A 70,622-nucleotide genomic window follows, 5' to 3' on the forward strand; every position below is an offset into this window, starting at 1 on the left:
ACCAATGCTTAATGAACCTCTATGCTGACAAGACATAAATATCAATAAGCAGCTCTCTAGTTAAGAAGGTTAACCAGTGAAGTACACAGAGAAAACATTAAAGAGGTGATCATCTGGCAATTGCTGTATAGATGGAGCAGCTGCCCTCAAGGATGACTAAATCTATGCAAAGGACCATTGCGGGGGGGGGGGGGGGGGGGGGAAAGAAGGGAAAAAAGAGGCAATTAGCTACATGCTATAAGCTGAAAAATTCTAGCTGAGTAAACAAAGTAATTGCTTTTCTGGCACTTGTACACTTTTCCACAAGTACTTGAGTTAAACTACTCAGTAGGGCTCTGACCATGCTGACTATTTGGAAATGAAAAGGTAAAACAGCAAGTTTCTCCAGTGTTGTTCATCTTGACTCTTCCTGGTAATGCTTACCCTTCCTTTTGTCTTTTATGAATCTTTGCATTGCCTTCATGGGTTTTATAATCTTAAGATCTTCCCCCCCCTTTTTTTTTTTTAGGGCAAAGCTTTTGGTTTCTTGTAAAGTTAAAGGAATGCAATAAAGGGAACATTACCATTTAATGAAAGTAAAACACAGCAGATTAAACTTTGCTTTATAGTTAATGGAGCAATTTAACAGCATCTACATTCAACAGCGGACTGAACATAAATTTCAAGTTCAATTCAGACTTTAAGCAGATGTAAATGGTGTTTATAGTTAATCTATGAAGCCCAAGGCAGCGAGAGTTTTCTGAACAACTACAGGAGTCCAAAAAGAGTTTAACTTCTCATGGCTCAGATATACCCACTGGACCCACCTCGGGACAGGGTACACATGATACCCCTTTTGCAGTCAGCTCTGCCCATTGTGAAGGATCAAGAAAAAAGCCAGTACAATTGAGGGTGATGCTACAGAGTGCTATTGGCAGAAATCAAATCTGTGTGAGATCCCCTAACCTGGGCATCCTTTCTTCATTTTACAACTGGAATCACCTCCTCAGGCAGACACCAAATGTCCTGTGCCTGCAGCAACCACTGCCCAGCCACACCAGGGGCAGGGGTCTCCATCCTTGCAAGCCGCCTTCCCTTGTCCAGACAGCCCTAGTTGCAGTCTCACCACACCTCAGCATGCTCTGCCCTCCTCCTCTGCCCAAGCACCATCTTCCCTCCAGAATCAGGCTCTGACCTGATATCCCAGCCATGAAGCCTCTTTCTGTAGAAGTCAGAGGACCCCATCTAGTCCACAGCTGGCCAGACAGGTGCTGCTTATGTAGGGAGGAAAGGCTGATGTCTCCCAGCAGCCAAAAGCCTCTGATTTTTCCAGTGCCCAAGGCCTGAAGTGTGTGAATTAAGCATCTTAATTAATTAATTAATTAATTAAAACGAGCAAGCAAGCACCGAGTGGTCACATTATAAGAAATTATCCAAGGCAAGAGGAAAACTAGTAAAGCTGGAAATAGAAATGGAATCTTCCCTTTCCGCAGAAGAAACATAAAGAAGTTCAGAGACAGTGGGCATTTAAGGAAGTTGCTGCCTTTTGTATGTTCAGTAACAAATGACTATTCTAGTGACAAAAAGTCCCTGCTATTTTGATGTATTGTAGTGCTAGCTGTGCAAAATCACCACACGTATGAGGCAGGACAAGGGGCCTGTACAGCAGAAGCAGCACAATTAGCAGGAAATTGTCTGTTGCCTGGTCCAGCTTTTACCATACATATTGTCAGATACTAATCAGATAAATCCCTCTAATTTCAGGCATGCTCTCTAGCATAAAACTCATTACACAGACCAAATTCCCCTCTCTCCTGTATATATCCTATCCAATTTCATGGACACTGATAAACACAGTCACTCACAGTTCTCACACATGACATTCTTCATCAGTGGATGTAAAAGCAAATATCAGACCAGCCGAGGTCAGCTCAGTAACCCTGTTTTGCAGCTTCAGAAAGCGAGGAATGGGAGACGTCCTTCCTGGCAGGTTGAAACAGAAGCAGGGCTTTGGTGCCAAGGGTTGCTCTTCAGGGATCCTTAACCTCTGCTTGCAGCATGGGATGACCACAAGGTCAAATTCCAGTGGCACAGCTGCACTGTGTGTGTTCTACATGATGCATCTCAAGGCACTCAGAGTGGCATTCCTGATCATGCAGTGGAAATCTGTAGTGTGCTTGGAGAAGCTTGTCTGGTTTTCCCTCTAGTTACTGCCAGTATCCACACAAAGTTGTACTGATTTACCTATACTTGCATTTCTTAACATGCAATTGCCAGTTTTCCATACACAATTAAAGTGATAACCTTAAAAAATGAGTAAAAAACCATTTTCATGGATACTTTTAAGCTATGACTTGAGGTTTTTTTAAGCATCCTGACAACTTCATGTTGACAAAAGCTCCAAAAGTCAAGTACCAAACACAAGATGTAAGATTTCTGACATCCCTATTACTGTACACATTTACTGCTGGTGATGAAATTCTATAGGTGTAATTGTAGAAACACTTCTCCAAGTGTTTCAAAAACACACTGAAGGATACAGTATGCAACAAACAAGATGCCACAGAAGCCTTGATTTCCATTGTTAACAGTTAATTGGATCCCAGCTGCTGTTTGCCCAACTACAGCTTGTACCAAACATGAACAACATAATTGCAATCAGTAGCACAACCTGAATATTGAATTAAACACATCCTCCACATCAACTGTGGTTATACACAAATAAGGAGCACTCCATCTCACATAGCAGCACTCTAAAAATACGTTTGCTTTCAGTTAGGATTATGGATGGCTGAGCAGTTTCTTCATAACTCACACCTCAACTTCAAAGTCTTTGTCCACTACAGTATCACAGAATTGTTTCTGCTGGAAAAGACCTTTAAGGTCATAGAGGCCAGCCTTTGTCCTAGTCCTATCAACCATTTGCTCCCAGGTATGGTCTTCTCAACCTTATAGAGATATCCTATTGTTATTGCTGCTTGGTGTAGAAGGGAAGGAAAAAAAAAAAAGAGACTTTATGTAACTCTGTGCTTGGTTTTTCAGAAATGAAATAAAAGAATAGGTCTTGTTTGCACTGAAGGATGAGATTTCCCTCTGGACTTGCTGCCCTCTAGATATCTTTCAGTATAAAACTGCTGTGCTTTTAAAATGGATTTTGCAATAATCTGTTTTAGCTGAGGATGCCACGGGAAGGGGATAAATGAGTATAAAGGCAGGGAAGAGGCAGCGTTTGAATAGTTTCTCAAGACATTTTTTACAAAGATGAGGTGTGTTCATATGATGCCAGTTGTTCAAAGGAAGAGGGTCAGATCTATGGGGGAGACAAATCAGTGCTAAAGCAGAACCGGGTGGTTGCTCTTTTGAGACAGCATGCTCCATTTGTTCCACAGAAGCAGCAGTGGAATTATCAGCACACAATTCCCACATACTGCTCCACCAATGGATGCTAGTGCTGATGTGAGAAAAATGATGCAAACAGGCATATGTATTCCCCAAAACTGCATTGTAAAGTATCTCCTGGATAATATAGCTCTGCAAAGCTTTTCTCAGTGATGGCAACTTCTGAGTTGGTAGTGTCACTTCAGACATTCAGATTTGTTTGGTTTTCTCTGCAGCACAGAATAAAAATATTTCAGAGACTTTGACAGAACCCTGTTTGTTAAATCCTCCACTTCCAGCCCTGTGGTAGTTCTGATCCTTCTGTCAGGGACCTCAACAGAAAATTTTTTATTAGAGGGATGTGCCAAGTGTACAGGCACATACTGCAATAGGAGTTTAAGACAAGAAATGTCATACAAAACAAGAGCAGTGTTGGCGACTCATTACAACACAAATAGCATGAGGATTAGGTAAGCAAGGCAGCCTATAAATAAAAGGTAACCATAACTGAATTCTTCAGTTTGTTCAAGGCCAATTGGGAAAAATATGTTGATCAGGCTACCCAGAGAAGAGAGACCTCTAAAGGTCCCTCCAAATGAGATGAGACAAACAAGTTGTTTCAATTATTTCTTTATTTTGTCCCTTAATCAGGGTGTTTACTTCAGGACAGTCTTGGGGGGAGAAATAAATAAAAGGAACCACTTTATTGTTTAACAAAGAACATAAGACCAGGCTTTTGTAGCCCCAGGTCTTTACACAGGTATTCCACCAAGCTTTCAAGTAATTCGACTCATACACAAACGTTTGTGCAGACTTCCTTCCCAAGCCAAATCCTGAAAAAAAAAAGTACTTTTTGTTCTCAGTCTAGACATAAATAGTTCCAAAATTGATCCCCCCAAAAAACAGCCATTGCAGCAAGTGCTTCTTGCATTTCAGTGTCTGCAGAATCAGACCTGTGAGCTGACAGCTTGACAAAACTATAAACCGGCATGTAGAAAGCACCATTCATCAAGAGAAACCAAGGGAAAAAACAGTTATTAACTCTCAAGGTCAATGTAAGGTGATCAATATTATTAATTGCATGTGGATAAGTTGAGACAGCAGTTCAGCACTTTAGCAATTATCTAAGATTCAATACAAGTACTAAATACTAACAGTATTCAATCATGGATGGTTCTTGACACTGGAAACAAATCTCCAAATAGCACAAAATTCCCTGGTGACATTCCAGCCTTACCACGTTACCAACAGCCTGTTGCCAAGAGATTACAGCATGACTTTATCTGTGTTGGAATGGGACTTGGCAAATACATATGAAAACATGCATGTGGGGAAGAACAGACTGAAAGGACATACTTGCTTATACAGCCCGTGGTACCACAGACACTTCTCCTTTGGGTCCTATCAATTAGTGACGAAAAAAAAAAAAAAACAGTGCTGAGTTTCTTAACTTTATCACATATTCAATCCCAAACCCAGGCTTTGTTTGTCTGTTCATGTCAGTTCTAAGTCCTGCTGAGTTTCCTAACTTTATCACATATCCAATCCCAAATCAGATTTCATTTATGTCTTCATGTCAGCTCTAAATCCTGTAATGCTTTTCTATTCAGATGGCAAGAAAACATAAATTTCTGATCTTTAAATGCATGAACAATTAAAATCCTACAATTTCATCATAACTTAACTATTAATCCTATCCTATTGTCATGCCGTCAGCTGTTTTCAGACTCCAGTTTATCCGATTCAACCAGCTCCATTCCTGGACACCGACTTCCATGACTAATGCTTTGTTATGGACACTCTCTCTCTCCACGGCTTTGGGGAATGGAAAGGATGCTGAACCCATGCCTCATTATTTGGTTAACAGTGGCCAGCCAGGATAATTTGTATTACATTTTGCAAGTCCTCAAAAATATAAAACTTAAGTCCTTGGTGTGAATGGCCAGACCTTGGCCAGTCTCACCAAAACTGCTAGGAAAAAAGAATAAGCACTACATGGTTGTTAGCCATGCTACATGTTGCTTGACTGAAAACTCCTAATTTGCTATAGTGATAAACAGAAATTAGCAACCTGAACAGAATAAAAGTCTTGCTCTTGCTTTGGACCAGAATCTCAGGTGGATATTAGTATTTATAAATTCAAAGACTGCCAGTGATTCAGAGCTAAATTTCAGGCATTCATCCAAACTGAACTCAAAGCTTAAACTTTTCAACATGAGCCTTCCTCTCCACCAAGCATTTGTGTAATTAATACATCTCTTTTTTTAAAACCCTTTAAAAAAACCCCAAAAAGCACATAAAACTGTATCAAATGAGCTGGAAAAGTACAGAGGAAAGGAGCCGTTCAGTAAGAGCCCAGAAGCCATAGCTCTGACCTACAGAAGTGAAGGACAAGCAGTGTCTTTTATGTAGGAGAGTTTATTTTCCTGTCATGATCCAAACTAATAGTGAAGGTGGATTCACTTGTCAGATGTATTATTCCAAGGGAGGGATGATGTTTTCTGGTGACAATTAACCATCCTCAATGTGCATGGGACCATGATTTTCCTCCAATTCCACTGCCAACATCAACTGTTCTTCCCACCAGCCTAACCTGAGAGAAATCTCTCCTTCCAGCAAATAATGCCTGCTAAGGCACTGACTGCCCTGAGGTAGGATAACTGATTGATGTTGTTGTCTAAGCTTTGTGCTGGTGTATGAAAACTGTGACAGCATCTGAAGGAGCAAAGGGATGGTAAAAACCATCTCACAGTAAAAGTGGCTGAGAAGGCAGAAGTGCTTTATTTCTCATCTATTTTAATCCAATTCTTCCTATGGAAATTTGCAAGTAAGATATTTAGGTGCTTGTTTAAGGATAGATGTACAGAGGGTTGAGCTGAGGGAAGCATGGATGTAGAGAGAGAAAAGAGAAATGACTGATACAGATTCATTAGAAGTATCACATTTTCAGCTATGTTGCACAACCTGGTTGTGTTATCTCCCACTTCAGGATGCCCTGTTGCCTTCTTTCTGTGTGCTTACCTTCAGCAGCTTCTCTAGACTGGGACATCTTCCCAAGTGTGCCCCCAGGGAATACCAGGAAATATTCATCCAGCACAACTTCTACTCTACTCCAAGCTCCAAGTCATGACAAAAGTTACTCAGGGAATACAGCTGTGCCCACCACCATATGCAGCTGATCACTGGGTGCCAGGGGACTTCCCAAAAGCTCATGGTATCTGACAGGAGCATTCTTCAACTGGACATGAGCTCAGTAACTGTGCAGCCCCAGATGAGAGGAGTTCACATATGTATGGGCTCATGATGCAAACACATCCTATCAACCTAGCAGATCTCCAGACCATGAAGTAGTGCTGGCATTACAGTATATTTGCACAGAGTAAATCTTGATAATAGCTTCCATAGAGAGCACTTGTGACTGCGACAGGTAGAACGCATAGAAGGAAACATGGACTGCCTAGGACTGCCAGAGAAAGCCTTGTCTTTGTCATGTAGAGCCGACACCCAAGAATCTCAACTTCGCTCTGGCTTTTGCCAGAGAGCTCCTGCACAAACATCCCCCCCTCGCCCCGTGCTGGACTCCAGCAGCCTAGCTCTGTTTCCAACATTGTATTTGTCATGATCCTTTTTTTCATTACAACTTGTAAGGTCATCTAGTATCTTTATAAACAAGATACCATGGGTATACAGACAGCAAGTTGTCAGTGCCATGTTGTTCCCCTCAGATGTGCATACAAATACATACGATCTTCTGCATGGACCTAAGCACAGAACAGTGACTATGAAGAATCTGCTAGCTGCCGGGAACTGCTTGGTTCTTTCATCCCAACAGTTCTGTGCACTCTATTTGTTAAATGAATGTGTATTTTTTTTATTTATATGTAAATCAAGAATAAATAAGTGGGCTCCATTTAAAGTTTCAGTCATTCTCACCATCTATACACAGATAGAAAGCTAAACTGATCAAAGTAACTGCAGAATTTTGGACAGTCAGGGAGGCAAAATAATATTGTTTAATAATAGTTGACTATCATCTTCTCACAGAGCCATCAGTCCACTCTGGTGAGAGTTTGATTCTCACTGGTGTAAGTAAATTTAATCCCGCTGGCATTAACTCAGTCTACAACCATTAAAGATTTACCTATTACTTTTCCACATCCTCCTGTCTCCAGGGTAATCAGTGTATTGTGGATTTATACAGTCCCCATGGCACTTTTCAGACTTTCATTGTGAAGACTGAAAGTGTTCAGGGAAAACAGCAAGAAAGTATTCTCATTCCTTGGATTTTTGGGGGACTGAAAAGGTGTAAAGTTTTATCTGGAGAAAGGAAAAGAGTAAGCTTTATATCTTTTGCTTAGCTGAAGTCCAACTATAAGCCATAGAATCACAGAATCTTAAGGGCTGGAAGGGACCTCAAAAGCTCACCCAGTCCAATCCCCCTGCCAGAGCAGGATCACCAAGAGTAGGTCACACAGGAACGTGTCCAGGTGGGTTTGGAATTTTTCCAGAGAAGGAGACTCCATATCCCATCTGCGCAGCCCCTTCAAGTGCTCCCTCACCCTCGCACAGAAGAAATTTTTCCTTGTGTTTCTTTGGAACCATCTCTTATGTTCCAGCTTGTACCCATTGCTCCTTATCCTGTCATTGGCCATCACTGAGAACAGCCTGGCTCCAGCATCCTGACACCAACCCTTTATGTATTTATAAACATCAATTAGGTCACCCCTCAGTCTCCTTCAAGCTAAAGAGCCCCAGCTCCCTCATCCTTTCATCAGACGGGGGATGCTCCACTTCCCTTATCATCTTGGTAGCCCCGTGCTGAACTCTTTCCAGCAGCTCCCTGTCCTTCTGGAACTGAGGAGCCCAGAACTGGACACAATATTCCAGATGTGGTCTCACGAGGGCAGAATAGAGGGAGAGGAGAAACTCTCCTGACCTACTGCCCACAGCCCTTCTCATACACCCCAGGATGCCATTGGCCTTCTTGGCCACGAGGGCACATTGCTGGCTCATGCTCATCCTGCTTTTGCACCACAGCAAAGTGCTTTTTTGCCACTGCATACAGCCCATTTTCCCAAGATGGACACAAAGACAGCACAAGCAAACCTAACATCTCTGGTCACTTGTCACTGGCACTGCAGAAACAGGTTCAAGGACAAACTTTACCCAGTGGGTTAATCACTACTAGTTAATTGATTGAAAAAGTTAGCTTAAGTCATTGGTGTAACAGGAACTGGAACATGAGCCCTGGAGGAAGCATTTCCAGCAAACTCAGTAACAAAGCCTGAAGAGTCTCATGATCACTGCTCTGGCGTCACGACCATGGCCTCCATACAGACTGCTGTAAGGAGTCAAGATCTCCTCCCGAACAGTTTGCCCAGCAGAAGAGAACAAAAGTTGCTCTTTGAATTTCATCAGAAAGTATACAAGCCCTTATTACCATGGTAATAAAAGTAATACATATTTGTTGAGCTCCAGTTGCGCACATCAACAATAGCAGCAGTATGTTTGGAAAAACAGTAAATCACTTTCATAACAGTTACACCAAATTTTGGATGCTTTCAGCTACACATCAATGTGATAAAGAAAATGGGTACTTTGGATTCAAACCTTGTATCATTCAACTGTCTGTCTATAAAGGAATGGTAGAGACATTTAAAATAGGAGTGCAAGTAAGGACTCTTAATCTCATGAGCCAAATTAAAGTTAAGTGAGCGAATTCATCATCTGTGGTCAATTAACAGGAGGAGAAAATCAACTCTGAGAAACTAATTATAGTTCTATACCTACAGGATGTGATCTCAAAGTCAACTAAGTCCCCATAAACCAGTCTCCAGGACTCACTGGGAACGTTCTGCATGCCACAGTAGAATACACTTGTTTTCAGAAGATCTAAATGGAAGCATACAGACCATGATAGTCCTTTGCTTGGATATGGAAACCCCAGACACAATTTTCAAAGCATCCAAGCACCTGAAGTTCCACAAACTCAGATGTTCTGGAAAACAACCGATAACCAACCAAACAAAATAATACACCTCTTCTGAGAAAAAAAATAGTTTTCATTTTCTTTCAACTGTGAGTTCCCCAAGCAGAAAGCTATATAGCAATTTCTCCTGGATACAAGATCTGAAGTTTCACTTTCCCATTGCAGGTTTTTTGGGAGGTAAAACATGAAAAATAACTTGTCCACAAACTCAAAGATTCTGCCTTAACTCATAAAGGTTAGGGGGTGAATGGTGTTTCATTAAAAAAAAATAATCTGATTGGAAAACTTACCTGTGCTGTCCTGGTAGCTGCAGCCCAGCCAAACAGTCACAACTTGGGCATCTTAGAAGAGTTCACAATATGTTACCATTAATTAATACAAAGCTTTTCCCCAAGACTGTGCCTATTGTCTCTATTTTCTCCTCTTTAGTTCTGCTACCAAGAAGGAAAATTTTCTTTGTCTTAATGATGAGTAAAGTACTTTTGAAAGTTGCTCTAGGCAATCATCACCAACATCTTAAATGTATTTTCCTGACCAAAGCAGTTTTGGGTATGGAAAGAAATAGCAGAGCCATCTGCTATTCTGCTGGTGTAGAAGTAATTATATCACTGCATGTTGATCTGAGACTCAGACATGGAAACTACTTCTAAAGACACATTTGATGACCTCATTGATGTACAAGGGGTTCAAGTCTTTTTGTAGGGTCTTTGTTCTCTTGAGCTTTGACAGTTACAACTGTTTTCATAAATGGAAAGGAAGGACCCAAACCTACTGACCCCAAAGTGTTAGCAATTCAACTCTACTGTGGATCTTGCATGTGGAAAATCCACAAGCCTGCAGATCATCAAACTGTCATGTCAAGCAACTGAATTACTGGGTGATGACATGACCCACGGTGTCGACGGTGTTAGAGAGGAAAGACTTTTCTTGCAAAAAAGAGCACTAAGAAAGCTGAGCAGTGGGACCCTCAGGACTGTTAGGAAGCTGAGTTAATCAGCCAGGCTGCTCCGCTCCATGCTGCCATGGCTGAACTGATTTTGCATCTAGATTATGTAATATAAAAGTGTCCTGGACACCTCTGCACCATCCTTTCCTCCCTTCTGTGACTGCACAGAAATATTTAAAGGAAAACATCAAATACAATCTTTCTAAAATCTACAGTCTAGTTTATCACCCATAAACACAGCCTTTCTCCAGGCATTTTGTGGCTGAGATTGTTCTCTACCATATAACCAGGGAAGCACTACAAGTGTTGTATACTGAAACTTACTGATATGAAAATAATTGCATAGAACAAAGTAAAGAGAAAATCTTTTTTATTTTTTCCAGTTTGTATCATTTAATGCTACTATAAATCAGTATTTCCTAATCAGCAGAGCACACTGCGATGTTGAGATATACAGATCTCAAAAGTGAAGCGTAGCATTCTATGCCTTCTAATTAGCTGTGCTGGCATAATTGACTCTGGCTGGGTACCAAACATCAGCACAGCTGTGAGCTGACAATGCTATGAGGAGGACAGAGCAGGTATAGTGGAAGACAAGCAACAGCAGCATCACACACCTGGAAAGGGAGGCAAGGAAGGAGAGATCCTAGGAAAGTGGGAAGAATATATGGAAGCAGAGATCAGAAGAAATGAAGGACTGACAGACAAAATAAAGAATAAAAGAGACAGGCAAACAAGGAGGTAGTAGTTCTGTTATCTGTCTCAAAGAATGAAGAACCACTGATTGAAGTAGATGAAAACTGCTAATTTCCACTAACAAAGGGTCTGGGGAAGAAATATCTGTTAAAAATGGTGTTTTGTGAGTTAGATTTGCTTTGTTCTTTAAAAACTATTTGACAGAATCTGAGATGTTTATTTTCAGTTAACAGGGCAGTTTGTCAGCCTTTGCTGGCAGCATGGAAGCAGGTGGGTACCTTTGAAGCAGAATGTAGAAATAAAGAACACGAGGAGGCCACAGATAATCCTAATTTGCAAAAAACTAAGATAAAAAATACTTGTTAAGGATAAAGGCATGAATTCTTATGATATTTTCTTCTCATCCAGAGTATTCATTATACAGGATTGTTATTAAAAGATGCACCTAATTATTCATGTGTGGCACTGATGGGAGGGAAGAATTAATATGTTCCCTCTTCTTTCGTCTTCTGAAGTTAGATCCTTTGCCATGTTCATTTTCCATTTCCGTAGTACCAAATTCCTCCTGTTACATGGCTAATTCAAGATTTTTTGTTGTTGTTAGTCCTAAACATACCTTTAGTGAGTGATGCTGACGGTAGTAAAGACGATTTGGCCAGCCAGCCTCTGGCTTTGCCTAACAAGTTGGAGGGCTTTAATTTTTTTTGTTAATATTTTTTTCTTTCTCCCATGTACGTATCCACCACCAAGCTGCTATCTTGATATTGCCTGGAGTAAGACCTTCCCACCACAGCTGCTCTGATGCTGCTCAACTCCTAGTTTCTGCCCTCCTGCAGTTCCCCAGGACAGCCTTTACATCCTCTGTAGGATGTAAAATTTAAAAGCAGCGTGTCAGCTTTCTCAATATTCATCTTTTCAGACTTGTAAACCTAACAGACACACTGAAAAAACACGTGGCTAAACTCCCTCCAAGGACGGAAATAAATAACTTGTCCCCTTTCTTTGTTTCTTACTTCTCAGGGCAGCTGCAAAAAGGGCTTGGTGTCACAACATCACAGAGCAGGAACAAGTCAGGAGACTGCTGCAGCATGGAGATGCCAAGTATGGTCAGGCTTTTTGTCTGTGCAGCCTGGCACAGTCACATCAGCCAAGAGATATGCAATAAGCTCCCCTCTCTTTGATTCACAGTATCCTACATAGGCCAAAGGTCCTTGTAGGTTTATCTCAGTTATGGTGGTTGCTGTTTCTTTGTCCGTGACAAGACTGACCTAGTTGGAGTTACAACAGATTATTGATTAGGTATGATTTTTCTTTGAAGAAACTTTGCACTTCAGATCTTATCATAACATTATCTTTCCTTTTTCTTTTTGTTTGGGGGGTTTTCCTACTTTACATTCTGTTTTCAAACATGTCTGGGTAAAGAGACTGTGTGTATCCTCAAATTATCTCAATCCTGTTTTTAACTTTGTTACTCTCCACTCCTCCAATGAAATAGCTATTTTTAATTAGGAAAGGCATATTTTTGCTGCAGATCAGCGATTTCATACTAAGCTCATTCATAACTTTTCAATGTACCATATGGAGCTGATGATTTGCTGCTTTTTAAATTATCGATTTGTTCCAGCTCTTCTTCTGACACATCTTGATTACCAGAAAAGAGCAAGTCCCAGTAGGTATTGCTCTGATATTCTCTGTGGTGAAGAGTGGTGCAAAGAAATAATTTAGATTCTCACCAATGTCTTTATCTTATTTAATTTCTTCCTTTAACCTTCAGTGATCCAGTTTCTGAACTATCAATTAATTATTCCTACTCTTTTGACTGACAAACCTGAAGCATTCTTATCTTATACCTTTAGCTGTTTGCAGTCCACCATATTTCCTTTTAATTTCCTTTTCATCTAGTTTTCGTACGAATTAATAAACCAATGTATTGGAAAGCTAAATTTGGAAAGATTCCCGTTCGACTCAAAAAAGCTTTCGAGCCCTACAATGAAGTTGTATTGGTTTCCTCCTTGGTTGCCTAATATTATTTTTGTTAGCAACATACACACCCTCCAGATGCTGTTGTTCTTAAGTAGATTTCATGGCGATTTTTCTTTCTGTACTCTTCTCAAGAGGTTTTTTTTAACTGAGCCTCTCAACATGACCAAACCTCAGACATTCTGAAGTCCAAATTTCAGTCAGTTTCTGTACTTTATTTCCCACTAAGCTACTGAACCATATTACAACATGTCCATTATCAGCTTCAGACGTGATCTTGTCTTGAATCCCTTCTTGCGTATTGCTTGAGAATAAGAACAGAAATTTGGGATATCAGGATTTAGACATTTAAAAAAGGGAGAAATTCAATCTGAAATTCCATGCCTGTTCTAGGCTGGAAAATCAGGGCACCTTCCACGTTTTAACCTGCCTAAGGCAGAAACTAGGCAGGTAGGTGTCAAACCTTGAGTGTGTAATCGCCCCCTGTAATGAGGTGCTGGAAGCTGCTTTTTTGCAATGTCACAGTGATTGTAGTACTTGCTCCTGCACACAGAATGGCTGCATGTGAGGGAGAGCAAGCCAGCACTGCCCATCGCCAAGGAAGCAGCCAGGCACCAGGCACTGGAAGAGAAGAGGAAGAGAAGAGGAAGAGAAGAGGACACACTCTCCCACTTGTTGGAGCAGGGATCCTGGCTCAGAAAGAACTGCAAAGCTTCTGGGGTGAAAGGAAGCCTGACCCTTTATCTTAGTCATGTGAGGCCTCAGAGGAGAGAGGTCTCCCAGGTTTGAGTCATTGTGCTGATTCTTGGCACTTTATTTTATCCAAGAGTTCAGTGCAAAATAGTCCCTAAGGCAATATATGTAACTTACTTTCTGGTGCCTGCTGAGAATCCCCTTTAATACTTAAAAAGAGCTTATCTTTCTTTGACAGATATATGAAGGACCACAATGATCAAGTCAAAGTCATGGCCTGAGGCCTAAACCACCTCACTCACTCCCAAGCCCTGGGCTTGAACAACATCCAGCCCCAGCCCTAGAACTCAACAGCAGCAAAGCAAGCTGAACTGTACCTCAAGTTCACATCAAATAGGCTTGCTTCAGGCTACTTTATTTCTGTTAAGCTCCCTCATAAATTGTTAGGAGCTTCTTCAGGATTTTATTCCTGTTTACTGCTGCTGACATACCTAATTACCACTGAACAGCAGTTCCTCAACCCCTTCCCTACCCAGCTCCTTCCTGATGTCCTGACACAGTCCTTACCCACACTGTAAAAGTCCCCACAAAGTGTCAACTGAGCTTTAAAATCATTTGTTGTTTGCAAGTAGTTTAAAAAAACCCAATAATTTAAAAAACTAAATTAAAAAATCAGCCTACCTCTGGCCATTGAAATGCTGTTAATGGTTTAGGAAGATAAGAGACAAAACGCAGCACAACAGACAGCCCTCAAAACCCTTATCCTGCTGGCCTCCCTGGTGAGTCCACACCAGGTGTGCCTCGGCCCTCCTCCCGTGGGTGGCTCTGTCCTCACCAACCACCACCAGCCACACTCACGCAAGCTGGGCGCAGACCACTCAAGGAGGCTTTGCAGCAGAATGGTAGCTGCACTGAGTGAGGCCTTGTAAACAGCCCAATACCTGCAGGAGGCTTGCTTCCTGCCTCCCTGCCTGCACATAGAAACATCTAATTTTGGTAATATCCATTCAGACAAAAAACTTGAGGAACTGGAGCTGCTGATTTATATCATATATAAAATCCTGGTCACTGCCTGGTTAGACATACAGAAACACTCAGAGATGTAAGCCCTCCTGCAACTGGGGAAAAGGCCTTCGCTAAACTCTTCCATTAAATACTCTGCAATACCCAGCCTGGTGACTTCATGCTGCCACACACATTGCCGGGGCACCTGCTGACCTGGTCCAGCTCTTGTTCTTTTCCGGCCAGATTCAAAGCCCCTACACTCAAACAGAGGATGCTAATAAAACAACAACTCAACAAAAAACATCACCACAACCATGTGACCTCTTACTCTGCTGACACACCCTGGACTGAAGGAAACCCCAGTTCCCCTTTTCTACCTCCAATCTTCCCAACCTGGACCAGATGCAGAACCACTTGCTGACTGTGGCCCGCCAGTGAAGGAAGGAGGTGGGTGCCTCATGCCCTGAGACGCAGGGCAAGGATGCCCCAGAGCAAGGCATCCATCGGGGTCTCATGGCTCCTCTGCTTCACACCCACAGTGCACCAAAGGTGAAATGGCATCATACCGCATGTTCAGCCCCGCTCAAGCCCTCGCCGTGGAGTAACAAAGCCACCCTTGCGCTTACCTTTCCCAGACATGTGTATTTGGGGGCAGGCCGCCTTCAGAGGATGGCAGAGGGAAGCTGGTAGGCAGTGGGTCCCCAAGGAGCCCCCATGAGCAGGTTCGGCTTCTCCCCACCCCTTGAAGCAAACCGGGCACCCGGCAAACGCCTGGCTTTGGCTAGGTGCTTCTCAGGCAGTTGCTGCAATGAGGGCAATGAGCTGTGAAGCTGCTCCCTGCCTCAGCGTTACCATCTCGCCAGCCACGTCGTCCCTGGGAAAAACATCACCTTCAAGCACTGGCATCATCTCCAGCGAGGGCGTAGGGTTGTCTGTCTGGGAATGGCGTTACATACCAGACCGGGATATGCTCCGAGTTCAACACTGACACCTTCTTCTCAAAAGAAAACGAGGACCCCGAAGAATAACGTGCAAGAGATGGAAACAGGGAGGACCGCATTGAAAGATGCTTCTGGGTCAGGGCTGTGCTACTTACCCGGTTCAACAGCACCATCTCCTGGGTGGCCTCGGCCAAATCTGCCGGCAGCCCACTCTCCCCAGAGTAAGTCCCCATGGAAACCCTCTGCCACCATCCTCTCGAGCTACCTAACATTTTTAGTTTATTTGCTTTTAGTCAATTTTCTTTTGGGCACTATCAGTCTTCTTGCACCTGTTTCCTTTCACACATTATTGCTTGTCTCTCATGAAGCAACACAGACGAATAAACACATAAAATACTGAAGAATCCTAGATTCTGTATATTTTTAAGATCAGCAGTACAAGAGATTCTTGAATAGCAGCCCTAAAACTAATCTCTTCTGAGCTGTGAAGGTTTGAATGTGTACCAAATATTCACAGAGCACATTCTCTTTATAGTAATCAAAAAAGCTCTGCTTCTCAGAGAATACCGAAGTTTTCCTTAAGGAAAAAACACACACCAAAATAAAAGCCCAACAAACAGAAAAGCCCCAACATTCTTGAAGACCTGTTTAGATTTTAGGCAAAATAAATGGTGAGTAAAACCACAAACACTAGGTTTCATAATATTGACATTCAATGGGGAAACCTTGTTTTACAACTAGTATTTCAAAGCTATTAATTGTATTGTGCACTTCAAAGCTCTAACATGCTTGTTAAGATTCCCTTGCACGAGTTTTTTCACTCTCTGGATCACAGGTTTATGACAAAAGGTTCCAATACTTTAGTCTCTCTAGCTCTGTTATTGTACAAGCAGCAAACCATTTCAGTTTATATTAGTCTGCAAAGTGAAGATTGGAGTGCTTTACTTTATGGTTTTGAGGCTAAATTGTACCAAAAAAGTGCTTCAGGCTTTGAAAAATGTGCTGCAAGTAAAAACAGTATACTTCAATGTCTTTTTTCTAATTCAACACTCCTCCAAAGCTCATCCTGGTTTGTATCAGAATTACTGTGACCACCAGAACCAGGAAAGCCATTATGTCCCTCTACTTGGCACTGGTGAGGCCAGACCTCAAATACTGAGTTCAGTTTTAGGTTCTTCACTACAAAAGGGCCATTGAGATGCTGGAGTGTGTCCAGAGACAGGCAACGAAACCAGTGTGAAGGATCTGGATAAAAAGTCTTATGAGAAGCAGCTGAGGAAACCGAGGTTGTTTAGCCCAGAGAAAAAGAGGTTGAGGGGAGACGTGATCATTCTCTACAGCTACCTGAAAGGAGGTAGGTGTCTCTCATCTCCCAAGTAACAAGTTATAGCACAAGAGAAAATGACGTCGAGTTGCACCACCAGAGGTTTAGATTGAAAGAACTTTTTCACTGAGAGGGCTGTTAAACACTGGCATAGGCTGCCCAGGGAGGTGGTGGAATCACCATCCCAGGAGGTATTTAAAATAGATGTAGGTGAGGTGCTGAGATATATGGTTTAGTGATGGGCTTGGCAGTGGTTGGACTTGATGATCTTAAAGGTCTTTTCCAACCAAAATGATTCTATGATTAAATTCACTGTTGAATGACAAGCAAAATTTTACTAAAGCTCATTTTTGAAAGTTACCAAATGAGTCCCCTGTGCAAGCTTTACATTAGAAGCAACGACATAACTACAAAACCACAGACCTATATGTCAGCACCTCATTGCATGCACAGGAGCAGTCTCATGGCCTTTTATGTAGAACTGGTGCAAAAATTAAAAAGTCATTGTCGCTTTGTTGTTTGTTAAATTTACCTCTTTAATTGGCAAAACTGTTTCAAAATTAGTATGGAACTTGGCCCCTGCATTCATGTTGGGTCCTTACAAACCATCACTACCTGCACAACATATCTAAGATAAACAAGGTACTGGAAATTACAGCATGTAATTGTATTTAAACAGCTAGACAAAAATTTCCAGTGACTCCTTCCATGTTTAAGGAAGTCTAATTTAGTTATTTACTCTGATTCAAAAGGTTTTAAAACATTAAAATAATTTGAGAATAAAAGTCACTCTTAAAAGGTTTTATTTCTTCTTGAGAAGGAAGAGCAGGCTGGCAGCCTGCTGCCCTACAAGCACTTCTGCTGACTAAGAAGTGATCATTGAAACTGTGAAGATATGAATACCTGTTGATTAGATAGAGCACTGAATGTTCCCCTCAGCCACACCCTACGAGTACCACAAATTTTATACAGTACAGTGCCTGGCCTAGTGCTTTATTTCCAGAGAAACAAGGCTCGTGCAAGAAGCTGGATGATAAATTTGTAAATCAGAATCCTCCCTCGCTCCAAAACCAGTCAGGATATACAAGATTAAAATTTTGATACTTTTAATACATGAATATAGAGAAGCTTTTCAAGAAGCAGCATTAGGAAAAGAAGAGAGAGGAGAAGAGAGAAGTGAAAAAGCTGCTACCCACGACCTGGAAACTACTCTGTTTTTTATCTCTGCAAGACAGGAGACATCCTATGCAAACAATATTGAGGCTCCTGTTTTCACTTCAGCTTAAATCTGTTAAAGCCTGGATGTAAACTGTGAGGTCTGGCATATGCCTTTCAAAAAAACAACGTGGAAAATAAAACGTTAATACACTTAGCTACTTCAGTCCTATTTTCTGTGTAACTAAATTCTGCTTTCCCTAAGACACATGTAAGGATAGGCCTCAAGTAGTTATATCAAGTAGCATCCCCATGAAAATGTCAAAACCAAACAATGAACAACAGCCTCTTCCAGAGCAGTGTCTTTGTCACAGCCTTTTCTGACAAAATGCAAGCTTGGCCCCGCGCAATTAAGGATCCAAAAACCTTTCAACTCTCTTTTCCTTTCCATATCTTCTTTCCACCTTTGCTTACAGAGACTAACAGGTCATGCATATCTTATAGGTAATGGAGGCTTTCTTACACAATTCTGTAACTCAGATGGAGGAAAACCTCATGTAAGAAGATCTGGTTTCTGCAGAAGGGACATATAAACCAGTTTAGAGAGGGATTTATTGCTGAGGCTGCCAGGTCTGCTTTTTAATGTTGCCCTTCTTAGATGCAGGCACTAACAGGGCCTCGGTGTGATTCATAGTGCCAGCTTAGGAGAGATTTTCCTTCATATCATTTTTCGATTTCATGTTTCCACACTTGATTCTTTTCTACAGACTGTTAGCATTAACAGACTTCCAGAAAAGTCATGCCAGTTATTTCTAGCTCTCTTTTTGAAGAGAATCACGGAACTCAGAACATGAAAATAAGTCTCGACATCATCAGACCCAAATAAAGGCACTTCAAGTCTTTCAGGGCATTTAAACGATATAAACTTCACACACACATGTCCACCACCATTGAAGTGATAAACAATGGAGAATATTGACCATATTTAAACATTTGCTAGCAAAATTGAGGCAAGGAATTAGGGCTGGGAAACACACCACATAACCCATTAAGATGTCCCTAGTCAAAACTAGCTGCACAGAAACAAATGTTTGTAACCTGCTTCCTTCTGCTCCCCACCAGAACCAGTTCAAGAGCTAAGAACCCTACCTTCTCTTTGGTGAAGGTTTAGGATAGAAAATCAGTTTTGGAATACTAACAATCTCATTTTCTTAACTCAGGCTCACTTTGCTTTATATGTAAGAGCGGTGTTAGTAGATGCAAAAGATTAGCTAATCTGATGATTAGGTTGGTCCATTCAGCCTTTTACCACACAACAAACCTTGATCTGCAGAAGCCCTGGAGGTGGCAATGGTCACCTACCTTACTCTAACCTCAGAAGAGCAAAACCAAGACCGGGAAGCTTTGCTTATTCACCAAAGATGGCAAGGGCAGCTCCCCACCCTTGCTCTTTGCTGCCCTTCTCAGCAACTTCAGGCAGCCTTCCCAAGCCCTATTCTGAGCACTATTACCTCTTCAATCTCCACTTCCTGGCAGAATATTCAAGGAAGAATAGGCAACAGTGCCAGTGTTTTTTCCCCCATCAATTCCCCTCCCCTCCTGTGACAAGCTGCTCCTCCTGGGAGGGGAAAAAGTCCCTTTTTCCTTAGAAGAACCCTTTGTAGCCTCCTGACCAGGATCTTCCCAGCTGCCACCAGTCCCCCAGCATTAGCTCAGCACACCCACTGATTATCATCCCAGATTCACAGTATTATCAGTTGCTTTCTGTCATTGCCAAAGAGCATGAGAAAAGCAGATGTAAATCTCCCATCAGTGAGAAGCATGACTCTCACAAGGACAACAAAAATCAACCCATTTGCAGTGACATCCCTTTTGGACTGGAAGCACATGATCCCTTTTGCCTTCAGTCTGAGGGTCACCAAAAGCTGATGAGCAGAGTGCTGAATCCTGCCCATCTAAAATCATCAACCCAACTGAGAACTAGTTTCCCTGGGGAAATTCCTTTCAGTCAACTCCCAAAACAAGTCTCTTTGTGAGCATCTCAAGTTTTACAACTTCAGTATACAGGGATCTTATTTTTATTGTAGTTGGATTAACCTGAACATTTACATAGATGTAATACATAAAACACCTGCACACATACAGAATCTGGAAAGATAGGGCTGGTATGGGAATGCAGGCAGATGTCACATTTTATATTCTTCCTCTTGTAGCTTTGACACATTATGGTACCGTTGATGCTTTTGCCTGCTCAATCAACACCACACTCCAATCAGGCATAATGAACAGTACTATACATGTTCTGCAAAATTTTAACCAAATCATTAAAAACTAAAATGTTGAAAGGAAACGGATTTAGAGAAAGCAGAAAAACTTTCAGTTGTGGTAAAAGCAAGACCTCATGTTGGGAGAAAAAAAAAATCCTGCTTAGAGGAGCAGACCTGACAATTCTCAAGTTACCTTTATGTTAGACTACTAGCAGATAGTACTGAAAAATATTTCTCTTTCACAGAAAAATAATGAACAGCACTCTATGAAACAGCAGATGTGCAGGGTTGTTTTTTAATAATTTCTTTATTAGCCAGACTGAGAGTTAACTGTTGAAGCAGAAAACAGTTTAATTTTTGGTTAACTTATTGTTTCCCGTGTAGATCCATTTCAGTAGGGCTTTTGACATGATGTGGTGGTTTAGCCCCATGTCCTCCAAGTCATAAAATCACTTCCCCTCCTAAACTGGACAGGAGAGAGAAATATAAAAACGGCTTGTGAGTTGAGATAGGACAGAGAGATCACTTGTCAATTAGCATCACAAACAAAAACAGACTCAGGGAGAAAAAGGTTTGATTTGTTAAAAGAAACAATAAGAGCAGAGAGATGAGAAATAAAACTGTCTTAAAAACCCCTTCCCCCAACCCTCCTCTTCCCAGGACTCTCCTTATTTCCCCCTCAGCAGCACAGGGGATGGGGGTTGGGGTCAGTTCATTACAGATGGACTTCGCTGCTGTTGCTTCTCACAGGGAGGCCTCCTCACACTTCCCACTGCTGCACTGTGGGGTCCCTCCAACGGGAGACAGTCCCTCACAAAATTCTCCAGCGTGGCTCCTTCTCATGGACTGCAGCTCTTCACATCCTGCCCCCGCCTGGGTCACCCACAGGAAAAGTCTTTCAGGTACAGATTGCTCTAGCCTGGGGCCCTCACAGGATCACAAGTCCTGACAGCAAATCTGCTCTGATGTGGGCAGCTCCCCCACAGACTGCCAGGTCCTGCCACGAACTTGCTCCAGGACAAACTTCTTAGGGAGTCACAGCCTCCTTCAGGCATCCACCCACTGCAGCGTGGGCTCCTCAACGGGCTGCCAGTGGTCTCTGCTCCCCGGTGGCCTCTATGGGCTGCAGGGGGACAACCTGCTTCACTGTGGTCCTCGCCACATATCACAGGCGAGCCTTTTCAGTACCTAAGCACCCTCCTCTCCCTCCTTCTCCACTGATCTTGGTGTCTGTGGAGATGTTTTCACATTCTCCCTCGCTGTTGTTGCTGCAGTTCAGCAACTGCACAACAACTTCTTGTCCTTCTCAAACATGTTATTCACAGAGGTGTTACCTCCATCACTAACTGGCCAGGCCTGGGTCAGGTGCAGGGTCCAGCTTAGAATTGACTGGCCCTAACCCTGTGAGCTACCCTGTGCCTCTGGCTGTAACTTATTCATACTTGGTATTCATTCAGTCACAGCTAGTGGTACCAGGCAGCTGCCACAAACAAGTCAATACACAGAGAATGCACACACTGTATTTAAACCCAGTGACACCACCGTACAGCTACACAGTAAGCTTACTGTAACCAGTCTGGCAACTTGTGTGTAGAAGGTACCAGTATAGTTTCTGTACTGAAAAGCTTGCTCAAGTGGACAGGAAATATTTAGAACTGGAACTTGCATCAAATCTCATGTCTACAAGTTCCAGTCCTAACTTCCTCTTCCACTGACCATACATAAGTTTTCCTTTCTCTAAACCACATTTTCTATCCTATGCAAGGCAAACTACTTTAGGTTTCAACTCAAAAGTAGTTGTCAGTGTCATCAGACGTTTAAAATAAAGAGGAACTATCGCAGACAATAAAGACGACATCCAGTTTATTTCCAATCATTTGCCTAATTCACATGCACACTGGTTTATATTAAGAAAAGCACACTACATTTGGAAACAGCTTGGTTAGCTTTTAGCTCGGTGAGGCCACATTGGTTAATGTAATTTGCTTTCACTGAGGGAAACAGTTAAGTATTGAAGCCTTCAGAGACATTCCACAACAGACGTATTTATGTATTCAGTAGCTTCTCTGTAGCACTCATCCGCATGAAACATTTCATCTGTTAATACCATATGCACTCTTCGGAGCACGATCAGGAGAAAATACTTGGAAATACAACAAACATAGAAAGGTAACTTGGTAGCTAGCAAATAATACAGGATCACAGCAGGAATTGAAGTATTCTCCCATACTACTCCAAGATAGAATAATAGAGCCTTAAACAATTCCCACATTTTAGCAATGACACAGAACTGCAATACACAAAGTACATAAGCGGAGGGAAGAGGTAGAAAAGGTTTTATAAAATCTTTAGGCACAATTCTTAGCAATCTTTTAAAAGCCATCAGAAAGTTACAAAGTAATAGTTACCATTATACATGTATTTGTACAAGTCTGTTTATTTTTACCCTTTGGAATAAAAGCATATTTCATGCACTGATATTATCTTGTCACCTATATTGTTTGAAGACTTTTTCTCCTATATCATAGGTGATTACAGGCTCTCTGGAAGTCTTATCGGGAGGCAAAACTGATGGGCTATCACTTAACACTTTCTCAAGAGAAGCAAAGGAATGCAAACACTGTTTGCCTAGGTTCACCTAACAAAGAACAGAGAAACACACTCAAAACCCATAAAAATACTATTAGTTCATTTGGTTTACTCTCACCTCAATCAGGAAAAGAATGCTTTTAAAGTGACCTTTTTTTAAATACAAATTTCGACAAATGTATGCTTTACAGTGCAGTGGTTATACTCAAATTTTTACAATATCCATAAATCAAAACACCAAGATTACTCCATTTACCACGAGCTAACAGACATTCATAGATAAATCCTAGTGTCAGTTCAAAAAGATGCCTTCTTTGAGCTAAAGTACGTAAGGCTTCACTGGTAACAAGTTCTAATTAAATATTTGCCTTATTCCTGTCACAGCATCTTCTTTTGCTCATTTTACTTTTTGTCTTGGTCTTTTTCTGCATCCAGAAGTGCTGAACGGATTCCCAACTTCTTCAGCTCTTCTACCAGATCTCCATTCTGATGCATCTGGAGGAGTATATCACAGCCACCAACAAATTCACCATTGAGGTACACCTGTGGGATGGTAGGCCAGTTGGAGTAGTTTTTTATTCCTGCATAAGAAAAAAAAAAAAGTGTTAAGGTTTTCCCTCCTCTCCAAATAGGATGGTGTTTTAATGAGAATATAATGCTTCCACCTGACAGTATTGCTGAATTTCTTTCCCACTGAGGCAAAAAATTATCTATGTAACAGCAGCGCTATCAGAAAAAACCAAGGTTAAAGTTAAGTTTGGTTCTTACTCCAATGCAAAGATATGGTTTAAAAGATACGGAGTCAGCTCCTACATTGGCCTCAAACAGGAGGTAGGAAAATGCAGTGTCTCTTTTCCTTCTCAGAAAACAAGCAAATATGATTTTTCAATTAAAGAAATGGGAAGTATGGAGAAATATTGAGAACTGTTTACATTCAGCTATTCTTTTTATTTCCCAAGGAGACTTTAAAATGTTCTTACAGAATTCATACAGTTACACTTACTAGTGCAACTTTAATTCCAACATCCACCCCTCCAGGAGCCTTATGAATTTCAAATTGCTTTATCTTTCATTGCCAGACTTTACAGCCCATGGGAGGGGCACAAAGGCTTCAGTCTCTTTAAAACTACTCATCAAACAAAGCTAAGCTCAAGTCGCAATTTTGAAGTACAGAATTCAAGTTTAAAACTATGCTTCACAGAAGACAAATGTAAAGCCACTCAAGAATATTAACTGATCTGATGGTATAAATTGAATCCCAACTTGCGCTTAAAGACATCACACAAAAGAACCATTCTAATTTCACACTTTTTAAATGACCCTTCACATGAAGCCATTATTTCTGTAGCAGAAGGAAGTGAAAATCCTACATCTGCATGGTCATATTGCAAGTCTGACAGCACTTGCTGAGATGCTAAGTTTTTAATTCAACATTTTTATACATTTTCCATGTGCAACGCTGGAAATTTTTCTACCATAGGCGTGAGAGCCCACATAGCCAATTTAAACCTACAGGCAGAGGTGCCTTTTAGATCATCAGAGCCCACTTGCCTCAGAAGTCAACCTTCTAAATGAGCATGTGCCAGTTTTAGCATAGGCTGTCAAAGTACTAACAGCAAATACTAGATCTGTATAGACGAAAGCACCAAGGAATTTGCTTTCCCCTTGGAAAACATTTTAACCTCTAAACACTGCAAAAGTAAACCACAAAATATTTGCGGTAAAAAAAACATATAAGCAAATTAGGCTTACTTTATTGGAAATGAAAGACTTCATTTTTAATAAATACACATAAGTGCGTGATCCCATTGCAAATTTACAATTTTAATGCATAAAAGAAGAAATAGAGCTAATTATTCTCCTTAGCCAAGTACCAGAGTGCTTACAAAGTATCTACTGAAGTAACACTAATCTAGAAAAACATTTTGTTGTGACAAAGTATTCCTAGTCATGAAGTACAGCATCAGCTAAGTCGGTTTTACTTCAGAATTTGTGTATGGATAACCAATGCTTGCAAAAATTTTTTAAAAAAGCAAGTTAAGCATATAAATCAAGGCCAATGGGAACTCATAACCATCTAACCTCATCTCCTGCATCACCATCTGTAACTTTTTCCTCAGCTTTTCATCATTTTCATTCATTGTTTGGCGACAGTTTGCAGAAATCAGTGGTTTTGATGTGAACTTGTGTTTGGTGGTACTTTTCTTACGCACCCCTTGGCCTTTGAGCACTCAAGAGTGGTCTGTCTTAAAAATATTTAGCCCACAATAGTTGCAATAAAAAACTGAGACCCAATGCTAAGGCACACTTAAGGATGAGCCCCACTTAAAGGATCTGCTGCAGACACGACATACAGTTTGGTTTTGTTAAGATACTGTAATGCTAAACATGAGCTAAGAACCAAGGGCTTAGCGTAATAACCCTACCGTCAATTAGCATTCCATGGTAATGTTTATAATTGTTCTCTCATTTAAATATTTTCTTCAAGGACCCAGTTACACAGCTGTACAAGCACTGATAGTACTTTCAAGGTTCTAACCAACTTCGGATAAAAATATGAACACAATCGAGCTCAGCTGCTCTCCATGCTGCCCGTCATGTATCGGACAAGCTGCTTTAACTGCCTGCGTGCACGAGGCTCAACAGCGTTATAAACTGGACATCTCCTGCAGAAGCTAAACAACTCCTAGCTTGGTAGAGCAGTTACTGATACTGTTTCAGAAGTGTTACAGCAAGTTAGCCTCGTCTGTGCTGGGACACGCTTTTGTGCCAAATCCTTTGGCAGTACAGACACCTCAAGAGATCTCCTTCCCCTCCCTGGAGGTTAATGTTTCCCACTGCCCTTCAGAAGCTGCAGCTTCTGCTCTGAACTACTGTTTACTTTGTAAAACCACACTCCACCGATCAGCTTTAGAGTTTGACAGCTGAGCAAGCACATTTTAAGGCAACTGGGAAATTAGAATGGGTGCAAAGTGCTATGGAAAGGGTTACCTCACTGCCACCTCACTTCACCAACTCCACTTCCCAATTCTCAGCCCCCATCTCGCCAGCATTAACACTAACCAATGATCGGCCATATCAAAGAACTGACTTGAGCAATTACTCTCAACCCTACCACACTTCCTCCAGAAAAGCAACATGTTCTCATGAAGATCATTAGTACTGGTGCAAGCATGATTGGGGAAGGCTAGCACAAGGTCTGGAGGAAGGGTCAAGACCACCCTCTTGGCAGCACCCCATGCATAGGTAACATAAATCAACAATGCAAATAATCTGAAGGTGAACTAACACAATAGTTCAAACCAGTTTAAACCAGCACTTTCACGGTATATATTCCCAGGATTCTCTGTCACCTTAGTGACTCCAAACCAGGCTAATGCTTTACATCAGCTTATAATGGGATCACTTCTGGGAAAGTCAACTTATACCACTTGAATTGCCATGCAGTCCAAGAGAGTGCTAAGGTCTCTTAAACCAGCTTCAGTAAGGAAGGATTTGTGTCAGGGAAGCATATCTTCAGCTCAATCTCACATAAATCGCATTAGCTACCCATAACCATTCAGTTCCACAGATCTGAGCATACTTTTAGGCAGAGAAGCATATATCTGCAAACATTTCAGTTATGTTCAGCTGAACACAAAGCTGGCAACCAGCTCATACAATCTCCTTGCAGATCAATCTTCAGTTGAACAGATGTATTAGGTATTTTCACAGCTAAAGGCTCGGCATCCCCTCGCTAACCCCACATCCATGCAGGGCAGACTCTGTTCACAGAGAGGCCTTAGGAAAATGTCACATGCTGCATATACAGCTTTTCAGCACCTGAGGCCAGATCCTGGGGGACATTAAGAGGGCCTTAAGACAGCCACTGCTGAATCACACTTGGCAACCTGCAGAGCTACAGCTTCCAGCAGCCCTGCCCTGCCCTGCCCTCCCCTCTCTCTGTCAAAGACAGTCATCCACAGACTGCAGCCACATACTGGCTTTTTAGGGTGCAGTAGGTAGTACAGCTGAAGCCATATGACAGCCAGTTGGCCCTGAAAGCGGCTGTGTCATCCCCCCGTGCTTCAAGGCTCCATCCCTGGTGCTGGCTCTGGCACTCACCTCACAGCACAACAAGCCAGTTAATTCATCTGGCATGCCTAGTGATCCAGTTAATAAATTGAGCTGCTCTCCGTGCAGCTGGACCAGTGCCAAAGCAGGTGCATGGACGGGAACAGAACAACTTCTTTAAGCACCAAAAGAACCATGAGGCTATTGTGCAAGCGTTCTCTCTGATAGCTGAGCAGTCCAGATCAAACTGCTCATGTCAATTTAAAGCTCAGGTGTCCAGGAGAGCAATAGCCTACTCAGATAACCTATTACAAGACAAGAGTTCACATGGAGGAAACGTTCTCTGTGCTGAAAAGGTAGGTGGTCCTGTTACATAGGAAGAAAATACTATATATTGACAGGATCACATTCCCAAAGATTATAACTGGCAAACGCATCGCACATTCAAGGGCTCACAAAAGCCCTGTCAACCAAAAGTGAAATACTGATGGTATGATGTCAAGGTTTTGTTCCCTCCTTGTTAGTTTTTGAGCATAAGGTTAATAAACTTAGATTTGTAAACAGTTTAGAAAACAACTGTGATTTGATCAGTTACCAAAGGCAGTAGACTTATTTGAACAAAACCAACATTCATTACCAAAAAAATATCGTCACACATAAATTCCAGTATTTAAAGCTTTTATACCACACCAACTATTACACCTGGGAAATGAAAAGCAATCAAGGATTGCAAAAATCAGCCTTTCAGGTAAAAGCTAATGAAAAACTAAATTAGCCAGGTAACAACAAAAACACAGGAGGAGGATACACAAGCACTATCACCCGATTCATGCTAGCATGTGGCATATTTTAGTGTATTCTGGACAAGAACTATTGATGCCATTCACCTGCAAAGCTAATTACTACATACTCTTATCCTTTTTTAAAAGCAATTGTCTCAATCACGTAAAAACTCAAGTCAGCTGTGCAGCTCACACAGAGAACGCTAAATGCAAAGCGTTACGAGAACAGGAGTACTAGCTTTGTACTATTGACAAAACCCCTTACATAGAAGAGCTCCTACCACTTAAGCAGTAATGGTGAAACTATTACTAAATACTTCTTGTGCAAGTGACTAGCAGAGTTTTGTACTTTATCAAAAGAACCCTGGCAGGCAGTGCCAGCAGCGAGTCGAGTGGTACACGTCCAAGCTATTCATATCCCATCGTTCTGTTCACAAGGATCAAAAAAAAAAAAAAACCAACCAAAACTGTCTAGACGACTAAGAGCTTCAGGGGTCTTTTACTGCAGCTTTGTATCTCTTAATAGATAGGCAAGGCACCATGGCAGAAAAAGCCCCGTCTACAAGAGTTAGCCCGTGTGCATAACAGTCTTCCCGAGAGAACCAGGACACTCTCGGACACAGTAAGTCACAGAAACGAAACAGGGACATGCAGGCGAAGTGACCTCAATCGAGAGTCTCAGTGACACGCTCCAAACTCCACAGGACACCGAACCCTGTGACTGAGGCCTGTTTTATAAACAGGAACGAAAACTCCCAACAAAACGAGGACAGCCCAGTTACGCGTGCGAGAGGCGAGCCGGGGCTGTCACACGGCCCTCGACGTGGTGCTCCCACAGCCCCCGAGAGAGCGGGGGCGGGACCAGCCACACGCCGGAGCCTCCCGTGGGCCGTCCCGTCGGCCGTCCCGGCACTCGGAGCTCCCGGCGCTGCCCCGCAGCACCAGCGTTCCACACAGGGAAGCCCGGCACATGCTCGGGCTATACATGAGGCCCGAAGGCTGAGATGCCCGAAGGTGACCTCCGGCCCGGCCCGGCTCTGGCCCCGGCCCCAGCCCCAGCCCGCCGCTGACCTTGGCGGAGGTCCGGGTCCTGCAGCACGTCGTGAGCGCGGTAGTCCTCCACGCCGTGCAGGCGCAGGATCTGCACGACGGCGTTGCTAAAGCCGCAGAGAGGCTGCGCCGGGCTGCCCTTCATGAACACCACCACCGGATGCGCTCGCACCAGCCGCTCCACCGCCTCCCGCGACCCCGACTCGCCACCGGCCTCGGCGCCGCCGCTGTCCTCCGCGCCACCGGCGGCCCCGCGGCTCAGCGTCCGCCCGGCCCGGCCCAGCACCAGCCCGGCCCGGCCCCGCGCGGCGCACAGCCGCCAGCCCGCGCGCGCCGCCCTGCTCATGCTGCCGCCGCCGCCGCTCCGTGCCACCGCTGCCCCGCCGCCACCACCGGCCCGGCACGGCGCCGCCCGCTCGCTGGCCAATGGCAGGGAAGGTCGCGGGGGAGCCTCTCTCTCCTATAGGCGTGCCAGCCCGCCAATGAGAGCCCGCAGCCAGTAGATAAAGAGACGGAACCGCTCGTCCCACCCAGCGCTGCTGAGGCCATCTCGCTGCGCCGCTGCCCTGGGAGGCGGAGCCGGCCAGCAACGTCAGCGGGCCGATCCCCGCCCGAGCCGCGACGCGATTGGTCAGGCGTCCTCGGGTCACGTCACTGGCGTGCGGCTCTTTCCGCTTCCGGGCGGTGGCGTTGGGGCCTAGGCTGTCTGGGCTCGGCGCGGTTCGGTCCTGCCCGCCCCGCCCCATCGCTCCCCGGCCAGCGCCGGACCAAGGACGCGCCGCTTCGGCTGCCCTGCGAAATACCGCGGCTGCGGGCCCCCGGGGCGGGCTTTGGGATGGATCCCGCCGGCCGCTCTCGGGCGCGGGCTGCGGCAGAGCCGCGTGGGGCTGGAGGCCGAGCCGGCAGGCAAGGTAGTGTTTAAAGGTCGAGTGAAACGGAGCTGAGAAGGGACGGGCGGCTCTGGGGCATCGGCTGCCGGTGCAGAGTGGAACTGCGGCGGGGAAGCGTGTTGGCATGTGCGAGCTGCAGCAGTGGAAGCCGTGCTCCGAAGAATCACGCCTGTCGTCACGGTAGGGCCGGCGGTGGAGGCGTTGCGTGGGCAGCGGCCAGAGTGCTGGATGGGTCTGTCGTCTCTGTAGCTTTGGCTGTGTCTAATGACTGATTTGACAGCACTCACTTGCTCGGTTTTGGTTGGTTTTTAACGAGATGAAGCAGGCGGTTTGTGTCACAAAGGAGCTAGCACTTCTTGTCATGCTTTGCTTTAGTGACAGGAGAGGAGAGCCGAGTAGCCGACAGCTTTGTGCAGCTCGTCAGTGGGCTAGCTGCTGGGGGTGGCAACCAGATGAAGAAAGGGAGGCAAGACTGCGCTCACTGGCCGAGTATGCCGAAGGGTTGGTTCACTTGGTCCTGGAAGACTGCCGAACGGCCCAGCGTCAACCAGCAAAGCGCTGTTTGGAACTTGCCCTGCAACCAACTTGGCATGAGCTCCTGGGCAGATGCTGCATTCTTCTCAAGACCTTGGAGCAGAGGATGGAGGTCTACAGCAGCCAGGTCCAGCCTGTAAGTAGAAGAAAATGTTGAAAAGTTTTTCTGTGTACTAAACCCCAGTCTCTCACAAATAAAGAGTCAGGTTGCACCTCTAGCATCTGCACGATTGGTATGTTAATGTACATTTTTGTATTACTTGCCTTTGTGAGGAAAAGAATCTTTTTCCCATCCAGGCCTGCTCATGTGAGACTTTTAGAAACAAGTCCAGCCAATCTTCAGCATTCAGAAGACTGTTTGCTAGTTCTGGATTTTTGTAGGAACTAGCTGGTGCTTTTGGGATGACTCATAGTTTTCATGTCCTATGAAGCCACCTCCAGGCATCACTTCTTTTGCCTTTTACCTAAATGTAATTAGAACACATTCTAAAGGGAATGTGTCACACTGCATGCAGTTTATCAGCCCGTGTGAACAGCTTATGAATAATAAAGTGTTGCTTTGGTGTATAAAGGTATGTATATTTATGAAGAAGTACTTTCCATTATGAATCTAAAGGTAAACTTCACAGACTATTGTTGAAGAGTGTTGTGCATTTTGTGTCAGTATGTTTTGTTTTCAGCAGAACATGAAAACTCTGGCACAGTCATGTTGATCCGGACACAGAAAAGTTGATGATATCTGTGGTTTATGTGTTCTGATAAACAGAATGGTGAAAGGTCACGCAATATGAAAATAATAGTATTTTGTTCATGCTAGATTTCAGTAAATTCTGCAAGGCAAAAATAGGTTTTTCTATTTGTTGAACTGGTATGATATCCAGAGACAGGCTTAACAAGTGTTGAGTGTAACAGCTACGAGTGGTCTGGTTTGTCATTTTAATGTAGCACTTTAGGATCCTGAGGAGCCAGGGGGCAATTAAATGAAAAATGAGTAAAAAGAAAGATCTTTCATTTCTTCAGGGCAACTGAAGAAAAATGTTGGGCTATTAACAGATTTCCATAGTATTTGCCTTCCTGCATTGCATTCTAGCTATTTCTCCAAGGAGGTGGTTCATTAGAAATTAAAAGTGACATAAGGACATCCAGCTGAAGTGTGATAAACTCTTGTGAGAACGCACAGCTTCTGGAATAACATAACCACAGTTGTATGCTATCCTCTGTAGTACAAGAGGTGCCCTTGGTTGTTAGCACTGTAGGCACACCAGGCTTGCAGAGGCAGCAGCTGCGGGAGGAAGCTGAGGCATGCCTCTAAGACTCACAGCAGCAACACAGAATCATATCTGGAAAAGAGCTTCAGCTAGAAGAGAGCTTTAGGCTCATAGAGTGCAGCCTTTGTCCCAGCCCTATCACCCACCAGCCCATTTCCCTCAGCGCAACATCCACCTGGCTCTGAAACCCCTCCAGGGACGGTGACTCCAGCACCTCCCTGGGGCAGCCTGTTCCAGGGCCTGACAACCCTTTCGGGAAAGAAATTCCTCCTCACATCCAGCCTGAACCTCCCTTGGTGCAACTTGAGGATGTTTTCTCTTGTTCTGTTATTTATCACTAAGGAGAGCAGACTGACCCCCACCTTGCTGCAGCTTCCTTTCAGGTAGTTGTAGAGAGTGAGCAGGTCTCCTCTGAGCACAACATTTGTCTGACAGTTTTCATCTGTTGCCACAGAGACAATTACTTACCCATGTCATTATTAATCTGCCAACAGTAAGAGTAATTTTGCAGTCTGATATTGTTTAGCGAGTACAGTAACACCTGTTGAACACTTAAAAACTGCCATAAACGTTTGAAAGCTTCTCTGAAGTCGGTATCCTGGGTTAAATAAAAGTACCTAAATTTATAGGCACTCACTATGGGTTTGTGAGATTGGTCTATGAGATAACATTCATCTTAACAGAATGCTTTTAAATAAAATAATCAGCATGGTCAGGCGCTTGGGAATTGCCACCTTATTAAATGCTTTTCCCAACTTAGAGCAATTAGCCGATGCATGTTCTAGAAAGAATCGTAGAATGAAAGACATCATTATTTGTTACCTGGTTCCGTCTTCTGTCAGTCCAAGTTAAACTTCTTTTATTTTCCAGGTAATGATTCAAATCATCTGTTCGAAGGAATTATTAATGGGATTCCCATCAGACTCCTGACATTTTGCTGATGTTCCTGTTAGAAGACCCATTACCTTATTTTGAAAATGGTAATAAAAGCACCAGTATTCAAACTGCAGGGCTTAAATGCTCACAGTTAGTCACACATTAGGTTACTTTGAGGCATTCTGATGGTGAACCCAATTAGTAGTTATGAATTAGTGGTTTGAAATTGTTGCACAGTGCACAAGAAGAGAGATGAGCTAAGAATGATGCTATCAGCAGAAAATGTTTAGTTTGTTTTTAAAAAGGAGAGGGATAAGTTAGCTGGTAAGAAAGATAGGAAGAAAAGTCTTATTTCAGCTTATCAGAACACCTCTTTGTGTCCAAGTCAGATGTCTCTATGTCTTTCAGCCTTGTGATAGTGCCTGTAAATGAAGTCCCTTATTGTGCCTTAACGATTGCACTCTACTTAACGTTTTATTGTCTCTTGAAGCTTTTCAGTGGCTTGTGGAAACGGATTTGATTGGCAACTTTGATAGCTGCTGTTACTGACAGATTGCTGTGTCCTGCTGCACAGTTCTAAAACATGAGAATCCATCCCCTAATTCAACAGGAGATACTAGAATGACTGTAACAGAGAAATGCTCTCCAGGTGCCAAGGATCCGACATGGGAGGCTGCCAGTTCTGCAGGGCCTTTCAGAAGCGCAGCTGCGTCCAAAGCAACACGGACACACCAGCTGCGGAAGCTGAGAGCTCCAGCTAAATGCACAGTGTGTGGCCGCTTTGTGGTCCTTCATGGAGCTGAGTGTGAGAAGGTGAGCCTGAAAGCACTTGAAATTGCTACTTGGGATTGATGCAGAGTTGGGAGGTTTGGATGCTTGCATTATGTTTCCGTATAAGAAGTACAGACATTGTGGCTTACAGAATGCTCCTGGACTCAAAGCAAAAGCATCCCGGACTAAGAAGTCTTTCCTTTTGCTAACACAGGGGGTGACAGATGGCAGAGGCATCTCTTATGGTGTCACATTATATCAAACCACGTTCTTTTTGTCCTCTGCAGTCTTCACTTGTGTGCCATAAGAAATGTTTAGCAGCTTTAGCTATTCAGTGTGTGCACAAGAAACTTGGTGGAAGGCTTCGTTTGTTTGGAGTGGAACTTGCCCAAGCCGCTCAAAATGTTCCTGATGGCATTCCTTTCATCATCAGAGCGTGCGCATCAAAAACTGAAAGCAGAGTGCTGGATGTGGAGGTGTGTATGCTCAAGTGTATGAAACTTCAATATGAAGTGTTTGAAAACAAAAACACCTCTGCAGGTGTTAATTCTGTGCTGCTGATCTCTGTGGATTGCGCTTCCCTCTCCAATTAAGAGAGTCGTTTGGGTCTGTTAACTCCAGGCCATCCGTCGCGTATGCGGAGCCAAATCGAGAGTTGAAAAGCTTTGTTGGCATTTTGAAAAGGGAAGGGATTTGGTCGAGCTCTCAGAAGGCTCTGCACATGACATCAGCGGTGTTCTCAAGGCCTATCTCCACCAGGTATGTGCTTGCGGGGTCAGATGGAAAACCAAAGCAGTGTAGTGTACTTCTTTGGTACAAAACAGGAAAAAAAACCCCTGTTTTCAGCAGCCCTGCAGCAGAAGCTTTTGTAGCTCATCCGTTGATGTGGTTTTTAGGTCAACTTACTGATTTTAAAGGCAGGAGCAGTGCTAGAGACATGCAGTAAGGACATTTTAAAGACAGGGGTTTGCAGGCCGAATGCTGCCTGGGGGCTGGTGGCAGCGGTTCACCGTAGGGGCCAGTTGTGCAGCTTCAGCAGCTCTCTTTGCCACACAGCCTGGTTTTTGCAAAACTCTGATTGGCGCTGTTCAGCCCCTTTGCTGCCTCTTTATCGGTGAAGCCACCACGGTCTGTGATCCCATCCCTTTCATAAAACATGCCCTTGCTGGGGCAAAGCTCTTTGCACAGGTGCTCTAGGATGGGGGTCTGTAGCAATGACCCGCATCGGAGGCCAGCGTGTTCCCTCACGATCCCAGAGTTAGGCAGAGAGGAACCTGCTGAGGTTCAGCGAGGGTGAGTGCAGAGTCCTGCCCTGGGGAGGAACAACCACCTGCCCCAGCACAGGCTGGGCGTGAGCTGCCCGAGAGCAGCTCTGAGGAGAGGGACAGAGGATTTCTGGTGGGCAGCAAACTAAGCATGGTACAGCAGCGTGGCCTCATGGGCAAGGAGGGCAGTGACATCCCCGGGGCATGAAGAGAATGTGGGCAGCAAGTTGAGGGAGATTCTCTTTCAGTTGGGGTGGGAGTCGGGGGCGGGTCTGGGGGTGTTGGGGGCTGGTGGAGGCAGAGCTGGACTGTTTGAAGCCCGTGGTGGCTCCTGCAACAGGCTGCGAGGGGCGAGTTGGAGCCAACTGAAAGGCGCCAGCGTTCAGGCAGCCACCGGCTTTGGGCTGGAGCTCGGGAGCAGTTCGGGGTCCAGGTGGCACTGGGAAGGCACTGAGTGGTGCCTGAAACTGCCTAGTGTCTGAAATTATGTTTCCGTGTTTGATTTTTCAGAATTTCTGAGGCCATCAGTTACACCATGGAATTGTTGCCCAGGGCTGGACAGAAACAGACATTACAATTGATATAATAATAAACATATCTTTAAATAACCGTCAGTTTCATAGGCACGGGGTAAGTTTATGCTGTAGCCTCTTGACACCTCAGGACCATTTGTCTTTTGTAATCCGATACAAGACTTTGTTCTGGCATTCCTTTTGATTTAAATGTTGCTGTTTTGGTCCACATCCACAGACCAGCTGTGGTAGTTTGAGCCTGGCTGGATGCCAGGTGCCCACCACACCGCTTTATCCCCCACCTCCTCAGCAAGCCAGGGAAGGGGAGAAAATAAGACGGGAGTCTCGTGGGTTGAGATAAAAGCAGTTTAATAAAGAAGCAGCAAAGCCGTGCGCGGGAAGCAAAGCAGAAGCAGATAAAGCTGTTCCTCTCTACTTCCCATCAGCAGCGATGTCCGGCCACCTCCCGAGAAGCAGGGCTGCGGTACGCGTAGCGGTTGCTTTGGGAAGGCCAGAAATGAATCTCGCCTCCCCTTCCTGCTCCTCTGCCCCAGTTTATATTCCTGAGCTGACGTCATATGGTATGGAATATCTCCTTGGTCAGCCTGGGTCAGCTGTCCTGGCCATAGTCCCTCCCAAGATCATGCCCACTCACAGCTATTGGTGAAGGTGGGGGAAGGAATGCTGGAGGGACAGCCCTGATGCTGTGCGAGCGGTAGTCATAACATTGATATCAACAGTAAGCACAGCACTGCAGGAGCTGCTGTGGAAAGTCACTACTGTCCCAGACCCACTACACCAGCTCACATGAATGAGCACACAAACACCTCCCTGGGAGCTCAGCTAAGAGTTGTTCAGCCTTGCTGCCTCAAATAAAGTAGAGATTGTGGTTTGCAGCTTCTCTATAGCAGCAGTGGTTTTGTTTGCAGTGTTCTTAATTTTACTTTAATTCACTAGGTGTTAACTGTGCAGTTGTCGTGGTTTAGGCCCATCAGGGAACAAAGACCACGATTAGCCCCGAGTACCCAAGTGGCTGAGAATTGCTCAAGGGCAGGGAGGGCTTAATTGCCGCATAAGGTTCAGGACAAAGCAGACCAGGCCACTCGGTTTGGGGAAGAAAACAGAAAAAAAAACAATTTAATGCAACACCAAAACGTACTCCCAAAACCCCAAAACATAACCAAAATGAAACAACACAGAGCAATACATCAATGAAGAGTCCAACCAGCCTTTTTAAGAACACCTTCTTGCCACCCCTCCCCTCTTCCCGGGCTCAGAGCCCTGATCCCGGGGTTTTTACCTTGTCCCCCCCTGAACGGTTCGGGGGGGCAGGCAGTGGGGGTTTCAGTTAGTCTGTTCCCGATAGCTTCTGCCGTTTGTCCCTCCTCAGGACGGGTGAACTCCACACCAGTCCTCCCTGCGAGTCCGTGGGGTAACTCACACGCATGGCAGCCCTGCACGGGCTTCTCCGATGCCCACTGACTCCAAAGGCTGCAGCTCCTCTCTGCCTCTCGTGTGGGGCTGCTCTGCGGCATGCAGGCTCTCCAGCACGGCCTGGGCCATGGCCCCTCCCCACACAGTCCCTCTCCCGTCCGGGCTCACTCACACAGAGCTGCTGGTAACTCTCGGTCCTGCCATGGATCTCCAGAGGCTGCAGGGGCACAGCTGCATTCTCGCCACGGCTTGCAGAGAGGTCTCTGGTCTGTTGCTTCTCCTTCCTTCCTCCTTCTCTGGCTGAAGGGTCCGCGTGGTCGCCTCCATCTCGTGTCACTCTTACACCTCCTGCCTCGCATTCCAAATTCCCGTCCCCTAAATAGTGCTGGCAGAGGCGCCAGATTGGCCCAGCCGGGCCGGAGGTGGGTGTGAACCCAGGAGCCGGGGGAGAGTCCGCAAACTCTTTACCGGGTCTGCACTGCAACCCGCTCCCCCGTTACTAAGCCAAAAGCTGCTCCTTGCTAAACCAGAACAGCAGTCGTGAAGGAGGGTTTGCCCACCCTCCACCTGGGCAAAAGCTACTAGAAAGTGCTCCACCATGTTATGCCAATGCACTGACAGTCATGTGTGGGAAAGAAGGCGAGGGGCAAATGGTGCACGAAGTGCTTGCCCAACTGACAATATGAAGGAAGTCTCTCTTCCTCCCTGTTTATGGTCCTATGTTCCAGCTGGGGAGAAATGGTCCCAGGAGTTCCATCAATTCAAAAAAGATATATATTACTCCCTATCTGTATATAGGCCGGTGTCTGAGCTACTGTCTTCTGTGATCAAGGGAGGAGTTACACAGGGTACACACACCAGCGTATCCTGTGGGTCTACCTACGCAGCCACGGATAGGACACGAGAAAGTGTGACAGAAAGCTCACTTTGTCCCTATAGGAACAGGTAGGTGAGTTACAAGCAAAAGCAGAAATAAAAGGGGATTCATCATGGAAGAATGCTGCTCGGGAGCCACTCATGCAACAGCACTTGTAATGACTGCTTAGGGTCCAGAGGATTGGGTTTCAGCTGGATTTGGTTCAGTATCGGGGTTACAGCTCTATTAGGAAAGGCACCAGCGAGAGGAGCGTATGTAAGAGCAGAACCAGCAGAGGGGCGCTCTTTCTTTTTTCTCTTCCCCCACCAGACCGGACAGAGCATCGGAGCTTTCCTACGAGCGACTGCCAGGGGTGCCCTGGACTCGTGGCGGTGACTATCGTACCTTTTCCCTCTTTGTGTCCCTCTCATTCTTTTCTTTGCTTCTCCCACTTTCTATTGTTGATTGTTGTGGGTAAAATAAAGTAGTTCAGCACTCAACTCCCCAACCAACTTGTCAGGAGCTTACAGTAAACAATTTGTTTTGCAACCAGAGACATTTTTGAGAAGGGATTCTCGCAGGGCCTAATTCTGTTCTGTCATTCTATCCTCTTTGGGACATAGCTCCACTGCAACACAGGTGGTACAGACTAAAAGCACGGAAACTAAAGCATGTTATGCAGGGGGAGTTGAAAAGAATTACTTAAACTATAGACAAGGGTGCGAAGTGTTGGAATAGACAAATCTCTCAGTTTATTTTATATATAAAGGGCACGGGGCCTCAGAGCAGACTCACCGTTGGCATTTCTGCCGGACATAAAGGCACAACCATTCGCCATCTCCTTTGTGCCTCGGGCCACGTTTCCAGCTGCCGGGCTCGGGGTGAGCGCCTGCGGTTGGGTCTGGGCGAGAGGGTGAAGTGCTGCGGGGCTGAAGCCCCGGCCTTCTGTTCCCAAAGAACGGAACCCGGGCTGCTTAGATTTCTGTTCTGCGTATCCATTGTAGTTCACCGATTCTAATTTTGAATGGTTTTATTATTTCCTTAGTCATCTTTGCCTTTAAATTTGTCTGTTGCCTTGTATCCATTTGCTGTCTTTGCTCTATTTGTTTTCCTTTTCCCTTGCCTTTCCTTGTTTTTTTTCTTTCTAGATCCATTTTAGTTTCTGATCCCATTTCGTAACCTTTTCCCTTTATTTGCCTAATATCCACTGATTTTATTTGTTCCTTCTGTGCCTGCTTTTGTTCCATTTGCCACTCCTAATTTTTTTCATTATTTATATTGAAGCTGCTAAATGAGCGTTACCAAGTGAACAAATGTTTAAAACTACAGACTTTCATGGCAACCATATGGTCAGTCTGTAGAAGAATCAAGGTGAAAAACAAATGCATCTACTGAGCCTCAGATACTTCTCCCAACTAACTCTTTCTTCCCTAATCTAAGAAGTCGTAAGTAGTGATGGACCACGAGGCATTTTTGCAGAGACAGCCACCAGCAAGGGGAAGAGAAAGATAACCGAGCGATGATAACAAAAGGAGTGCCTGTGCCGAAGCGAGCAGAATCCAGGAGTTCATCCAGCAGATAACTGAGGAAGACCATCAGAAGGACCCCCTAGAGGAAGCAAGTGACCACCGCAGCGACTGCAAAAATGTGAAATAGACACAATTCCTGTGAAGTGATGAACTGTAAAGATGTTTAAATAGGCACGTTTATAGCAAATAACCCCTTGAAAACTGTCGAACGTTCACGTTTTGACATATAAAAGAAGCATAGTTCAGTCTTTCCACACGCACGTTTGGCGGAAGGATCCTCCGAGCATCCGGCTCCACATTAAAGAATACCTGCTTCATAACAGCTCTGTTGTTACCGAGTCTTTATTTGGTATTGGCATTTGGGAATATACTTGGTTCCATACAACAGGAATTTGAATCCCTTTTACAATAAGCTGGCTGCTAAGTTCAGAACATTCTGGCAGCTCTAGTATCAGCCGGTGAGTTCTGCAGTACACAGAACTGTCTTTGGTATGTTAACGTTAGTTGTAATTTGGCTTTTGACTACTCGTGTTCCATTCACTGGATTATAGTTGTCCTGCAGTATCGATTGTCAAGATTGATGTGGATATCAGTCAGAGTCTAAGCCCAGCCGCCCCCGGCCCCTCTGACACCCCATGACAAGCTGGAACACAGGGGGACTTATTTTCTACCAAAATTGCCTTGCCTTCTAACAATTACTGTGGGTAATGTAACTGAAGATGCACTGCCCCACCACCTCCAGGGCTTTGACAGAGTGCCCGCCTTACGGCCCGTTAGTGCAGCTCCGCAGCCGCGCGCTGCAGCGTCGACCCTGACAATTTACCCGGTGCCTTCGCTCCGTGGCGAAAAGCCGGTACCGCAGCCCCTGTCGATGGCCGATAGCCGGTAGCGCCATCCCGTGGCGAAGAGCCGGTACCGCAGCCCCTGTCGATGGCCGATAGCCGGTAGCGCCATCCCGTGGCGAAGAGCCGGTACCGCAGCCCCTGTCGATGGCCGATAGCCGGTAGCGCCATCCCGTGGCGAAGAGCCGGAACGGCCGCGCCCGGTAATAGCTGGTGCTCGGTACCGCCGCCATGTGGACAAACTGCGGTCCTGCGACCCGAGACACGCGCATGCGCAGTGACGCCTGTGACGGCGCTGCTGCTGCGCATGCGCAGCCGCGCCTGTAACACCAGCAGCGGGGATCTTTTCAGCTATATTTCGTAAATTATTAGGGTTGCAGCTCTATTGGCAATGGTGTTGGGTTTAATTGTATACGCACTAGCAGACAGAGCGTAAATTTAGGGTTAAAAGGAGCGAATTTGAGTACAATTTAGAGAGATAGCTCAGTCCTCCGAACCACCATTGTATGGTCCGGAAGTCCTCCAGAGCGTGTAAGCGACTGTCAGTCCTCCGGAAATCATACTCTACGGGCCGAAAGTCCCCCAAAGACCGGAAGCGACTGTCAGTCCTCCGGAAGTTGCGGAAGTCCTCCAGATCCCGGAAGCGACTATCAGTCCTCCGGGATTCACAGTCTATAGGCCGGAAGCGACTATCAGTTTTCCAGCAGATGCACTCCATGCGCCGGAAGTCCTCCGTGGGACCACTAGTGCTCGTCAGCCCCCCAGAACACGCGCTACAAGGACAGTTCCTACCAAAGTAGGAAAAAAGGAGCAAAAAAATCTAAAAAAAAAAAAAAAAAGAAAAAGGAAACCAATCCCAACCCGAGCTCCCCCTCAGCCCCTGCCACTGCCCGAACAGGTCCGTGCTGCAGGGCAGAGTCTATTGCTGCTTTGGCTGGGCAGTTTAGAATTCTGTTAGAATGCCATTGTTCATTTTGCTGCTGTTCTTCTGTTTTATGTTTTCCCATGAACTTCTCTGTCTTGTTGATTTGCAATTTTTATGCTAACCCTTTTTTTTACTATCTGTTTTTAAATGTTTGTAACAGCTCGGTGCTATCTCCAGTGGAGATTTTTATGTCTCCATTTCATTTGTTTCTTGCCCCTATTGTAGTTTCTGTGGTGCAAATTGGTGTCTCACAGTCTCCATTCAATTTTCAACATCCTCACTGAGGTTTGGGGGAACTGATGGGGCTTTGTGGCCCAAATCAGGCTTGCAGCACAGTATTCTCAGAAAAAGCCACAAGGCACCATGAAAGGCAGAGAGATCCTACCAGGCTCTACAGAGCCCAGAAAGAACATCATGGCAATCTGGTGTGCAGTAAGGCTTCCTTCCTCTTTTGTGGCCTCTAGCACTTCAGTTTTCTATGTTAATTCTTAATTGTTATAACCCAAAACAACCTGCTTCCCTACAATTTAGTATGAGAGCTATTTCTTTTCTACCTTGACAGCTACTCCTAGACAGCTAAGTTTCAGTCCTTACCCGGTCACAGTGCCAACAGTGGAGACATATTGGTGCTATAAAAATACTATCATAATTTTCAGGCAGGACAGCTTCTTCTATCCAACACTCTACACACTAGAAACCTAGGCCTTCTTCACCTGGAAGCTTTTATGACTCCCTGCAGTCTCCCCTCCCCTTTCCCAGGTGTCAGCACTGAGAGCAGTGGGAGGGACCTGGTGTATAAGAGCCACAGGCCCTGGCAAGAGAGCTCATTGGGCTCTTGGGCTGCTATAGAGTAAATGATCTGCTAGTTTTTCAGTTAGAATGCAAACTGAGGTTAAGCTATTCAGAGCAGATGCATTTTGCTCTTAAAATGAGCAAAGATAACTGGCTGAGAGCCAGCCTTCAGGATTGCTCAAAGTCAAGCGTTTAGTACAAAGTACAATTCAATGGATGTTTTTCAGGTCAGTAATTTTGCATTTCCCATTTAGAGGTAGTGACAGAATTTAACAAAATGCTTTCTCTTTTTTTTTCAGGTGTGTCACATTTTCTTGAAGATTCTGACGTGACTGAATGCAGTACTTTATCCTTTTCAACCCTTTTGTTTTAAGCTGTAGAAGTTGCTGATATCAATCTCTTTAGCGGGACGGAAGGTAAAATAATCTCAACAGGTTTATGGTATGTATCTCCTATGCACGTGTCTGCGTTTTTGTGACCTACTGTAGGAGTTCCTGCTCTGTCAGGGAGTGGGACTATGTGATTTTTTTGAGGTCCCTTCCAGCCCTCGTGATTCTGTGAAAGCAGCCAGCAGGGAACGTAGAGCACCTGTCAGTATACAGGAGAACAGCTCTTGTCTTTTTCACTTTGCCCAGAACCCCCTATCACACTCAGAACTTCTTCAGCAGCTTGTAGAAGACTCCTCAGAGATGAACCGACGTCAGAAATTCATTTACTTAGTGGCTTCTAAGCAAGACCCAGAGTCCAGGGGAAGATGGAAGATGAGAAGCGCCCACTGACTCCAGTCAGAATAACAGAATTCCGGGCCGTGACTTCCAAGGACAGGGGTGTCGGGCCACCAGGTTCTTTCTCTGAGAGATCAGAGGAGGAAAAAAGCTTTTCAAGTGTGGGGGCACAAGCACAGCAAGGGAAGGGAGGTCACAGGGTCTGGGTGTGGAAGGAGGTGAATGGACAGCCACAGCCATTCCCAGAGGATGTGCGGTAGGAGGGGCCGGCGCCAGAGATGCGGCCCATGGGTTCTGTCTGCGGTTTGTGTCTTTTTTTAGATGTCTAAGAGGGAGCCGGTGACTGCAGGAACACGTCAGCTGACGTGGTCAGAATCGACCCTTTGGCACTCTGAAAGCAAAGTATAGGGAGGGGGAGATGGGGTCGGGGATTGCAGGTTTGGGGTTTAAAGGGAGCAGAGGGGAGCGGCCATTTGGGAGCCATCTCCTCTGGGCAAGGAAGGGGAGAGGGTCAACTTTTAGCAGGCAGCCAGTGTACACCGGGCAGGGCGGCTCCAGCCTCTGTGTGTCATATACCAGAGTCTGTCTTCTGTGTCTCGGGACTTGAGTCCCCTAATTCTCTTTGTGCTCAAGACGCAGATATCGCTACTGTCTCAAAGGATGATTCTCAGCGTTCTGGTGCCGATCTGGAGCTGCTTTTCTTGCATAAGAAGCTTAAACTTTGAATCGTTTTTTGTCTCTTGAAGTTTTCTATTGGTCCCGTTCCACAGCATCAGCCACTGCGCTTCCGAATCATCCTTTTTCAGTCTAGTTCCCTTCATCTTTGCGTTCTTTAGTCTCGAAGCCACACTTCTTGTGCATTCATCATCTGTCAGGACAGGAACTTCTCATCCCTGGCCGTTACTTTTGCCTCTGTGTGCGGCTGCCCTAGAGCTTCCTCACTTTACCATCGCAGTCCCACGAGCCTTTTTGCTCAATGACATTTCCATTTTGGCGTTCTGTCACCGGGACTGGTCTCCTATTTGTATGTCAGCGTCCACGTTCCCTGCAGTGTCGGTCTCAGCACGTGGGCGTCTGGCTCGGAGCCGCTCTGCCCGGGGGGTGTGAGGCCCAGCGTTAGGGGATTTGCTGTAATGCCAGCCTGGAGTTGAATTCTGAACAGCTTTGTAGAGTGTTGAGCTCTGGAACTCTTTGTCTGTGGTTGTGCCTCTGTGTGACTTGTTTTCTATCTGTCTTCACAGACGCAGGGGAAACAAGCTGCACCCCAGAGAGTGACCTGAGGACGGAGCGGATCGCCGAGAGAAGGTTAGCGATGATGTGAGGTGAGAGGGAAGAGTGCGACGGGTGGATGTACCACTACATGATGCTGTGTTTTGCATTCTGTTTTGAGGGTTTGAAGGCACGATGGAGGAAGGACATGGGCATCTGAGAGGACTCTGCCAGGTGAGTGGAGATCAGGGGTCTAAAGCAGCTGTTTTCAGGGGCCATTAGTGATGAAGTTACTAGATTTCCTCACTTGTGCCTTGCAGGAGGTCCCTGAGCCTGACGCAGCAGGATGGAATGACCCACGTGGAGGGCTAGAGGCCAAGGTAAAGGAGCCAGAGCTGGGGATCCCTGTGGGTTGGTTCAGTATCTCATTATGTGTTTTAGTTTCTTATTTGTGTTTTTTGCAGATGCTATAAGATACCTCGGAGAGGTGATGTCACACACTGAGGAGGAGGCTGAAAAGGTGAGGCAGATGTGATCCCCCTTGGTGTTTAAAACTCTCCTGCTGCAAGGCAGTGAATTGTTTTTCTTGTTTTTCAGGGGCCGTGAGGACAGCCTCCAGAGCATTCGAGGTGAGCCAGGCTGGTAGCGAGGAGACGGTCAGGGCCGGTGCTTTTGGAGAAGCACCACGGTTATTTTCTGTCTTTGAGTCTCAGACACCTAAGGGACAACAGCAGCGGCGCTGGACTCTGGAACGAACAGGTGAGTGGAACCTCTGAGGCTATCGGGGATGACTGTCAGAGCGGAGGTTGATGTCTGTCACCCCAATGCTTACCACTTGCCCCATTTGTGGGGTTTCTCTTTCTCTCTTTGCAGATGCCCAAGAGGAGCGTGGCGCCTGCAGGCAGACCCTGGTTTTAGCGAAGATGGGCTTTAGACTATACGAGAGTTAAGTTGAGGCATGGGATCGGGGAGGGGGAGGCGAGGGGAGGACAGTGTTGGGCATCGTAAGGTGGGGGTTCTAGGGGAGCAGAGGAGAGAGGCTCTTTGGGAACCATCTGCTTTGGGAAAGGGAAGGGCTAGGGTGAGCTTTTAGGAGACAGCTAACATAGGCCGGGCAGGGCGGCTGCAGCCTCTGTGTGTATTGTCCTGTAGTCTGTTTTCTGTGTCTCAGAACTTCCTCAGGTCCTGAAATACTCCTTGTGTTCAAGGAGCATGGCACGTGACTCGGGCGTCTCTCATCGTCGTTCTCACCATTCCTGTGGCGATCCGCCACCGCTTTTCTGGCATCAGAAACCATGGATCGGTTTCACATCTTGAAGTTTTCTATCGGTCCCGTTCTACGACATCAGCCGCTGCGTTCTCGAGTCATCCTTTTTCAGACAGAGTCTAGTTCCCTTCATCTGTGGCTTTCTCAGCCTTGAAGCCAGACTTCTCATGCATCCATCATCTGTCTGGACAGGAACTTCTCATCCCAGGCCATTACCTTTGCCCCTGTGTGGGGCTGCTCCAGGATCCTCTGGCTTCAGCATCTTAGCCCCACGAGCCTTTTTGCTCAATGACATTTCCATTTTGGCGTTCTGTCACCGGGACTGGTCTCCTATTTGTATGTCAGCGTCCACGTTCCCTGCAGTGTCGGTCTCAGCATGTGGGTGTCGGGCTCGGAGCCGCTCTGCCCGGTGGACGTGAGGCCCAGCGTTAGGGATTTGCTGTAATGCCAGCCTGGAGTTGAATTCTGAACAGCTTTGTAGAGTGTTGAGCTCTGGAACTGTTTGTCTGTGGTTGGGCTCTTGGGTGATTTGTTTTCTATCTGTTTTCGCAGACGCAGGGGACACAAGCCGCATCCCAGATAGCGACCTGAGGACGGACCGGATCGCCAAGAGAAGGTTAGCGATGATGTGAGGTGAGAGGCAAGAGTGTGATGGGCAGATGTACCGCTACATGATGCTGTGTTTTGCCTTCTGTTTTGAGGGTTCGAAGGCACGAGGGAGGCAGGACATGGGCATCTGAGAGGACTCTGCCAGGTGAGCGGAGACCAGGGGTCTAAAGCAGCTGTTTTTAGGGGTCATGGGTGATGAATTTACCAGATTTCCTCATTTGTGTCTCACAGGAGGACCCTCAGCCTGATGCAGCATGACTACATGACCCACGTGGAGGGCTAGAGGCCAAGGTAAAGGAGCCAGAGCTGGGGATCCCTGTGGGTTGGTTCAATATCTCATCATGTGTTCTAGTTTCTTGTTTGTATCTTTTTGCAGGTGCCATAAGATGCCTGGAAGGGTGAAGCCACACACTGAGGAGGAGGCTGAAAAGGTGAGGCAAGTGTGATCCCCGATGGTGTTTAAAGCTGTCTTGCTGCAAGGCAGTGAATTGTTTTTCTTGTTTTTCAGGGGCCATGAGGGCAGCCTTCGGAGCATTTGCAGTGAGCCGGGCGGGTAGCGACGAGGGTGTGAGGGCCGGCGCATTCGAAGAAGCACCACGGTTATTTTCTGTCTTTGAATCTCCGGCGCCTAAGGGATGACGACAGCCGTGTCGGACTCCGGAAGGAGCAGGGTGAGCGGGACACCTCTGCCTTTGGAGGGGGGGTTGTCAGAGCGGAGGTCGGTGTAGACTGATGCCATGCTCACCATTTGCCCCATTTGTGGGATTTCTTTTGATCAGGTTGCCGACCCCCAGGAAGAACGTGGCACCCGAAGAAAGGCCTCAGGGAGCGACGTAATTTCCACAGAGATGGACTTCAGAGCATCACGCAAGTTAAGTTGAGCGAAAGGGTCGGGGAGGGGCAAGGAGGGGGAGGTGATGTTGAGAATTGCAGGATGGGGTTTTTAGGGTAGCAGTGGAGAGAGGTTGTTTGGGAACCCCCTCCTTTAGGCAAGGGAAGAGTTAGGGTTAGGTTTTAAGAGGCAGTCAGGATGTGCCGGGCAGGGCGGTTCCAGCTTCTGTGTGGGTTGTCGTGTTGTCTGTCCTTTCCATCTCAGGATTTCCTCGAATCTCAAATTCTTCTTTGCACTTGAGGACCACGGCACGTGACTTGAGCACCTTCCCTGAGGTTTCGAAGAACAAACCTCATGATTCAGTGCCGGTCAGGTGCCGCTTTTCTTGCATACGGAACTTAAACTGTGGATCGGCTTCACATCTTGAAGTTCTCCGTCAGTTGTTTTCTCCAGTACGATGTTCCAGGCTGCGTCAGCAGCTCTTCTCAGTAGGCATCCTTGTTCTGAGATTTGGTCTCATTCCCTTCATCTCTGCATTCTCTAGGACTCACAGTCAGGCTTCTTGCGCATCCATCATCCCAGTCTTCAGTTACTTCTCATCCCGGGCTGTTCCCTCAGCCTCTTTGCGTGGCTGGCGTGGAGCCTCGCTTCTTTGTCACAGCCCCGTAGGTCTCTCTGCTTGAGGGTATCCCCGGTCCAGGCATCGTGTCGCCAAGTCTTCTCACTTCTGTGTCGTGTCGTCTGTGTTCTGTGTGGTGTCGGTGTTTGTGTGTGTGTTTACCTTAGAGCCCCTCTGCCCGGGGGTGTAGAGTCAAGAGCAGATGGGGGAGCACTGAGTGTATGTCACTTTAATTTTGGCACATGGGCTTTGGGGTTTTGTTTACCCAGTGGAGTTTTTGGCTTTGGGTTTTGTGGAGTGAGTGGGCTCTTTGGGGTTTTGTTCAGCGGGTGAGCCTTTTTGGGTTTTGACTTTAGGATTTTGTACAGTCGGTGAGCTTTTTTTTGGGTTTTGTCTTCGGGGTTTTGTTTAGTGACTTGGCTTTGTATCTGGGTGACTTGTTTTGTTCTATTTCCAGAGACAGACTGAAGCTGTGCTCCAAATAACACCACGAGGGGCAAGCAAAGCGCCTCGGTGCTGCCATCGTGTGGACACAGTGCGGTACTGCAGCTCAGGAGCAGCGCATCGCAGCAGCATGGACACAACTTTTGGAATCAGGCCTGCGGCTCTTCGCAAGTTAAGTACCGGGATAATGCCGTGCCGGGGCTGGGAGGAGGGGATAAAGTTAAGAGTTACAGGGAGGGGTTTTGTGTAGTGCCTGGGCTTTGGGGTTTTGGCTTTCAGGGGTTTTGTGTAGTGCCTGGGCTTTGGGGTTTTAGTTTTCGGGAGTTGTGCAGTGCCTGGGCTTTGGAGTTTTGGCTGTCCGGAGTTTTGTGTAGTGAGTGTGGTTTTGACCTTGGGCTTTGGGATTGTGTTTAGTTGAGTGGGCTTTTTGGGTTTTGGCTTAGGGGTTTTGTTGAAATGTGGTTTTGCCTTTGGTGTTTTGTTGAGTGAGTCGGCTTTTGGCTTTGGGGTTCTCTTTGGTGAATGGGCCTTTTGGGTTTTGGCTGTGGTATTTTGTTGAGTGAGTGTGGTTTTTGACTTAGTGGGTTGGTTATGTGAGTGTGGTTTTGACTTAAGGGTTTTGTGTAGGGACTGGACTTTTGGGGTTCTATTTTGTGAGTGTGACTTTGGGCTTTGGCTCAGTCAGTTTGCCTTTGGGCTTTGGCAGTTAAGGATAATTCTGTGTTGGGGCTGGGAGGAGGGGATAAGGTCGGGAGTCACAGGGAGCAGTTATAAAGATTGTGTAGAGGAATGTTCCATAGCCAGTCCCCATTAGGCAAGGAAAGAGAGGAAGTTACTTCTCAGGACAACGGCAGTGTGTGGCAGGCAGAGTGGCTCCAGTGTCTGTGTGGGGTGTTGTGTTGTCTGTCCTTCACATCTCAGGATTTCCTCGAGTCCCAAAGTCTTTTTGCACTTGAGGCACATGGCACATGACTTGACCATTTTCCCTGAGGTCTCAAAGAACAAACCTCCTCATTCCGGTGCCCATCAGTGCCACTTTTCTTTCATCAGAAGCTTAAACTGTGGATCGCCTTCACATCTTGAAATTCTTTGTCGGTCGTTTTCCACGTTGCAGCGTTCCAGGCTGCGTCAGCAGCTCTTCTCAGTAGGCATCCCTGTTCTGAGATTTGTTCTCATTCCCTTCATTGCTACATCCTCTGGGACTCACGGTCAGGCTTCTTGTGCATCCATCATCCCAGTCTCAATCCTGGGCTGTTCCCTTAGCCTCTTTGCGTGGCTGCTGTGGAGCCTCGCTTCTTTGTCACAGCCCCGTAGGTCTTTACTTTAGGGCATCTCCAGTCCCAGCATCGTGTGACCGAGTCTCCTCACTTCTGTGTTGTGTTGTCTGTGTTCTGTGTGGTGTTGGTGTTTATATGTGTGTGTTTACCGTAGAGCCACTCTGCGTGGGGATGTAGAGTCAAGGGCAGGTGGAGGAGCACTGAGTGTATGTCACTTTGCTTTTGATACGTGGGAGTTGGGGCTTTGGCTGCCGAGTGACGAGGTTTTGCATCTGAGTCACTTGTTTTGCTCTGTTTCCAGAGACTGAGGCTGTGCTCTAATGTCGTGGTTTAGGCCCATCAGGGAACAAAAGACCACGATTAGCCTCGAGTACTGAAGAGGCTGAGAATTGCTCAAGGGCAGGGAGGGCTTAATTGCCGCTTAAGGTTCAGGACAAAACAGACCAGGCCACTCGGTTTGGGGAAGAAAAAAAACCAGAAAATAATTTAATGCAACATCAACTAAAACATACCCACAAAAACCCAAAACATAACCAAAACGAAACAACAGAGGAATACGTCAATGAAGAGTCCAACCAGCCTTTTTAAGAACACCTTCCCGCCACACCTCCCCTCTTCCCGGGCTCAGAGCCCTGATCCCGGGGTTTTTACCTTGTCCCCCCCTGAACGGTTCGGGGGGGCAGGCAGTGGGGGTTTCAGTCAGTCTGCTCCCAATAGCTTCTGCCGTTCGTCCCTCCTCAGGACGGGCCAACTCCACACCAGTCCTCCCTGCGAGTCCGTGGGGTAACTCACACGCATGGCAGCCCTGCACGGGCCGCTCTGACGTGCACTTATTGCAAAGGCTGCAGCTCCTCTCTGCCTCTCGTGTGGGGCTGCTCTGCGGCGTGCAGGCTCTCCAACACGGCCTGGGCCATGGCCGTCTCCCCACACAGTCCCTCGCCCGTCCGGGCTCACTCACAGGGAGCTGCTGGTGGCTCTCAGTGCTGCCACGGATCTCCACAGGTTTCAGGGGCACAGCTTGCATTCTCGCCACGGCCTGCAGAAGGGTCTCCGGTCTACTGCTCCTCCTTCCTTCCTCCTCTGGCTGAAGGGTCCGCGTGGTCGCCTCCATCTTGTATCCCTCTTACACCTCCTGACTCGCATTTCAAATTCCCGTCCCCTAAATAGTGATCGCAGAGGCGCCAGATTGGCCCAGCCGGGCCGGAGGTGGGTGTGAACCCAGGAGCCGGGGGAGGGTCCGCAAACTCTTTACCGGGTCTTCACTGCAACCCGCTCCCCCTGTTACTAAGCCAAAAGCTGCTCCTTGCTAAACCAGAACATCTAAGAATACAAGGGGCAAGCAGAGTGTGTCAGTGCTGCTGTCATGTGGACACAGTGGGGTACTGAAGCTCAGGAGCAGCGCATCACAGTGGCACCCGCCAACTTTTGGAATCGGATCTGTGATTCTTTGGAAATTAAGTACCGGGATAATGCTGTGTTGGGGCTGGGAGGAGGGGACAAGGGTAGGAGTTACAGAGAGGGTTTTTGTGTAGAGCCTGGACTTTGGAGTTTTGGTTTTCAGGGGCTTTGGGGCGTGCCTGGGGCTTTTGGCTTTGGGGCGTGCCTGGGGCTTTGTGGAGTGAGTATGGTTTTGGGCTTCAGTAGTGACTTGACTTTTGCTGTGTTTTCAAGTTTCTATTGTGCTTGCCAGTTAAATACAGGGACAATGCTGTGTTGGGGCAAGGAGGAGGGAACAAGGTTGGGAGTCAGAGGGAGGTGTTTCAAAGGTTGTGTAGAGGAGAGCAATGTTCCATAGCTAGTCCCCACCAGTTAAGGAGAGGGAGGCAGTTACTTCTCAGGACAATGGCAGCATGTCCCAGGCAGAGCGGCTCCAGCCTCTGTGTGTGTCTCATGTCGTCTGACTTCCCCATGTCAGCTTCCTCGGGCCTCCTCGTTCTTCACTCTTCGCTCTTCAGCGGCAAGGTCTGGATCTCGGGCAGCATCCTCAGGGTCTTGAACACTGTATGCACCGATGCAGTGTGAGTCAAGCTCTTCTGGCGTCGCCATCCTTAAGCGTAGATCCATCTCACATCTTGGAAGATTCCAGACCGTACTCTTCTGTGGTACCACTTCTGGCCACATCGGCGGCTCCGCTCTTCAGCCATCCCTTTCCATGGACCCAGACTTCTTCCTCATGTCCTCAGGATCTCTGGTCTGGATCAGTCCTCTGGTGCAGGCCTGGTCCATTTCATCTACCCTCTTCAGGGAGGCCACTATAGAGCCTTCTCCTTTCAATGTAGCATCCTCTAGGTCTTTCCGGTCAACATCATCTGTGACCGGGGCATCTCAGAGCCCAGTTCCCTGTTGTCTTTCTGTTGTCTATGTGTTCTTTCACGTGGTGTCGGTGTTTGCCCACGGGTGTGGCGTGGAGCTGCTCTGCCTGAGCATGTAGGGTAAAGCAGAGTGTGAGGTCAGCATCAGGGGCCGGTCGGGATTCCTGGGGAGAGCGCTCGTGTCAAGTTTCTTGGAATCAAAGCAAAGCCAAGGGTTATGGGGGTTGGTGTGAAGCAGTGTGTCACTTAGTTATTACTTTGAAGCCTGATGCTTTGGCCTCAGACAGAGCTGTGTAGCATCAAGGCTGTGGGAGAAGGGTCTAGTCGGTAGAATGTTTAGATGTTGGTGTGGCAGAACTGTGCCTTGTTTTTGCCTTTAGGGTGTGTATGATGAAACCTATAGTAATGAAGCTGCTGTTGGTTGGGGTTTGTTTTCTCTTATCCTGTATGTAGTTGACTTAGTTGTGGCTCACTTGAGGTGATGTTTACAGCCAAGGCTTTGGCAGGCAGGCCCCCTTTGAGGCCCTCGCAAAGGATGTTTCTGGGGAGCGATGTAGCTTTGAGGTGCCATTGCTGTGGGTGGGCAGGAGGAGGGTGGAGTGGAGGCAGGGTTCGGTGGGGTGGAGGGGAGGGGGTTATGGGGTTTGAATTGCAATTTGAAATTGTTTCTCTTTCAGGTTTTTCAATTTTCCCATTTTTAATAGAATAAAAAATCCCCAGCCGGGGGTTTTTTTTTTTTTCCCTCCGGCTGGGGTTTTTTTTCCTCGGTCCCGGTCGCTCTGCGAGGCGACGATCATCGCCAAAGTTTGGGCTTGGAGCGACCAGGGGCTGGGATTTTCGTCAGGCAGGGCCATGGATTCTGCACTCCTCCGGGAACGCCGTTCCCAAGGAGCATTTTTCTGGCAGGCGTATTTTTGGAGGGAAGCCGGCTTGGGAGGCCATCTGGAGGAAATGGCCGTGGGCATTGGTAGCAAGACGTAGAAATGAGCAGGAGCAGATATTGAAGGGAGTCGGCACAATTTCTAGGAACAATTTTTTGCTGTGAATGTTGTCACTTCTGAGGTAGTAATATTGCTCCACTGAAATGATCCCCTTTGCAATGTGCTGTCTGAGTTTTTGTGGTGTCTTTGTGATCTATTGTGTCTGTGTGTTGTGGTTTAGGCCCATCAGGGAACAAAGACCACGATTAGCCCGAAGAGGCTGAGGACTGCTCGAGGGCAGGGAGGGCTTAATTGCCGCTTAAGGTTCAGGCCAAAGCAGACCAGGCCACTCGGTTTGGGGAAGAAAACAGAGAAACAATTTAATGCAACGTCAACTAAAACATACCCCCAAAAACCCAAAACATAACCACAATGAAACAACACAGAGCAATACATCAATGAAGAGTCCAACCAGCCTTTTTAAGAACACCTTCTTGCCACCCCTCCCCTCTTCCCAGGCTCAGAGCCCTGATCCCGGGGCTTTTACCTTGTCCCCCCCTGAACGGTTCTGGGGGGCAGGCAGTGGGGGTTTCAGTTAGTCTGTTCCTGATAGCTTCTGCCGTTTGTCCCTCCTCAGGATGGGTGAACTCCACACCAGTCCTCCCTGCGAGTCCGTGGGGTAACTCACACGCATGGCAGCCCTGCACGGGCTGCTCCGATGCCCACTGACTCCAAAGGCTGCAGCTCATCTCTGCCTCTCGTGTGGGGCTGCTCTGCGGCGTGCAGGCTCTCCAGCACGGCCTGGGCCATGGCCCCTCCCCACACAGTCCCTCGCCCGTCCGGGCTCACTCACACGGAGCTGCTGGTAACTCTCGGTCCTGCCATGGATCTCCAGAGGCTGCAGGGGCACAGCTGCATTCTCGCCACGGCTTGCAGAGGGGTCTCTGGTCTGTTGCTTCTCCTTCCTTCCTCCTTCTTTGGCTGAAGGGTCCGCGTGGTCGCCTCCATCTCGTGTCACTCTTACACCTCCTGCCTTGCATTTCAATTCCCGTCCCCTAAATAATGATCGCAGAGGCGCCAGATTGGCCCAGCCGGGCCGGAGGTGGGTGTGAACCCAGGAGCCGGGGGAGAGTCCGCAAACTCTTTACCGGGTCTGCACTGCAACCCGCTCCCCCTGTTACTAAGCCAAAAGCTGCTCCTTGCTAAACCAGAACACCAAGTCAGTGTCTTTGAGGCAACACCACATTGTTCCTCAGCTCATCTAGGAACCAGGAGGTCCATGTGGTCCTCCCCCATCACCACCTTCCTCCTCCCATCCCAGAGTGTCCTCCCAGCCGGGTTTCCTCTCTTGAGACAACTTGAGGTTCCCCACATTGATGTGGGGTGAGCCCATGGTGACCCTTCATCTGGCAACCAGGAGGTCCAGCATGATTTTCCCCCATCATCACCTTCCCCCTCCCACCACAGAATGACCTCCCACCCTGGTTTCCTCTCTTGAGGTAACTTGGGGTTCCCCATGTTGATGTGGGGTGACTTTCTGGTGACCCTTCATCTGAGAACCAGAAGGTCCATGTGGTCCTCACCCATCACCACCTTTCTCCTCCCACCACAGAGTGACCTCCCAGCCTGGTTTCCTCTCTTGAGGTAACCTGGGTTTCCCCACATTGATATGGGGTGACCCCATGGTGACCCTCCATCAGAGAACCAGGAGGTCCAAGCTGTTGGTCCCCTATCCCCACCCTGCTCCTGCTCCTCCAGGTGTTCGTGCAGCCGGCCAACGTGGCCGTCACCAAGATGGACGTGAATAACTTGGCCATGGTGATGGCCCCCAACTGCCTGCGCTGCCCGTCGGACGACCCGCAGATCATCTTTGAGAACACCCGCAAGGAGATGTCCTTCCTGCGGGTGCTCATCCAGCACCTGGACACCAGCTTCATGGAGGGTGTCCTATAGCCCCACCTCAGCCCCCTCCCCTCCAGCACCAGCCTGGACCCCCGCGGGAGGAGGGTGCTGGGCGGCTCGTGGCCCGCTCACCCAGCCACAGTGGCCCCACGGGACTGTCCTCCGTGCCCCCACCCCACGACCTTCTGGCCATCTCACTGCCCACCTCTCTGAGGGGGATGAGTGGCACCTCCAGCCCTGGTGTGCTGGGGAGTGGGTGACAGCCTCGGGGGAGGGTGCTGGGAGCTGTGGGCACCCGCAGGGGGGGGGAGAAGCCGCTGGTGCGGGAGTGGAGTACCCAGGGAAGGTCCATCAGGGGACCAGAGGGACGAGTGGCCAGGTGCCAGGAGAGGCCCAGCCCATGGGGGCTCATGGTGGAGCTGGATTGGCCCAGGAGTGGGTGCTGGGGATGCCCCCTGTGCCCTGGGTGGCTGGTGGCCAGTGGCCCACCCTTGGGGTGCTGGAGGAGCTGGGGAGGTCACGGTGGCCATCCATGGCAGCGTTGTACCCATCTCACCTGACCCTGGCCCCAGAGGACCTGTCTCAGCACCACCATGTCTGCTTGGCCCTGCTGGACCCACCACAGGACCCATCATCTCAGCTTTGAAAGACACATCGTGACACCCATCATCTCTTCTGGTCCAGCCCAGCTCATCTTGACATCTGGAATCGCTGCTTGGTTTTGGTGCCCATCATCTCCTCCTGGTCCCAACCAACTCATCTTGGTGCCCATCAGCTCCTCCTGCTCCCGACTGACTCATCTTCGTACCCATCACCACCTCCTGCTCCTGATGGACTCATCTTGGTGCCCATCACCTCCTCCTGCTCCTACTGGACCCATCTTGGTGCCCATCACCTCTTCTTGCTCCTGACCAAACCATCTTGGTGCCCATCACCTCCTCCTGCTCCTGACCAACCCATCTTGGCATCCTGTCATCTCTGCTTGGCCCTGCTGGACTTGGTGCCCATTGTCTCCTCCTGGTCCTTCCCAACTCATCTTGGCATCCTGCCATCTCTGCTCGGTCCTGCCAGACACATCTTGGCATCTGTCCTGTCCTTCTGGTCCTGCTGGGAATGTTTTGCCACTCATGATGCCCTCCACTTCTCCTGGAACCATCTCAATGCCTCTCACATCTGCTTGGCCCTGCTGGACCCATCTTTGGTGCCCATCATCTTCTCCTGGTCCTGACCAACCCACCTTGGCACCTTTCATCTCTTCTTGGCTCTACCTGACCCACCTTGGCACCCATCATCTCTTCCTGGTCCTCCTGGACCCATTTTGGTGCCCATCATCTCCTGCCCAACCCATCTTGGTGCCCCTTATCTCCTGCTCAGCCCATCTTGGCACCCATCATCTTCTGGTCCTCTTGGACCCACCTTGGCACCCACAATCTCCTTCCTGTGCTGACCAACCACTCCTGGTGTCCCTCATCTCTTCTTGGCCCAGCTTGATCCATCTTGGTGCCCACCATCTCTTCCTGGTCCTGCCCAACCCAACTTGGCACCCATCACTTTCTGGTCCTCCTGGACCTATTTTTGGTGCCCCTCATCTCCTCCTGCCCAACTCATCTTGACTCCCATCACCTTTTCGAGGTCCTGCCCAACTCATCTTGGCTCCCATCACCTTCTCCAGGTCCTGCCCAGCCCATCTTGGCTCCCATCACCTTCTCCAGGTCCTGCCCAGCCCATCTTGGCTCCCATCACCTTCTCCAGGTCCTGCCCAGCTCATCTTGGCCCCCATCACCTCTTGCTTCTCCTGGATGCACCTTGGCACCCTCAATCTCCTGGTTCTGACCAACCAGTCCTGGTGCCCCTCATCTCTTTGCCCAGCTTGACCCATCTTGGTGCCCACCATCTCCTCCTGCTCCTGCCCATCCTATCTTGGCACCATCTTGCTTCTCCTGGACCTGTTCTGGTGCCCATCACCTCCCCCTGCCCAACCCAGCTTGGTGCCCCCCTCATCTTGTCCTGTTCTTTCTGGACCCATCTTGGCAGCCATCATCTCCTCCTGCTCCTCTTGCACCCACCTTGGTGCCCATCACCTCCTCCAGCACCCACCCACCCCCAGTGGCACCCAACACCCCCTCCTGGACCCCCCAGTGTCCTCATCTCCCCCATCCCTGTCAGAGACCAGCTCTTTCCAGGACGATGAAGGACAGGCGGACCACTGCTCTTTGAGCAAGTGACAGTTTATTGCTTCTTCTTATGCTCTTTTTATAGTCAGTACATATCGCAAAGGTCATCAGTATAGGTTAACAAACAATATGAGTACGTGTATTTTCTATATGCTACAAATCAATCAAATGTTATCTACAAAATTTATGGTACTGTTTACTACATTTTTGTGATATATGTTCCGTGGCTACAAGACATCTGGTGTCGTTATCATTGTTGTGTATACAGGATGTTTTTGCTTAAGTTAGGGGCTTTGTTTAAGGAGCCAACCCTTTCAGGCAGGCTTCCTTAGAAAAGATTAACCCTTACCAGGCAAATCCTTTCGAGGGCCATTCTACCCTTTCAGGCAGATTGGTCTCATCATTTCACCCTTTTTTCTTTTTATTCAGTATGTATTGTAGCGGGAACGTGTTGTGTAGCCATTAATTGTAATTTTTTAGTTTTTATACTCGTTTGTTTTATCATATCATACATTAAACGAAATATGCAAGGTAATACTACAACTAGGACAATTATGCATAAAGTTGCTCCTATAAGGCAATAGATTCCTTTATAAAATGAGGATAAGGATGGAAAAGAAGCTTTTAAAACACTAACAAAATCATGAGCACGTTGGGCGAGAGGCAACTGCAATCTTTCTATATTTTGTAAAGAGAGAATTTCTCCATGCAATTGTTTTAAGTTAATTGAAGAATTGGCATTATTCCATATCCCTGATAAATGTTTTTGTATCTTAGGCCAATCATAACAGGATTGATTCCAATGAACTGGTGTCACACAGATGGCTTTATATGCCGCATGACACGACAGTGATTCTTTGGCTAAAGCTTGAATTTCTTGACCCATAAGATTAACTGTGTCATATAACGCATTTAATTTTCTCTCAATCTTATCATCCCATAACGCTTGTTCTTTCAAAGTATCAATCATAGTTTCAGAAATATTGTTTACATATTGCGCAGTTTGAATGCTAGTAGTTAAAGATATGGCAGCCATGGTAGTAACTGATATGGCAGTTATTATCGCGAGAACTCCTGCTATTATCATACCTACAATTCGTTTTTGACGCATAAGTGCTTGAGTTACAATAGTTAGCACTTCAGAGCCTTCATCAGCATACCAATCATGTGTTAAATTGACGGGTAAAAACACATATGGTGGTTGTTTCAACATAACAAAATTCAAAATAGAAGAGTTAACACAATTAGATAAAACACAATTTGTACAATTTACAGAGTGATCCGTTGTATTTATAATTAGTGTAGATCCACTCAAAAATACATAAGGTTCTGGTACACATGCTTGAAACCAAATCTCAGTATTGTTGGTAATTCGATGCATTGTTATACCAGATAAAGAAGGTTGCCAGGTGATATTTGCTGCTCGAAAAACAGCTTTATCCATTGCTCCTACAGCTTTCCATATTTGGGTAAATAGAGTAATATTATTCATTGTCCATATACCTTGATATAGTCCAGTAAGTCGTTGTGATGGACGCCAGTCACACAAATTTGTAACGTTATTACAAGTAAGATTGCATGCATGACATAATTTCCAATCTGGAAGAGATGTGCTTATTCTCCTTCGATTACAAAGAGGAATGTTAGCAGGGAAATGTGCTGAATATGTCACACTAAAATTTGGATACAACATTTGAGCAGACCAATGTATTCCGTTATAGTTTTGGAAATCATTCCGGGCTAATTGGGTAACCATAATACATCCATTAGTAGTATTTTTACTAAAACAAATTGGTTGAGTAGTAGAATCAAACAAACCAGAATAATTGTATGGTACAGAGAATCTAACAAGATGAGACAAATCTTCTGGTCCTAAAAAACTAGTGTCATTTGTATACACCGGAATATCAATCGGTTCATCCCATGTTACAGGATGAAGTAAAGGAGGAAATGTAACAAATGCCCAATATTGTGTCGCAGAAACTCCCTTGTGTAACATCCATATTATGCTAAGCCAGTAGGCAAAGATCTGTAATGATGACCAATAGTTAAGATCATGTTGTTGTCGTCGAGGTTGTCGTGGTATCAACATCAGGCGTTGAAACCTCTTTCAGAGCTTGCCTATCTTCGTTTTTGGCATGTCGAACACAACGTTCTGGAATCCACCGAGGTACAGGCTCATCTGTTGGGAAAATACAAACATACCCTCTACCCCATAATAGAACCGGGTCAGGGCCTCTCATGGATCCATCAATAGGATCTTTCCATAATACTGCAGGTTTCTGCTGAGCTGGGGCTTGCCAATGACGATCAGCAGCCGAAAGGCCAGCTGCATCGAGAGTAAAAAAGTTTAAAACAAAAAGAGCATGATTTAACAAAGACAAAGGAGTGTCCTTAATCCCCCATGTCCCCGTTTTTAATTTCTTTAATTGTGTTTTCAGAGTAAGATTAAAACGTTCAATCATGCCTTGACCCTGTGGATTATAAGGAGTCCCTGTCTTATGTGTTATAGAAAAATGAGCACAAAATTTTGCAAATTTAGCACTAGTATATGCTGGGCCATTATCTGTCTTGATAGTCTTTGGTATACCTAATATTGAAAAGCAGTGCAATAAGTGTGAGATCACTTGTGCGGCTGATTCTCCCGATAAAGGAGTAGCTACTGCAAAATGAGAAAAGGTATCAAGGGTTACATGGATATAAGAGAGGCGGCCAAAAGAAGGATAATGAGTAACATCCATCTGCCAGAGATCATTAGGTAAAAGACCTCGAGGATTAACTCCATAATGAGGAATTGGTAAAAAAGAAACACACGAAGAACATGTTCGAACAATTTCTCTGGCTTGTTCTCGAGAGATACGGCACATACGTTGTAGAGTAGCTGCAGGTAAGTGATGCAGAGAGTGCAAACGCCGGGCTTCTGCAACAGTAGCAACAGTAAAACGCATTAACAAATCAGCCTGATTGTTGCCGTGACTCAAAGGTCCAGGTAATTTAGAGTGACTACGAATGTGTCCTACAAAAAGAGGTGCATCTCTTATTATTAAGAGAGATTGAATCAGACCAAAATATCGTTGTATAAAAGAAACTTTAGAAGCTATGACAGGAACTGTTTCTAAAAATTGTAATGAAGTGACAATGTAACGACTGTCAGAATAGATATTCAAAGGCTCAGAAAATTTCAACAGTGCTTGATAAATAGCATACAACTCAGTCATTTGTGCAGAAACATTCTCTAATTTCCAAACAAATTGGTCTGTAGGAGTATACAGGACTGCTTGTCCATTAGATGATCCATCTGTAAAAACAGTCAATGCTCCTGTTATAGGAGCTCCTTTAACGACCCTAGGAAAAGCTAAAGAATGATAGGTAGCAAAACTAAGAATTTTATCAGAAGGGAACTTTTGTGTTATTTCTCCAGGAAAAGCAGCTAAAGCTACAGAAAAATCGTCTACAGTGGCCATCAGCCAAGTAATTTGAGCAGGTGTGTATGGAATTCCAATTACTGCTGGTTCTCTCCCAAGATGAGTAATACATAACTTTCGTCCTTGTTTAATTCGTTCTGCTATCTTTTGAGGGTATGAAACAAGAACTCCTTTTGCAGAGTGAGATCCATGTATCCAACACAGAACACCGTCTTGATACAAGACTCCTGTAGGAGTCATTACTGTAGGCAAGATATATAAAGAGAAAGACTTTGTTATGTCTGCATATTGTAATTGAGCATTTTCTATGGCTTTTTCAACCAATCGAAGAGCTTGTTTTCCCTCTTCTGTTAACTTGCGAGGAGAGGTAGGATCAGGGTTTCCCTCAAGTATTTTAAAAAGAGGATGCAAATCGGCTGTCGTTAACTTAAGAAAAGATCTGAGCCAATTAATGTCTCCCAAAAGTTTTTGAAAATCATTCAAGGTTGTTAAAGAATTTGTTCGTATGGCAATTTTTTGTGGCATAAAAGATTTAGGATATAGTTGAAACCCCAAATATTGAAAAGGATATGATTTTTGTACCTTTTCTTGTGCTATTTTCAAACCATGTTTAGTTAACATTTGTTCAATATGAGCATAAGCATGTTGCAACTTATCAATAGATGAGGCTGCTAAAAGGATATTGTCCATATAATGGATACAAAGAACATCAGGAAATTGTTGTCTAGTCGCTTTTATACTTTCATGAACAAATTTTTGACAAAGAGTAGGACTATTAGCCATTCCTTGAGGCAATACTTTCCATTGGTAGCGTTCCATAGGTTCACTAAAATTTATGGATGGTACGCTAAAAGCAAATCGGCATTTGTCATCTGGATGTAAGAGGATAGTGTAAAAACAATCTTTTAAGTCAATAATTATTTTTTCAAAATTCTGAGGAATGGCAATAGGACTGGGTAGACCAGGTTGTAACGCTCCCATGGTACACATTGTTTTATTGACTTCTCTCAAGTCTTGGAGAAGTCGCCATTTCCCCGATTTCTTTTTTATAACAAAAATAGGTGAGTTCCATGGCGATGTGGAAGGTTCTATGTGACCTAATTGTAATTGTTCAGCTACTAATTGACGAGCAGCTTGCAACTTTTCTTTAGTTAGAGGCCATTGATCAACCCAAACAGGTTGATCTGATTTCCAACAGATTTTATCAGACTAACTGCTAGGCGTATAAAGGTATGCGCCCATTTGCGTCAAGATATCTCGACCCCACAGGTTAAGAGGTAAGCTTTCTAGTACATATGGTTGAATGGTACCAGAGTGTCCCTCTTTGTCTGTCCAACTTAACAACTTACAGCTTTGAAGAGGCAAATTTGCAACCCCAATTCCTTTTAGATCAGCTGAAGCATGCTGTAAAGGCCATTCTTTTGGCCATTGTTTTAAAGTCATTACCGATACATCTGCTCCGGTGTCCAAGAGTCCCGTAAAAACTCTATTGTCAATAGTTAACTGAAGTTCAGGTCTCTGATGATTGATGGGCTGTAAAAGATAAACATCAGTAGATCCAAAACCGCCTGTTCCCCGAATGCGGGAATCAGCTTTTCCTATAGATGAAACATAAGGAATTAAAAGCAACTGTGCAATCTTTGTTCCTGCAGGTAGATTAAAGACAGAAATTTCAGATTGTAACATAACTTTTAACTCTCCTTCATAATCACAATCAATTAGTCCTGGTATAACTCGCAATCCTTTCATACTCAGACTACTTCGTCCCAATACCAAACCGCATGTTCCTGCAGGTAACGGGCCATATATCCCTGTTGGGATGGCTTGTGCCCCCATTTCAGGTGTTAATACGAAGTGGGAGGAGGAACACAGGTCCAGTCTGGCACTGTGACTGGTGGCTCAGTGGAGTTGTGAAATGGATTGTTTGGCTGGTGCTCTGAGGTTTGCACCTGCACAGGGTACATCCCCTGTTTGTTTGGGCGGGCCCGGGGCAAGCCCATTGAAAAGTTTCCCGGCTGTGTCAAAGAATTTCCATTCTTATCATATTTAGATCGGCATTCATTAGCCCAATGATTACCCTTTTTGCATTTTGGGCATAAACCTGGATTTTTTCCATTATTACTTGGAATCTTTTTATTAGGACATTGACGTACTTGATGCCCCATTTGTCCGCAATGAAAACAGGTACCAGGAGGGCCTGCAACCCTTCTGTTTTTCTTAAATTGCATTGCAGCTAAAACTTGCTCAACAGGTTTGCCCTGTTGTGCTGCGGCAGTGACTATGCCTTGAATATATCCAGAGCTAACATCAGAACATAATCTGATATAGTCATTTAACGTGGATTTATTTTTCCAAGGCCTTAATATGGATTGACAGATATTATTAGCATTTTCAAAAGCTAATTCCTTAACTAAAATCATAGCTGAATCGGTGTCTTGTATGAGCCTAGATGAAGTTTGTAACAAACGAGATACAAAATCATGATAAGGTTCGTCTGGTCCCTGTCGGACTTTAGTTAATTCTTCCCTAGACGTTCCATGTCTAGGTAGCCCTTTCCAGGCTTTCAAACCAATTTCTCGAATGGCATCATATGTCGCAGCAGGATAAGTTAATTGTTGTGCCAGATCAACATGCGGTCCTGTGCCAGCTAACATTTCATGAGTAATTCCTTGTTGGCGAAAGTGTGGTTTTTGAGAATAATCATAACAGGAATCCATAAAATCTGTAAGCCATAACAAATATTCTCCTCCCGTTAAGGTAGCTTTAGCTAAGCCTTTCCAGTCCTATGGGGGAAGAACTTCAGCTGCAATTGTCTCTAAAATAGCAATAGTATATGGTGCAGTTGCACCATATTGAGCAGCAGCTGTTTTCAGTTCTTTAAGATTCTTAAATGGAATGGATGTATATGTAGCAATTCTAACATTGGCTTGAGTAGGGTGAGGAGCATATGTTATAGGATAAGCATGCAATATTTTTGAAAACCCACTCACATCTTCACCTTGTTGTTTAGCTTGTAGCAATGATAACTGTAAGGGTGAGTGAGGTGATATTTGATGGTATATGTCAGGAGGGGGCGGACGTCTACCAGCTTCTATTGCTGGTAAAACAACAGGTTCCTTTTTTAAAAGTGTTTGCTGTTTCTTCAATTTAAAAGGCGTATTAACAAACACTTGATCATCTTCATTATGATACTGAGCAGCTTCTTTTTCTAATTCAGCTTCCTCATCGGAGGATAATTCTTCAGATAATTCTATAGGTCTCAAGGCGCTCTTGCTTTGTTTTAACGGTCGGCATTTTTTACCTCCCGTATTTGAGTACATAAGAAAGGGATTTTTAAAATTAGATTCCTGAATATCTTTTTGTTCATTATTGATTATTGATGGATATTCAGGTGGAGCAGAGGGTTGTGAATCAGGATTAGTAAGAGCAGAAGGTTTTAAACCTGAATCCACTGAACGAGATCGAGGACGTGTTTGTCGTTGCCATTTATCATATTCAGTATCAACTTGTAAACATTCTTTAATTAAAATCCATAAAGGAAAAGCATCTATAGGGATCTTATCAGGGCTGTTAGCAGCATAATAGCTTTTAATGTTTTCACCGACCTTATTCCAGGTTTCCAAGTTAATAGTGCCTTTATTCGGAAACCAAGGACACACAGTGTCTATAAATTCTAAAAATCCACCTACTTGCTTGGTGGTTACAGATATATTTCGACTTTTTAACAATGTCTTAACCATAGCTACAAACAGCTGTCTTTCCGTACTATGTACATGTCCCATATTTTAAATTGTAAATGCTGAATATGAGGGAGCCCTACCGTTGAGTCACGAGGTTCAGTTTGGACCCCCTTGCTTTCTAAGACACCTTATAGAAAGGGCTTAGGTGCGGCTGGATCCAGACTTAGTCTCAGACTTGGTCAACGGAAAATCTAAGACAAAAAAGGGATTTTTGTTTTTATTTTACTGAGATAAATTTCTACTTTCTTATATTTTACACCTTCCTAGTAGTTCTGCCCACCTTTATTTCCCTTTATCCTTACCGCGGTTCTGTTGATTCGGAGACAGCTCACCCTGGTCAAAGGCAACCGAGTTTCCCGGGTTTCGGCACTATTTGTCAGAGACCAGCTCTTTACAGGACGATGAAGGACAGGCGGACCACTGCTCTTAGGGCAAGTGACAATTTATTCTTACTTCTTATGTTCTTTTATAGTTGATACATATCGCAAAGGTCATCAGTATAGGTTAACAAACAATATGAGTACGTGTATTTTCTATATGCTACAAATCAATCAAATGTTATCTACAAAATTTATGGTACTGTTTACTACATTTTTGTGGTATATGTTCCGTGACTACAAGACATCTGGTGTTGTTATCATTGTTGTGTATACAGGATGTTTTTGCTTAAATTAGGGGCTTTGTTTAAGGAGCCAACCCTTTCAGGCAGGCTTCCTTAGAAAAGATTAACCCTTACCAGGCAAATCTTGTCAGATAAAGTGGTCTCATCATCTTCTGAATTTATGACAGGTAGCTTTCTGAAACTGAAAGGATTTGACTGATAATTGGAAGACTTGATTGGTTTTACAGTGTGCATATATTTACACATACAGAATTTGTGCCTGATAACTAGACTACTCCTCTGAATATAATGCTGGTATATATCTGAAAGTTACAGAATTTGACTGATAATTGGAGGGCTTGGTGGAATATATTTTATGCACACAGCACTCGGCGCTGCCACCCAGTGGCGGAAAACGAGATCGCAGCCCGGGATTCGTGCGCTCGGCGCTGCCACCCAGTGGCGAAAAACGAGATTGCAGCCCGGGTCGCTCGGCGCTGCCACCCAGTGGCGGAAAACGAGATTGCAGCCCGGGACGCTCGGCGCTGCCACCCAGTGGCGGAAATCGAGATCGCAGCCCGGGACGCTCGGCGCTGCTACCCAGTGGCGGAAATCGAGATTGCAGCCCGGGTCGCTCGGCGCTGCCACCCAGTGGCGGAAAACGAGATCGCAGCCCGGGTCGCTCGGCGCTGCCACCCAGTGGCGGAAAACGAGATGGCAGGCTTTAATCTGCGTTTCATCTGTTTGTTGTGCCTTTCTCTTCTACCTTTTCCCTAACGATTTTCTAGCGGTTTTCTGCCTTTCTTCTGTATTTCTCCTGCCTTACTTCTTGCTTCCTCCCACGTTTTGGTGCCGTTGCTCAGCCTTTGAACTGCCGTTTTTCCTGTCGTTTCAAAATTCGTTTCCAACGTTTTCTGTCTCTCTTCTGATATTTTTTTCCGCCGTTCTCCTGCCTCTCTTCTGTCCTCCCTCTGCCTTCTCTCAACCTTTTCTCTGTGCGTTTTCTGCTTTTTTCCCGCGGTTTTCTGTATTTTCCTGCCACTTTTCTGCCTTTCTTCGCCAATTTCTTCTCCCTGATCGCTCCCTCGCTTCCGCCTTTAATCTCCCTTGCTTCTGGGTTTTTTTTCTGCTTTTTTACTGCCGCTTCTTTGGGTTTTTTCTGCTTTTTTCCGAATTTTTTCGGCTTTTTTACCTGCCGGCCAATCGGAATCGCGCGTCGCCCGTTCCCGGTTCACGTGGCCGCCCGCGGCCAATCGGAAAGCGGCGTCGCTTCGTCCGCCATCTTGAATTTATCGGCCAATGGGAATCGCGCGTCGGCGTCGCTTAGCAACGCCCGAGCCAATCGGAACGCCGCGTCTTCTCGCGGCCATCTTGGATTTTTCGGCCAATCGGAATCGCGCGTAGCCCTTTCCTGGTTCACGTGGCCGCCAGCGGCCAATCGGAAAGCGGCGTCGCTTCGTCCGCCATCTTGGATTTTTCGGCCAATCGGAATCGCGCGTCGCCCGTTCCTGCTTCACGTGCCCGCCCGTGGCCAATCGGAAAGCGCCGTCGTTTCGCCGCCATTTTGAATTTCGCGGCCAATCGGAATCGCGCGTCGCCGTTGCCCGGCAACGCCGCCGCCAATCGGAACGTTGCGCTCGCCGCTGCCACCCGGTGGCCAAAAGCCATACCGCAGCTTTTTTTAAGCTCTCTCTCCTGCCGGGTGCCCCGCGCGCCAGCAGCCAATCAGAAAATTCCCGCCGTTTTCGCCGCCATTTTGAACGCCATTTTCTCTTCTCGGCACGGGGGAGAGGAGACTTTCCCAGCCCGATCTGAACCGCAGCTGGACGCCTGAGAGGTACGGGCGTGTTGCTCCACCGACCGTCCCTCCGCTCGGGCTGGTGTGTGCTGATGGGCTCTGGCTGGTGGGATGCACTTGGCCGTGCTGCTGCCTGCTAGCATGCTCACATCTCCTCTCTTTCCAGAGCGCCAGCCGAAAGCTGATTCTTTGACCTAATTCAGGGACAGAAAAGCTCCTGTCCGTTAGCCTGCTCCAAGCCAGGAGAGCTCTGTTCCACAGAACCAGTTTTTCTACTTTTCTGAGGTGTTTTTTTTTTTTTTTTAAGCTTCTTATGTAGTCAGTTAACATCTCGGCAGCAGCTTTTGTTGAGGTTCCCCCCTGAACTGAAGAGGGTCTCCATAGAGTATTTTGAAGGGACTTAATGTCTCCTTAGTCCTCAGTTTGGTTCTTGTTCGCAACAAGGCTAGAGGTCGTAACAGAGGCCAGGCTAGTCCGGTTTCTCGGCACAGTTTTTCAATCTGTAATTTAAGGAAGTGGTTCGTCTTCTTTACCTGGCCAGTTGCTTGGGGTCTTTAGGGAGTGTGCAACTGCCAGTCTATCCCCAGAACCCGACTAATTTGTTGGGTAATTTTGGTCACAAAATGAGGGTCTCTGTCTGAGGATATTACTGCTGGGATCCCAAATCTCGGTATTACTTCATGTAGTAAAGCCTTAGTTACCTCTTTAGCCTTGTTTGTTTGGCAAGGGAATGCTTCTGGCCATCCTGAAAAGGTATCAAGTAGATATTGGAACCCCCTTTTTCTCTCAAGTTCTGAAAAGTCAATTTGCCACCACTGTCCAGGGGAAGTACCCTTCCCAAATCTCACATTGTTGTGTTTCTTGTTTGATGGTTGTGTACAAGTTATAGGCGACAATGCGTTTGCTCAGATACTTACGTAGGGCTTTGACTCCCCAGTGAGACTTTCTATGTTCAACCAGGATTATAACCCAAAAGTAATGTGCTCGGCACCGCTACTGTCACCTGTGGTGGTGTAGCCCAACCGTTGTTCTTTGGTTTTCCCCCTAAATCCTGAATCAATTTCTGGTCGTCTTTTGAATGGTTAGGAATTTGGTTGATTGGGATTTTTCCATCCGGAATCAGAGAGGGTATCTCTGCTGTACCTTTTTCAGCTGCTGTCTTTGCTTCCTGATCTGCCGCCGAATTGGCTACCTCTTGTGCAGCTGTTCCGTTTTGGTGAGCTTTGCAATGCATAATCGCTACTTGCTTTGGTAACTTTAGCCATGCTAAAATATGCACGGTACCGGTACAGCAATTCTGCAAGCAATTATATACCACACACGTTGCCCCCGCTGTCCCAGCGAGGAGCGCCCAAGTTACCGTACCAGCGAACTCGCTAATTCCCCAGGGGCGAGCAGTATCGCTCCCTCACCCGGGCGCAAGGGGTACTTATACCCCCCTTTACAACTTACAGGGTCTTGGTGATCTCCGCTACTCCCCGTCACAGCGTGAGGTGTCCCATACGCGGCTTATGGACTCATCCCCTCTACCCCTGCAGGCTTCCCGGTTTACGTTCCCGGCCCGCTCGCCGGTCGGTCTCTTCCCCTGCAGCGATGGGATGGGGATGGGAGACTCTCTGGAGAAGCAGTCTGGTGGCGCACCCAGAATGTCCCACGCCCCGCCCGGTCCAGCAGCCGGGCCGAGAGGGTCTCCTGCCTGGCTCGCCAATTGACGTGCGGAACAAACTCTACCACACGGTGAAGGGTTATGAACCAGGTATGTATTGCGCCGGTGGGTGCGAGGGAGATAATTCTGCCCAGCTCGTGCACCTTATTGTATAACAAAGGGCTACGTACAGGGTACAGGTAGGGGTACGCAGAAGTGCCTATTACATATTTATGACCTATCCCCGCTTCGTATTGTGGTGTAAGGCTCCTTCCGGTTTGTACTGGTGCAGCGTCTCCGGTAGATTTCCATGCCATGGAGCAGAAGGCAAGCAATTCTGTTTTCCACCTTCCGAGTCCTTCTTATCTGCAGCTGTCTGCCCTCCAGCTTCTTTGTTTTCAGCATTCGGGGTCTTCAAGGCCTTTACTGGTTCGAATTCCAGTGAGCTGAGGTTTCTTATCATGGTGTTATTTTACAGTGAATCGTGTCTTTCTAATTTTCTGATTTTCCCTTTATTCTGAGTAATAATACTGAATCCTGCAGCAGCGCTCGGAGGTCCTGACTCTGGCCAAGTCTTTGTTACGCTTGACTGTTTTTAACTGATTCCTGCCAGAAAGATGTTGGGAGCTGTGGGTACACGAGGCTGCGCAGGGCGGGAGCAGGGAGTGCTGCCTGGGGCAGGTGGGGGCAAGGAATGGCCAGGGGCTTGTGGCAGGGATGTGCCCTCCAGCTGTGGGGGCTGTAGGGTGCCCACGGAGGGATTTGGGGGAGCAAACAAGGCTCAGAGGAGCCCTTCTCGCTCTCTGCGACTACCTGAAAGGAAGCTGTAGCGAGATGGGAGTGGGTCTGTCCTCCCCAGTAGCAAGCAATAGAACGAGAGGAGACGGCCGCAAGTTGCACCAGGGGAGGTTCAAGCTGGATCTGAGGAGGAATTTCTTTGCTGACAGGGTTGTCAGGCGTTGGAGCGGCTGCCCAGGGAGGTGCAGGAGTGACCGTCCCTGGAGGGATTTCAGAGCCGGGTGGATATTGCACTACGGGAAGTGGGCTGGTGGGCGATAGGGCTGGGACAAAGGCTACGCTCGACAAGCTTCAAGCTCTCTTCCAGCTGAAACCGTTCTGTGACTCCGTGCTGCTGGGTGTGGGGTGGGCAGAGGGGGGCTGGGCTGGGCCGTCCACTGGGACCCCCACCAATGGCTGGAGCGGTAGGACGTAGCCCAGGCTGTGGCTCTGACCGGGGTGGTTTGTCCTTCTGCTCCCCGGGGAGGCCTGGCGCCTGGAGGATGACCGCACACATCCACCCTGCGACCCCCAGCTCGGCACGGCCGTGCAGGACGCTCCCTTCAGCTGCTTCCGCACCTGCTCCTTCTACACGAGGAAGAGCCCGTCTGTGGATAAGCAACCGCATGGGTGCCCTCAGCTACGCCCCGCACCCCGCTGAGCGCGAGGCCGGGCGCGTCAAAGCCAAGCTCGGGCGGCAGTTTGTGAGTATGAGGCCGTGCAGCCCCACTGCCTTCACACACACACACACACACACAAACACGCAGCTTCCTAACAGCACCCACAGGGCACAGCTCTCTTGATGTGCAACGTAACCTCAACAGCAGAAAAAGAGGCTTTTCCAGCTTGGTGGAGGAGCTGGAGGCAGCAGGTTGAGTTTGGTTGTGCTGCGGCAGAGTCCTGCCTGGCCTGGGGAGTGCCTGGCTGCCCACATCCCACCGGGCTGTGCTGGCGCTGACTGGCTCTTACCCAGCTGAGTGATGCCTGGGATCAGTGCCTTGCCTCCGAGTACTGCTCTCTAAGGTAGCAACCAAGTAGGAACTGAGTTTTCCTGTCCTTGTCCCCACGTATATGAGCAACTGAGTCTTTTCAAGGGTTCAAGCAGATTGGCTCAGTGAGGGGCAGGGGTGAGCAATGAGACCTTGGGGCAGCTCAGCCCTTTTTGTCCCTTCAGGGCGTCTCGGTTGCAGGATGGGAGGGCCACGTCAGGCCTGTGCCACAGCTGCAGGATACTGATCGATGTTTAGTGGGCTTTGCTTCTCCTCTTTCCCAGAGGCACCTGATACGGGGATACACGTGGCTTTCCTCCTGCTGCGTTACTGGCCTCGGGCTTGTAATGAGGGCTCCGGTGTCCTGCTGCTGAAAAGAGCTCGGTGTTGGTTAAAAATGGGTGAAAGCATTTGCACGAGGGGAGGAGAAGGGGGATTGGGGGGGCCCACACAACCCAAAGTGCTGCTGAGAGCTCCTGGCAGAGGCAGCTGTGCTCACCCTGCCACGGGCTTCCCACGGGACCAGCTTTTGGGATCGCCCTGTTCCCCAAGACTGTCCTCTAACCCAGAGGAAGGGTACAGTGTGGGGGGTTTCGGGGGGGTCGCCCTCTCTGCTTGTGCTCCTTTTGTCTCTGGGAGGACAGTTCTGGTCTCTTTTCACAGTGGATGCCTGAGGGGGTGAGTCTGGGGGAGCTGGTCAACACCTCACTGCTCCCGGTGGTGCCCGTGAACCGTCTCTGTGGGAGCTGCTGCCTGAAGCTCGAGAAGCAGGTGAAAGCCTCAGGGATAGGGATGAGCAGAAGCGGGATGGGGTGTCTGAGGAGCTGCTGAAAGATGTCGGAGGTGTTTAAGATGAGGCAATCCTGCTGTGGGGTAAGGCGTGTGTTTCTGATCCGTTTGTCTTTCAGCCCGGGTCTGCAGCCCCGAGCTGTGCCCGGGGGAGCGGGAAGGAGAGGAGGTTGCTGAGATGTTGTGGACTCTTCCTGTTTCAGAGGTGGTCTTTCAGTGTCTCCGTGGGACCTACCGTCCCACAGCAGAGATGGGTTTAAAAGGCACGGAAGGACACGGTCTGTCAGCCCAGGCAGCGTCCTGGCTGCTGCAGAGAGGTGGGCTTTGCCCCATCCCTGTGGGGCCACTGACTGCCCTGATGCCATGCTGGCACGTCTCTGCTCTACCTGCTGTTGGTTTGCTTTGGCCTTTGATTTCCTGAGGTTTTGGGGACCTGTAGCTTTCCTTGGCATAGCTGCGGGGCTGACTGTCCCTCAAGGAACAGAGCAGAGGTTTGGTAAGGTGAGGATCTTTCTCTCGTTATGTTGTTTCTGGTTTGTTTTAAGAGCTAAAAGATGTTGCTATAGGCTCGGCCGTGGGCTCTGACCTTGTGAGTCCTGTTGAGATAAGGAGACTCATCCTGCTTGGAAAGAGTGTCAGCAGATGCTCGGGACAGTGAGCGTGCGGGAAGCTGAGCTGACGGCTTGTTAGCTGAGGTTTGAGTCAGTCCAGCTCTGGCATTCCCCACACAGCTAGAGAGCTGGTTTCCAAGTTGAAAGTAGAGATCCCGCCAACCCGGGGAAGTTAATTCCAAGAACAGGTAGCTAGTGCCCAGCTGCATGGCCTCCTAAGATTTGCTTATTGCTTTCCCTCTCCATACTGGAGGCATCGCGGTTTCCCTGTGGGCTGGTGGTGTGCCCTGGCTGGAGGAGGCAGCGGTGCCAGGTGAGAGCTGCTCTCTCCTTGCATACAGCAGAGCATTTACAGCAGAGAAGACAGTTTGCCTTCTCTGCAGTGGCTCACCTGGGACCTTTTAGGAAAAGTCTGTATTTAAAGCTCGATTACATTTTCCCGGGCTTCTGCACATACCCGTTAGATTTCTGGCTTTCCTCTTTCCGCGCTGACAGCCTGAGCTGCCTTTGCCTTGCGGTGCAGCTGCTTGAGATTGACTTTGGGAACTGCTGAGGAGGGGAGAGGTTTCCCATGCAGGGCTTTTGGGTGGGAGGCAGCTGGGACCCTGACCTGGCTGGGTTACATGACCATATGTT

At 46.7% G+C, this 70,622-nt stretch overlaps 2 protein-coding genes and 1 non-coding gene across 13 annotated transcripts; 2 read left to right on the forward strand and 1 right to left on the reverse strand.

The window, feature by feature from the left end:
• Positions 1 to 22,199: 22,199 nt before the first annotated feature.
• GLRX5 (glutaredoxin 5) lies at positions 22,200 to 29,379 on the reverse strand. The gene is made up of 2 exons (XM_061997607.1): positions 28,849 to 29,379; positions 22,200 to 23,523 (listed from the first exon to the last, which is right to left on the reverse strand). The coding sequence occupies exons 1-2, from the start codon at positions 29,171 to 29,173 to the stop codon at positions 23,345 to 23,347; spliced, it is 504 nt and encodes a 167-aa protein (XP_061853591.1). The 5' UTR covers positions 29,174 to 29,379; the 3' UTR covers positions 22,200 to 23,344.
• On the forward strand, positions 29,141 to 39,084 carry LOC133625607 (rho GTPase-activating protein 29-like). 11 transcript variants are annotated; one of them, XR_009818868.1, is made up of 8 exons: positions 29,141 to 30,387; positions 32,390 to 32,499; positions 32,886 to 33,642; positions 33,788 to 33,925; positions 34,942 to 35,061; positions 37,176 to 37,322; positions 37,564 to 37,625; positions 38,518 to 39,084. XR_009818868.1 is itself a non-coding variant. In XM_061997604.1 (7 exons), exons 2-6 carry the CDS (start codon positions 32,460 to 32,462, stop codon positions 34,948 to 34,950), a joined length of 579 nt encoding a protein of 192 aa, XP_061853588.1. In that variant the 5' UTR covers positions 29,145 to 30,387; positions 32,390 to 32,459; the 3' UTR covers positions 34,951 to 35,061; positions 38,674 to 39,084. The 11 variants fall into 11 exon arrangements, 2 of the variants coding, with proteins under 2 accessions (XP_061853588.1, XP_061853589.1); XR_009818866.1 differs by having other exon boundaries at positions 32,886 to 33,208; positions 33,381 to 33,642; positions 37,176 to 37,625; XR_009818867.1 differs by having other exon boundaries at positions 29,141 to 29,897; positions 30,093 to 30,387; positions 37,176 to 37,625.
• LOC133625686 (small Cajal body-specific RNA 13) lies at positions 31,898 to 32,089 on the forward strand. The gene has a single exon (XR_009818992.1). It is a non-coding gene; the product is annotated as a small Cajal body-specific RNA 13 (non-coding RNA).
• Positions 39,085 to 70,622: the final 31,538 nt, after the last annotated feature.

Source organism: Colius striatus, chromosome 6 (assembly GCF_028858725.1).
Source record: "Colius striatus isolate bColStr4 chromosome 6, bColStr4.1.hap1, whole genome shotgun sequence".
NCBI lineage: Eukaryota > Metazoa > Chordata > Aves > Coliiformes > Coliidae > Colius > Colius striatus.

Coding starts and splice junctions, on each gene's coding strand:
- GLRX5 (XM_061997607.1), bottom strand. CDS start 29,173: ATGAGCAGGGCGGCGCGCGCGGGCTGGCGGCTGTGCGCCGCGCGGGGC. Junction 23,524..28,848: donor GGACCCGGACCTCCGCCAAG/GTCAGCGGCGGG, acceptor TTTCTTATGCAG/GAATAAAAAACTACTCCAAC.
- LOC133625607 (XM_061997604.1), top strand. CDS start 32,460: ATGTTCCTGTTAGAAGACCCATTACCTTATTTTGAAAATG. Junction 33,209..33,453: donor ATGGAGCTGAGTGTGAGAAG/GTGAGCCTGAAA, acceptor TGTCCTCTGCAG/TCTTCACTTGTGTGCCATAA. Junction 33,643..33,787: donor GCAGAGTGCTGGATGTGGAG/GTGTGTATGCTC, acceptor TGTTAACTCCAG/GCCATCCGTCGCGTATGCGG.